This window comes from Argiope bruennichi, chromosome 7 (genome assembly GCF_947563725.1).
Source record: "Argiope bruennichi chromosome 7, qqArgBrue1.1, whole genome shotgun sequence".
Lineage (NCBI taxonomy): Eukaryota > Metazoa > Arthropoda > Arachnida > Araneae > Araneidae > Argiope > Argiope bruennichi.
Window position 1 is genome coordinate 68,703,714 of NC_079157.1, and position 60,918 is coordinate 68,764,631.

At 28.4% G+C, this 60,918-nt stretch overlaps 2 protein-coding genes across 2 annotated transcripts; both read right to left on the bottom strand.

Annotated features, from left to right (window-relative positions):
- Positions 1–4,866: 4,866 nt before the first annotated feature.
- Positions 4,867–6,138, bottom strand: LOC129975421 (uncharacterized). The gene has a single exon (XM_056088484.1). It carries the CDS (start codon positions 6,136–6,138, stop codon positions 4,867–4,869), a length of 1,272 nt encoding a protein of 423 aa, XP_055944459.1.
- A 15,756-nt stretch (positions 6,139–21,894) lies between these two features.
- Positions 21,895–60,102, bottom strand: LOC129975902 (structural maintenance of chromosomes protein 1A-like). The gene is made up of 27 exons (XM_056089181.1): positions 59,872–60,102; positions 55,401–55,477; positions 54,232–54,375; positions 50,763–50,911; positions 48,422–48,590; positions 47,147–47,359; positions 43,870–43,955; positions 43,580–43,745; positions 43,051–43,265; positions 40,543–40,678; positions 38,736–38,813; positions 38,027–38,238; positions 35,691–35,859; positions 35,542–35,600; positions 33,872–34,067; positions 32,924–32,992; positions 31,934–32,067; positions 29,518–29,639; positions 29,346–29,431; positions 28,722–28,940; positions 28,004–28,186; positions 27,748–27,860; positions 26,670–26,838; positions 26,293–26,471; positions 25,898–25,967; positions 25,388–25,498; positions 21,895–23,001 (listed from the first exon to the last, which is right to left on the bottom strand). Exons 1-27 carry the CDS (start codon positions 59,978–59,980, stop codon positions 22,942–22,944), a joined length of 3,693 nt encoding a protein of 1,230 aa, XP_055945156.1. The 5' UTR covers positions 59,981–60,102; the 3' UTR covers positions 21,895–22,941.
- Between the last annotated feature and the right edge of the window lie 816 nt (positions 60,103–60,918).

The window sequence follows — 60,918 nt, forward strand, 5'->3', positions numbered from 1 at the left end:
ATTCAATCTGCAGATCCTAGCGTAACTCAAAGTTTTCCAGAATCCCAATATATGTGTATATATAATATATGTAAAAAAAATAATGCCTAAACGAAAGGGTCAGAATTATAAAGTGGCCTTTGAATAAAAATTGTATTTTTCTTCCATTTTTTTGCGCATTCCTTCAAAGACAAATCTATCTGTCTTTGAATCCGCTTGCATATGAATATGATAACAGAAAAATACAAGCAAAATATTGAATAAATACAATGACCATGATATCTGGAAAAATGCAAGCATGATATATGAAAATTGAACTCAGATTATTAACATTTATTAGTCTTAAAAATTCTTTTTTTTTTACGTGATAGCAGTAATTTAATTGATTTTCGTGACATTTTGAATCTTAAGACGTCATGTAAGATGACTCAGTTCTCTGCATAATCCTAACTAAAACTTTTAAATTTTCTTAACCATTTTACTAGTCGATAAATACCGTATGTAATTTGTTAGCAATGTCACGTATGACATTTTAACAAATACTTAATATTAACGGAATGAAGCTCTCGAATATGAAAGTTCAATTTTTCGAACAAATACTTGCACCAATTTCACATCTCAGCTCCGAAATACAGCCCATGCTTATATTAGCAGAATTTATGAATATAGAATTTTATTTTAAATTCCTTAAAGGCTGGACTGTTTTTTTCTGTCTATTCAAAAGCTTGTCAAGGCGATAAACTCAAAAGCGCAATATATTATACAAAATAGAATTCTGTATGTTGTCTTAACTTCAAAATGATTCAATCATGTCAAATTTTGGATTTCGTTTACAAAAGAAAGGAGATCCCAAATACGCGTTCGATTATTTTAATTATCCTATGATACTTTTCAAAAATAAAAAAAATATGTTTCGGAAACAAATATGAAAAAAGAAGGGGAGATGCTTTTAATAGGTCTTGTCTTTTAGGTAGATTCTTATAGGAAATATATATGTGTCTGTGTGTAACACATAATTTTTGTTTGAAGCAGAAGGCAGTTTCGAAGACAGGTTAGGTTAGGTTATTTCTGATTTTGTGGCACAAGAGCCATATCAGGCTATGCTGCGCCAAACATATGGTTGAAGATAAAAAATATTCAGTGAAGTTCTAAAAAGTTAAAGTAAAATTTGCAAAAACCATGAAATGTGGAGATAAAATTGAACAAGTTAAATAAAATGGAAAACTCCAATTTCTTTCAAGAAAGTAAAAATATTTGGGTGGGGATGTTCTCCCACCAAGTCACGAATGTTTGAAGATGATTTACCGAATAAACGTAATCGATGAGAATTAAAAATTGGACATTCTGATAAAATATGAATAACAGTTAAATTAACATCACACGCATTACAGACTGGACATCGCTCACCAAATAGAAGATGTTTATGTGTGAGGCGAGTATGGCCAATGCGAAGCCGAGTCAATTTGACGTCCAACTCGCGTACTGGAACTACCGGCCACAAAGTGATGTCAGGCTGAATAGAATGCAGCTTATTAGAAATCTGCAAATCCCATGATTCTTTCCATAAATAAAAAATACGTTGAGAAATATATTTTTTTAAATCTGTGTACGGAATAGCTCGTTGTAGAGAAGTGGATGCTGTCTTTGCTGCAGCATCAGCAGATTCATTGCCAACAATGCCAACATGGCCAGGTAACCAACAAAATAAAATTTGGTAGTTCTGAGCTTGCAAATCTCTCCAAAGATGTAGGATATCTACAGCTAGTGGATGTGTTTTAGTATGAGGATGGCTGAGGGCCTCCAGAGCACTCATACTATCAGAATAAATGCAAAATTTGTGGCAAGTGAGGTTAGAAATTTTTTCAAGAGCAATCATAATTGCCATTAGTTCAGCAGTTAAAACTGAACACAAAGTACTCAACTGAAAGCTGCCTGTGTCCTCAGCAATGACGACAGCACAACCTACTTGATGAGCTGTCTTTGAGCCATCCGTAAAAACAGGAATGTGTGTAAAATATTCATTGCGGTGATATAGAAAAAGTTGTTGAAAGACAACAGATGAAGTGGTAGACTTGTCATAAGCGAGAAAAGGGTTAAGATATGATATTTCTGGGATATCCCAGGGTGGCAAAGCATAAGCGTTAGTATTATGAACCTGCAGATTTAAAATATTTACATCAGCAAAAGCTCTTTTTACCCTTTCACGAAAAGGTAGGATATTAGAAGGACGTGCATTATATAATCGCCCCAGGCCAATGGGTAAATTAATTCTACGAATAGGGTGATTGATAGAGGATTCAATACGGAAAAAATATAGTTCAGATAATTTTTTCCGTCTCAGATGAAGGGGAAGTTGATGACAAATCACATATAAACTATGAACTGGTGATGTACGAAAGGCTCCAGAACAGATACGCAAAGCACTGTTGTGTACTGTGTCTAAATTTCGGAGAACACCAGAACGAGCTGTACCATATATTTCGCATCCATAATCAATTCTCGACAGAATAACAGACTGATAGATACGAAGTAAAGATGTTCGATCTGCCCCCCATCTTGTAGTCGAGAGAACTTTTAGGATGTTGAGGGATTTTTCACACCTCTTTCGCAGATGAAGAACATGCGAAAGGAAAGTGAGTTTCCGGTCAAATATGACTCCTAAGAAACGTACTTCCTCAACGACTGGAATATCAACACCTCGAATTTGTATTACAGGATCAGGATGGAGACTCCGTTTCCGACAAAAGTGTACACAGCGGCTCTTTTCAGGGGAAAGCGTGTGTCCATTCTCATCACACCATGAAATGAGTTTGTTAACAGCCCTCTGAAGTTGTCGCTCTATTAAAACCATATTAGACCCCTGGCAGGAGACTTGTAGATCATCCACATATAGTGTTCCACAAACGGATGATGGTAAAACATGAATAATTTGGCTTATATGGAGAATAAAAAGGGTGACACTCAAAACACTTCCTTGAGGAACACCCTCACTTTGAATAAAATGATGAGAAAATGTATTACCAATACGGACTCGAAATGTCCGAAATTTTAAAAAATTTTGAATAAAAACTGGCAAGTTACCTTTAAAACCAAAATCACCTAAAGTACGGAGGATGCCATACCGCCACGTACGATCGTACGCCTTTTCTATATCGAAGAATATAGAAACTAGATGGTTTCTCCGGACGAATGCATTTCGAATTTGAGATTCAAGCATAACCAAGTTGTCATTGGTAGAACGTCCTCGACGGAAACCACTTTGGAAAGGTGAAATATACCCATTTTTCTCCAGTTCATAGAGTAAACGGGCATTTACCATGCGTTCGAGCGTTTTACAGAGACAACTAGTTAAAGCAATTGGCCTATAGTTTGAGGGATTGGTAGGAGCCTTTCCAGGTTTAAGGATAGGTATCACAATGGCTTCATACCATTGTTCAGGAAAAGTTTGCTCACTCCAGATTCTGTTGAACAGGTTCAGGAGATGCAAAAGAGAGGTTTCGTCCAAATGGCGAAGCATACTGTAGGTAATCCCGTCGACACCTGGGCTAGTATCTCGAGTACGAGAAAGAGCGTTCCTTAATTCCACTATCTTAAAGTTATTGTTATAAGAGAGGACCATGCGGGTTCTAAACTTCAAAGGCACTTGTTCAGCTTGTCTCTTAATCGCACGAAAAGTCGGATTATTAGGAACAGAGCTTGAAACATCAGCGAAGGTTTCTCCAATAACATTTGCAATATCAAGTGGCGAGGAATATGAAGCCGTTTCTGTATTTAAGATGGGGAAAGCGAATTCTTTATAAATTCCGTTTGCCGCTTTAACTTTCTTCCACAACTGTGCACTAGATGTATTGGAAGTGATGGTAGATATAAAACTTTGCCAAGATTCTTTTTGACTGCGGCGCCGAATTCGACGAGCATTTGCTCTTGCTCTTTTAAATGCAACAAGATTTTCCGTGGTAGGATACCTGCGGAAAATACCCCAATATTTTCTTTGTTCCTTATAAGCATTACGACATTCATCATTCCACCATGGTTTGCGAAATTTGCGTGGAAGAGGGGTACGCTTTCGAATTGAAGCATCAGCGGCCTTAATAATGCAATCAGTGACATTTTGGACAGCCTCACTAATATCGGCAGATGAAATCATTTCTTCTGTAATCAATGCTAACTTAGTAAATGTAGCCCAATCTGCTTTTTGGAAAATGTATGTTGGTGGGCTTTGCATCAAATTACTATTATCATCATGAGAGATGACAAGAGGAAAATGATCACTATTATGTAAATCGCTTTCAACTGCCAAATTCAATAATGGGAAAATTGCCGGAGAGCAAATAGCGAGGTCAAGGGAATGGAAAGTACGAGTGGGTTCATGAAAGTATGTCTTTTCGTTGTTATTGAGCAGACAGAGACAGTTATCAGAAATGAATTGTTCTATCTGTCGCCCACGGGAGTTAGTGCTATCCGAACCCCACAAAGTACTATGCCCGTTAAAATCACCAAGCAAAATGAAGGGAGTTGGAAGCTGATCAACCAAAGTATTCAAATCGTCCTGCGAAATAACCCCATTTGGAGGCAAGTAAAGGCAACAGACCGTGACCAAGGATTTGACATGAATCTGCACAGCCACAGCTTGCAAGTTAGTGCGTAGATTAAGGATAGTACTGGGATAAAAGTTGGAGGTTAAAATGCACACTCCACCAGAGAATGATGCACCAGTTTCGTTATCCTTCCTTGCACAATTATAACCTCTTAATTTGAAGTGAATATCTGGTTTCAAAAATGTCTCTTGAAGAGCTACGCAAACAGGATTTGATTTATTAATGAGAGCTTTGATGTCAGTTAGCTTTGTCCGAATGCCGCGACAATTCCACGAGAGAAAGGTACCCATTAAGAGAGTTTTTTAGCGTGGGAATTATAAAGGGCGTTAGTTTGAGTTGGCGTTATTTCGCAACTCATTTCAAGGTCATCCTCCTCTTCGTCGGATGGATGGAGAGCAATTGAATCAGGACTTTTGGACAATCCTCCAAAAATAGTAGGTAAATCCTTTTGGACTGTCCCCGTAGTTGCAAGTCCCAGAGCAACCGAATTTCGAATATTGGATTTTTTCAATTTTGATTTAAATTTTTCCGAAATCATTTCTTGTGAAAGGCCGTGTTTCGAAAGCTTTAATTTAAGAGCACGTGGAGGCTTTGGTTTTGGTTTACGTTTCGGTGGATCGTGAGATTCAGGAGCACTGTTTGTGGAAGGTTCTGTATCAGATTCGGATGTTTTTGCGGGAGGAACTTTTTCAGCAACAATCTGCACACAATTTTTGCATGAACAGTTTTTACAATATGATTTTTTAACAGCTGATGCATAGCTGACCCCAGGGGAAGGTGTCTGTGCCTCGATTCTTCTTTTCGCTTCTGGATAAGAAATTTGTTCTTTTGTTTTCAAAGTTATAATTTCTTTTTCCAACCTCCAACGTGGACATGATCTGGAAAAGGAAGTATGTTCGCCATCACAGTTGACGCACTTTTCAGATGAGGTGCACTGCTGGCTATCATGTCCTTTCTCTGCACAACGGGCGCAAGTAAGTGTCCCGCGGCAGGCGATCTTAGAGTGCCCAAAACGTTGGCATTGAAAGCATCTCAGAGGGTTAGGTATAAAAGGACGCACTTTCAATCTCAGATATCCTATTTTAACTACTTCTGGCAAAGTAGGCATTTGGAAGGTAAGAACGAGGTGCTTTGTAGGGAGGAGTTGTCCATCCCGCCGAATTGAGATACGGCGTACATGTATCACTCCTTCAGGTTTTAGGTCATTTGTAATTTCTTCAATTGATGTATGAAATAACTCCCCACATGTAATAACACCTTTAGAAGAATTAAGAGATGTATGCGCGCTTACAGAAATGGGAATTGTAGCCAATGCTTTCAGTTTGAGAATTTGATTAGATTGTTTTCGAGAATTAACTTCCACCAGCAAATCTCCCGAACGAAGTTTGCGAATGGCAGAAACTTCCCCAAGTGTTCCAGAAACGGCTTTTTCTACAAGGAACGGAGAGACCGTGTGAAATGTCTCCTTATTCTCAGAAAGTCTTTTGATGACAAAAAAATGGTCGTAATATTTTTCAGTATTTTTCCGTGTCGTTTGTTGATTTAAGTTTTTAGGCCCCATACGATATGATAAATGATTCGGGTCCGACGGCACCGCCCACCACGGAGCCCAACAAGGGAAGGCAATTACCGGCTCTGGTTATTATCAGCCTCGGCATCCACCCTAGTGCTAATCGGTACCTATACGCTGGGAGCTACCCCCGGGGACAGTGACCACCCTTAACGCCAAGCCCAAGGAGTAGCCCCTTCGCTTGATCCCTAGCAGACTAGCCACTGAGGTGACTAGGTACCAGCCGATTGATACACCGGGGACCACAGTGCACCACCCGTCTTTCAAATGGGTCGCCACGCACGGCAAACACGTGGGGTTTTGGCTGTCCATGAGAAGCAAGAAGCAAACAGAGCGGCGACCGCTTCTCATGGAGAGCTCCCTCGCTTACCGTCGAGGGAAGGAAAAACAGCAGAAAGCAGAAGGCGTAGGGGAGTTTCAACATGAAAGGAGTAAAGATCCCTAGGTACCTCGGGATTGGGACACCCGTACTCACCTATAGTAGGTGAGCCCCTGAGGGGAGTTTCGAAGACAGAGGAGAGACTTTCGAATTTTTAACTTCCTTTTATTTTCATCCCGGACTGCACGATTTATGAACAAGCGGAAGCGACGAGCACAACACAGAACGACACAAAACGAAGTGGGGAAAACTTGATGAAAATTTTATCCCTGTGAATATACACTGTGAGATTTTAATAGGGATATCCAACATGTGTCAGGCAAGGGAATCATAGGGATCTTTTAGAAGAATTTGTTTAAGTCAGCAATATTTAATAACTTCACTTGGAGTGTGAGAACTTGTCGGCTTTTAGCCGATTCAGCAATTTTAGAACTCGTGTTGAATTAATCACATCCGTTCACAGCGCGGCACAAAAGAGAAAGAGAAAAGAGTCAACGAAACATTAATCTCCATGATTATATACTGTGAGATTCTGATAGGGATTTCTTCACACGTGTCGATTTAGATAAGGGAATTATAGGGTTCTTGTCAACAGATTTGTATCCCTTTACTCGGAGTGTCGATGAAGCAGATTAAGTAAATTAGTCGATTTAAGCAATTTTACTGAGCTCCTGTTTTATTAATTAAATAAAGGTGGAATTGGATCAGGAGATAAGAGAACATTTTAAAATGAAGTGAATATGGACTGGACTAAATTAAGATAAAAATTAGGAAAATAATTCGAGTTTAATTTAGATTTAAAAATATTATTACATATTCTGTGTGTGTGTGTGTGTGTGTGTGTGTGTGTGTGTGTGTGTGTGTGTGTGTGTGTGTGTGTGTGTGTGTGTGTGTGTGTGTGTGTGTGTGTGTGTGTGTGTGTGTGTGTGTAACGCTTTGCCCGTATTATCTTGTGAACAGAATAACTAATATAACGAATATTCCGAGTTCGTTAGAAATGCAGAATGACCGAATTTTTTTAATTAAATAAATACGTACATCGATCTGCTTTTATAGTAGTCTCCGCTTCGGCATCCTAAAACTAGGTCTTATGTAATAATAAAGTATATTAATAATTTGTAATAATTAATTAATAATTAATATTAAAGTATTAATAATAAAGTATATTAATACTTCGTAAGCTCCAATTTGTAGGTTTCTTACATAATGTAACCCACTACGACTTACCTATTCATAAGGGTGTAAAATAAAAAGAATCATTTGAGTGAAAACTAATCCCTCTGTCAGAAGAGGACTATCGATACCCAACCCATTGAACCAACATTTATTTGAAACTCCGCAAACTTTTGCATTCAATCTAAGATTTATGGGTAGAGCAAGTGTTACAGGATAATTTTTTTAATAAAATTATTCTAAAATATATAAATATCCATACTGAATTCACGACACTAACAAAACAATGAAAAATTACGCAGTGAGAAATTACACAGCAATTCAAGAACGGAATAAACAATTAATTCAAATGTTTACTGTTATAAAAATTAAACATATAAGGGATATTCAAATGAAAAGGTACGAAACGACATTGTGGGTGTAAATGAAGACTTTATTCAAAGTATACACCATACGTCTGAGCACAACGATCCCGTTGATTAATGAGCCGAAGGATTCCTTGTTCGCAGAATTCCTGTGGCCGTGACGAGACCCTGTCCTTCACAGCGTCCTTAAGTTTGCCGTCCGAGTTGAAGCGCTTCCCTTTCAGATGTTTTTTCAGGGGACCAAACACACGAAAGTCGCGGGGCGACATGCCGGACTATAAGGCAGATGGTCGAGCTGCTCCCACTTGAACTTGGCCAGTCCCGCGTGTGTGACCCTGGAGACGTGCGGACGCGCGTTATCATGGAGCAGAACCACACCCTCCATGAAAAGCTCCGGTCTTTTGTTCTTGATGGACCTGCGTAGTCTTCGAAGTGTCTCACAGTACACATCGGAGTTAATGGTTCTGAAAAAACATCTGAAAGGAAAGTGCTTCAACTCGGATTGCGAACTCAAGGAAGCTGTGAAGGACTGGGTCTCGTCACGGTCACAGGAATTCTAGGCATCAGGAATCCTTCAGTTCGTTAATTAATGGGATCGTTGTGCTCAGGCCTATGGTGTATACTTTGAATAAAGTCTTCATTTATACCCACAGTGTCGTTTCGTACCTTTTAATTTGAACACTCCTTGTACAAATGTGGGATATAAAACAAATACAAATAATGCTATCTATTTTCTACTTCACACTTGAAGTTTGTAGACTTGACATCTGAAAAGAAACCCTCAAGTATGTGAGATGACTTTCTTATATGGAAATTACGGAATGTTGACTCGCATTTCATTTTCTTCATCTGGTCACTCTTCTAAATTATGTAAGGTTCGGTTCAAAATATCATGTATCCAATATGAGAGTACGTTAAATCTAGCTAGCTTTTTTTTAATTGAAAATTTAGTCCTTCTGAGTGTTTTTAATGAGTCATAATTTTCTTTTTATCCTTTTGAATGATGTTGAAACACAACGTATGTCAGAAAAAAAAATCCATACGTTATTAACTCCGAATTTTTAAAAAAAGGAATTCTCGTCAGCTTTATTTATATATAAATATGAGATGAAATCTGAATGTTTTTTATCATTAATTCGTTACTCTAGCTGATCTGAAAATGAAAGAAAAATTAATTTACAAAATTTCATCATTACAGACATTGAAACCATTCAATTCAAATAAAAAAAAATGCAAAAATTTATTATAATTTGTAACTTTTAATCGAAGGCAAACAATTGAACTAAAAAAAAAAATCAAAATCTGCAATGTTTCAAAATTTAATGAGAAAAAAACATTTTTTTGTCCAATTCTTCCGGTTAACACATTTAACTAAATTTTTTTAATTAAAGTTAATATTTTTAATGTACATTAGCACTTCTATGATTCGGTGTTGATTGCCGCACATAATGAATTCATCAAATACTCAATAAAGAAAAAACTGGGTTTAAAAATAAATACATCAATAGGAAACGACAATTTTGAAACAAAAAATTAAGATAAAGAATTGTTTATAATAGTTAACAGTTCTAATAAGCGATGCATGGTTACTGATCAGTATGTTCTGTAGTAAATAGGGAATAAATAAGCGTCTTTGGGGATGGCATATTTATGTATCATGACATTCTTATGAAGGGGGAAAAAAAAACGCAGTTAGTGAATTGGATGATTGGTTTATTAGTTATCCTTTTTGTAAATTTATAATTAATTATAGTTTGAAGTATATAAGTGATTTTTTTAAAAAAAAAGTTTATATCTTTTTTATTTAGCAATTGTATTACGGAATTTCAAAGCAACCAATGTAATTTTCTTCTAAAATTTAAATTTTTATAGTTGAATAGATTGCATAGCAATGAAGAATTTAGAAACTTTAAAAATTATTCAAATAAAATCAGTTTGGACACAAGTTACAGAATGCAAAAAAAAAAAAAAAAAACTGATTTTTTTTATAGTTTTCTGTAAACAAATATTCTTAGCTATTGTATTCAGTAACCAAAATGAATTTGAATTATACAAAATAAATATGAATAGGAAATTCAAAATAGTAAGAAATAAATTTGATTTGTCTACGAATTGAAACTAAAAATATACGAATTTGCCACATTCTATTATACTTTCAAGTACATTAAGGCTCTGTAAGAGCCGTGATTTACAGCACAAAAGCTGTGCAGCAGTTGTACATCATCGTTTATCGCTTTTGTGGTTGTCACAGAATTTTAAAACCTCTGATTCTTTGAACACGCAAACATATTACGTTTTGAACATACAAACATATGCTTGAAGAAGAGAATGCTTGTATAGAAAATGCATTGAACTCTCTTTTTATTGCTGTACTTAAACTATGGGTTAATCTCATACTTTAAGTTTCATATTCTTGTTTCTAGAACTAGAATAAATTATTATGCATGGAAATTTTCTATTAAGAATTTAAACACGCACACTAATGTCTTTTAATGTGATATGTTGGTTTCTAGAGCTGAGGTAAATTCTTAAGCATTATACAAGTATTGCTTTCAGTACCATATATCGTGATTCAGTTCAAACATTACTTAATAGTTAATAGAAATTAAGACTCAAATCTTTTTGCATTTCTGGATCTTGCCGACCCCTTTTGCTGGGATATGGCTTTTTTATAAGCACAAATTTTACTAACAACATTCCAAATCACATTTAAAGTGACTTCAAAAGATTTGGTTAGCAAGAAATTCAGAATTTAGTAAATGAGTAGATTGCCCCGAATAGTCAATTATGATAATATCTAAGGCAAAAAGCTTCTCTTGTAAGCATCGTGGGACAGGTGTTTTAAATTGTTATTCAGTCCTACCATTCGATGCCTTCATTATCTTCTGTTCTCCATCTCGAAAGTACCACCTGCCAATGATTCGTGGCAAATTTGCTGTCCCATTCGTTATGGAAAGAATGCTAAATTGTTGTTTTAGGATAATCATTCGTGCTTTCTTGAGTGGTTGGCTCGCTTCGCACGTCATCCAAATATGGGATATACATAGTGTCTTTATCGCTCTAAACAACACCTGGCCTCCCATCAAATAATTAGTCCATATCTCCGAATGGTAATCGGTGGAATCTGAAGCAGACAAACAGCAATTCGGCCAATTTTTGTTTACTTTTCGTGTCATATTAAGATCATGGAACATTCTACAAATATGAAAAACAGCGTTTGCGTTTACTGCAGTCATGGGTTTGCGATTTAACTTAGGTATGTCGCTTCTTATTCATTAGCACGATTCTTACGATCGAACGAATGATGATTACGAAGCGTATTATTGGTGACTTCCAAATTCAAATATTCTCAAAAATGCCTTGAGTTCCACAGTGGGTTCTGGATGTAATTACTGAAAAGAATGCAGAATTATGCAGTAATCAGAATTGATCTTTGTGGAGGAAACTGGAGACTTTAAGATTGTTGACACCTTTTCCATGAGGGCGCTATGGAATCGCAACTTTCAAAATATGTAACCTTCACAAGAGTAATAAATAATAGTTAAAAAACAAATTAAAGAGGTGCAATTCTGATATCTTTGAATTTTGATTAAAAGATATCAATAAAATAAGGTCATGACTATAATCCGAATCAAATCTCAATTACTATGGATTAATAAACTGAAAGTTTGATTAGTACATTTTTAGAGAAATTTTTAATAATAAATATAGGATGCCTATCAGACTAAAATCAGCATTACATAATACGTTACGCAACCCACATCGATTTACCTTTCGTAGGGATTAAGATAAAAAAAAAATCACGAGAATGTGAACGAAACTTCTAGCTTCAGTTGAACATCGGATACTCAGTCTACTTTCACCTAGGTACATTTATTTAAAATTTCCATAAAAGCCTATAAGTTGTGTTAGTAGGTTTAGAACTCGTATTATATATATATATATATATATATATATATATATATATATATATATATATATATATGGCACATGGAAAAATCTGAATGACCGAACCGCCGCAACAGCAACACTGGCTAGAACTGTGGTTGAGTCCTATGGATCATTATAGACAAGGTACAACTCTTGTCCCGCCATCCTTGGGAGCCAGCCGACCCTCATCTTTTTCTGTACCCACCAGGGTGGCGAGAACAATCCACCATAACGGAAGCTTCTCATCCTCTTATGAGGTGCCCCCTACCCCCTGCCTACAGTGGGAGGAAGAAATAAAGAAGGAGAATTCAAGATACCACATGCAAAACATATTTATACGCCTAACAGGGCAAATAGCATTTGTAAAAACACAAATGATAGCTTGAAAAATATTATATTGCCAAACTTACTCAAGCCAATACGAATGGCCTAAGTGATCGACAAATTAGGCAAAATTCATTGAAAAGACAAATAAAAGAAAAAAAGTAAATTAAACAAGCACATTATCTCAACCCCGTTTTATTTCTTCACAAGCACTTTAAGCAGTTTCACAAATTTTCTTTTTAACCAAAAATTGAGAATTTTATCTAAATCCTACTAAATCAACAAATTTTATTTTCATTTGCATACCAGATTAAGTGGAAATACTTGGTCTGCATCCCGGAGACCCCGTAGAGGCAAGATGGGTGATTAATAACGTGAAAACTGATAAGATATTGCAGATATGAACATGCCTTGAAACAAAATTTACGTATAAACTCTTTGCTATGTTTTAACAAATCAGATTAGCAATCGGAATATATCTGTTAATTCTAACATCTGTATCAGAATCATCTTTGTATCTTTATTAATTATCTAAAATAAAATTATAAAAATGTTTTTTGAGAAAATAATAAGGCACCGGGTTATTCAAATAACTATTCTTAGCAATAGAAATTTTAGCATTTTAGCGGACTCATTCTTCTATGATTACGGTTCAGTTATTTTAACCTTCATTTAGGTTAAAATAACTGAAACGTTCGCTTTTAATATATTCGATATTTTTTTTAAACTTTGAAAAGAAAAAAAGAACTAAAAAAAATGTTTATTTTTCAGAATTTACACTGTTGTAAAATTAATTGCAATTCGCTCTGCCCATGCTGTTGTAACGTATAGACTTTTATGGCATTTTAAATAAATACTACCTGAGGGAGCTAGGTCAGGGAGACAAAGTTATAATCAAAAAGTTTAAAACCAAAGTTCTTAAAGCATAATTAGTTTTAAATTAGAAACCCCGACATTGCCATCAGTCTCGATTACATCAGTGTACCCCTCATAGTTCTTATTAGAAAATTCAGTTACTGTATAACTATTCAGAATATTATTAAATTCTATTAATTAATTTTTATTTAATTTATCAATATCTAAATTAATTTCGATGCTAATTTTTTATTACAGATTTGATATTTGATTTAAAATAATACGAAGAGTGGTTATGCCCCAAAAAACATTTATAACATTAAAAAGGTATTTTCGATACCATTTAACTATATCTCTACCCATAATAACTAGCGAACGTGATCTCCCCGGAGCTCTAATAAAGGTGTTAACACAAAGAACGCCTTACATGGCATTTGCGTACAATAGTCACGAAATATTTGCATTTAGCGTGAATATAGCGTTTTTACTGAATGTGTCGTGTATTCCTTGGCGAGTCATTTGGCGATTAATCCCTGGTATGGAGTCAATAGTATCCGAAAATCAAATTTGTGCTTTTACCAACCGATTGAAATACAATTTGATACGGAATGCAATTCTTGTCACAAAATCCCATACCGAATATGATATATTTATGTCATTGCGTTTTTGAGTGATTACGTTTACATGTTTCTGAAAGTACAGACCGACAGATGGTCAATCCCTTGTTGGATTTGGCTCAAAATTTGAAAGGTGGTTAGATTATAGATGTTAAATCTGTGTGTAGAATTTTATCTATTTAGCTCTCTTCGTTTTGTATTTATCGTGTTAAATTATATTCGAGCAGCCAGTCAAACAGACTTCTTCCGAGCGGAGTTTGCTCAAAATTTGATAGAAATCTAGAAATTTTTCATAAAGACCGTATACCAAATTTCATCCGTCTAGATCAAAGCAGGGTTTTTTTTTTTTTTTTTTTTTTTTTTTAACAATTTTCAAAAACATGTTTTTCGAACACACAGAGGTCTAAAGTGGGAAAATTCTGTATACTATGTATACGATAAAGTAAAAATGAATGCGTATGTGTGTTGGCGCTCTACAGGCCATACCATTTGGCCTACAACTACCAAATTAGAAACATATATATACCCCGAAAACGTGAAACGATTTTTTAATACGTTTGTTAAAATTTTAATTAATTAAAAATTAAGTGAATGTTTCCACGATTCTTTCCAAAAACATTATTGGTCCAAAACAAATTTTGTACAATTTTTAAATTTTTAAAAATAACATCAATTTTATAAATTGTGAAATTTTTCTGAATCTTAATAATTTTTTTAAAATATTTTTTGCCTGATTTCTGAACAGTATATTATATTTTTAACTTGGAATTAAAGTCGTTTTTTATTGTTTCATCAAATATTGGATAGCATTCTTTTCTTCCATTAATGGAAGCTAAAAAAAATTATTCTGTAGGATATGTGTAGTTTGCAAGACAAACAAAAAAAAAAAAATGAAGGTATAACACGGCGAAATTTAGAAGATAGATGGATCGTACATTTACGTTTTAATACCACTATGATACTATGTACTGGTCCTCATTAGAAAGCTTCATGTACACGATGAGCTAGACTTATGTAAAGCAATTAAAATAACAAGGCTTTAATATCTGATAATTTGGCGGAATCATGCACATAAAGTTTTATCTGAATGAATTAATCAAAATTAAATATAACCAATATCCTTGGCAAACCAGTTTGACGCCAAAGCGATTAGCAGTTAATATAATACATATGATAATATTGAGTTTATTTAATTTGATTTTTATTAAATGCCTCCAGTAATGCCGCACCATATAGGTTGAAACCTGTTTATGACGATACTATCTATAAAGATAAGTCTGCCATTACATATTTTATTTTGACATCTGCAATTTCAATTTACTGAATGAAATTCGTGTAATTACGTTTTAGATGTACCTATCTCTAACAATAATTTTAAAACATTGCATACGGGTCACGAGATTTCTCGTCTTTGGCAGGCCGAACGTTTTGGCTTGGTCACGAGATATCTCGTTTTCATGTTTTTTCGGCATAATTGATTCAAAACTAACCAGAGGCAAATATTTTTGTTACGTTACCAAGGTAACGAAGCCTTAAGCATTTTTATGACAAATGATGAGCAAAATAACCTAATGTCGACATTAATCATGTGGAAACAATTGGTCAGTATAGCCAGTACGTCGGTAGATCTATGCTGATTGTTTTTCGTACCTTATAAAGTGTTTTATTGTACATTTTGTTATTTCAAAGTTCATGTTTTAATTTGTAAGGAAATAGCGTTTTAAAATGTAAAAAATCTTATATAATAAATGGATGTACAACATATATAGTAATATTTAAGAATACTTTATGTAAATATAATTCCAAATGCAAATCAAAAAAATATGCATCCTATTGCTTGCTAAGCATGCTTCTAGAGCGTTAAAAAATATGTGGGTCTAGGGAGCGCGCAGAACGCCATACGCAATGTGTTAAGATCATTAATCAATTCTTTAAAATCATTATTATTTTTTTGGAAGAAGATGAATCCAAACATTATATCTTATCCTTCTGGAAATTATAGTTCGAAATAACGTGGATGAGTTAGGAGCAGCATGTAACAGAGGGATCAGATGAGCGAACTAGCGACTAAAATGTACAAATACGTTTGATGTCTATGTCTTCGGATGAACAGTGTCGAATCGATTTATTCGCAAGTAGACTTTTGGTCTTGCTTTTGTAGCTCATTTTTGACGAGTAAGGTTCAAAGGTAAATGTGAAAAAATCAAAACCGGGGTTATTTTAGGACGAATTCGTAATTGTGAGCCCAAGTTGGATGACGGAGGCGGCACCCCCTTCTCCAGGCTTCCGGGCATGCCAATGGTGGAAAGGGCACAGCGTTCTGTCCACAAGCACGGCAAATCTTTGATAGTATCGGCATGCGAACTTGCTACCCACCCTACCCTGCTGTCAACACCCTACCATTAAACCAGTGGTTCTTAACCTTTTTAAGCCGCGACCCAAATTTGAGAAATATTTGAGAAAAAGTCAAAATTTTTTCATTGCTTTATTTTAGATTGTATTTTTAAAAAATCTTCAATCCTACGATGATGATTTTTTTTAACTTACAAATTTTTTAATAATAAAGATAAACAAAAGTACTTTTCGATCCAAGGAAAATTTAATTAATAATCAAGTGTTTTTAATAATTTTTATTGACCAAATTAAAATATATTTATAACTTTTTGAAAATAATTGACATTTTGATTAGCACACAGATGCTAATGGGTGTTTCTTTTCTCTCAAAAATAATTCTACTTCTGTCCGTAATGATAATACTCTTTGAACAACTTTGCCCCGGGACAGCCATCTAACTTCAGAATAATATAATAAATGTTCGTATTCTGCACCAAATTCGAAACATAGTTCGCGGAAAATTCTACAGTTAAGAGCTCTTGATTTGATAAAATTGCCTACCGCAACAATTTCATCCAAAACGATACATAATTCGGGGGATAATTTTTTTGAAGCAAGATTTTGTCTATGTAACAATGAATCGATATAATTTGTGGATTCATTTGTTTTGCTCTTGTCGAAAATCCCTTTTTAGATGCTGTCATGGCAGCTGCACCACGGTCGGTGCAAATACTGAAACACTGATTCTAATTTAATCCTTCTTTTTTAAAAAACGAATCGACCATTAGAAAAATATCATCACCTCTAGTTGTTGTTGACATTGGTTTGCAAAATAAAATGTCCTCCTGTATATCTGTTAAACCTGGATACCGCACGTAAACCATGAGTTGAGCATCTTTACTTACATCTGTCGCGACCCAAGAAATATGCTTCGCGACCCAATTTTGGGTCGCGACCCATAGGTTAAGAACCGCTGCATTAAACCACTGAGTCATCTACATTTTTGAAATATATATATGAGAGAGAGAGAGAAATAGGCAGATAGATATAGATAGATAAATAGGTAGGTAGGTAGATATATATTAGATAGATAAATAGGTAGGTAGATATAGATATATAGGTAGATATAGATTAGATAGATATAGATATAAGATCGATAGATATAGATACTGAAAGTTCTGTGGAAAAAAAGTAATTTAAATAACAAAAAAAAAGCGATCTAATGATTAATAATTCCAGTAATATGGTCCCAATCAGATCAGATAATCAGAACTCTGCTGTACTGTAATTCTTAAAAACGACTTTTTAATAAACTTATTTAATTTAATGCTTCACAATTAAAATGTTAATTTCCAAGAACCAGCAGAAGAGGTTACCCACAAATATTATCTCATATTCTTGCTATAAATAAAAATGCTATTTTTTCCCCTCGTACAAAATTGTGAACCTTGGAGCAGGCCGCGAATGTCGTGCATTGCATTGGCGGACAATAGTAATGAAATACTGATCTTTGGCGTAAATCCAGCACTTTTACGGAAACTAATATGCGATTTTTTAGAAACTAATCGCTGACATGTGCAACACAAATGCTTGAAAATTGATTGTGTGTATTAGTCACCATTTTAGCGACTAATTAAAATGAAAAGTTGATTCAGAAATACAATAGTAGATACAAGATTGCATGTAAAATTTCATTTATTTAATTCATTGCATTTTTGAATTAATGTGTTTATATACATGTGAGCGCACCGACCTCCAGAAGGAAGATCAATCTTCTGACAGATTCGGCTCACAATTTTATAAGAATTCACATTTTAGATGCTGACATATATACAAATTTTATCTATCTAGCTATTTACTTTTTAAGTAGGTATTGTGACTTCTAGCACTCGAATAGCCGAACAGACAGTCTTCCTTTAAATGTATTTCGTTCACAATTTTACAGAAATCAACAAATTTCTATTAAGTCCATCTACCGAATTTCATCGATCTAGCTCAAAACATTTTTGAATTATCGTGTTCATAGATAGTTATAATTCCAAAAATGTATTTTCCAAATTCAGAGAGTTCTGAAACTTGGAAATTCGTTCTAAGTCCCGTGTTCGAATTTCTTGATGATTACAGTACTTTCTCTTTATACATGAGAAAATATGAAATATAAATAAAAACTTAGAAAAATATTATCAAACAAGTAAATTGGATGTAGATTTTGCAACTAAGTGAAAAATTCTATATGGAGGATTGTGGATTTTTATAGGGAATTATAAATTACTGCTTATAGTCGTCCAAAATTTGAAACTGTGATCCGTTGTTTATAACGCAACCAAGTTATAATATAACAAAGTATTTATAACGCAACAGAAACGGAGGGGATGCAGTTAGATTCCTCCCCCCCCCATTCTTTTTTTCTACAGTTTTCCGAAAACAGGTCTTAAAATGTTATAAACCAGTTATTATTATTAAATGGAAAGAGAAATAAATATGTAATTTTTTTCAGCTGCATTTGGAAATATTCAGAACTAATTAATTTAAAAACGAAAATTAAATCGTATCTGCTGCTTGAAGATCATTCTAAAATAATTTATGATTTTTTTTAAATTAATTATTTTTTAGGCATATGCAACCAGCTGCAGAACATGCCTACAGTTAGTTTTTACTGAAAGGCAGTGCCATCTATTGCTTGTAGAGAGAAATACTATTATGAAAGTCCAGTGGAAAGATAACACAATATAGTACGACTCTGCCATCTAGTGGTTTAAGAACGTATTACTAAAGAAAAAATATTAAATAACATGTATTCATATATTACGTGCTTTAAAATTTAATGCGCTGATTGGATAAAGTTCAAATTCTTTAATTTTAAAAAGTTTTTTTAAATCTTTTATTATTGATTAATGTAAAAAATAGAATAATTTGTTTTTTTCAATTTTCCTTTTTATATAATTCAAAAATTTTATTTTAAAAGTAGTTGAATGATACAAGTAAAAAAGAGAAAATACTGGAAGAAGAAATTAAATATACTAGGTTGATTCTATGTTCTTTTTAGGGAGATAAAATGTTTTGAAGTAAATATTTAAAATTTAATTTTTAAAAAATTATAAATATAAATTATATTAATATAACTATATTATTATAAATATAATTTTTAAAAAAAGACTCAAAACATATTAATCGAAATATAACAGATGAATTTATTTTTTTACTCAAAATGAAACATCCACTTTAAAATATCTTTAGAATGATTAAAATTGTATCCAAATATTTGCAAACCAAAACGTCGAAGACAAAACAATAAATTAAAACCATGAGAACATAATATATCTCGTTCTACAGTAATAATTAAGAACTTAAAATTCACTTCATGTGACAGAAATAAAGATGGAGCACGAAATTTAGACAGATATTTCAGTCTAAATAATTGGATAATAAGTGATCTCTAAGGATATTTCAAAAATTCTACTTCAAAAAATTCGATTTTTAATTGAAAATCAATCAATACTTTTATATTTTCTCTAAATGAATCCAGGGCATTTTATTCAGCAGAAGCAATTTTTAACCCTTTAAAATTTTTTAATTAGCTTTTCTTTTAACAGTACCTTGTTTTCAATGCATTCCCCCCTTCCCCCTAATTTAATAAATTTTCAAAAATAATTCGAATATATCATACAAAGTTTTTTTCATAATTTAATTACTGCTACTATTATTATTTACTTTTAAGAAGCGACCACCTGGTTTGCCGGCAATACTGAACAATTCCAGATAAACAGTTTAAGCGCATTTAAAGGATTACAGTTGGCGACTGAAATCGTATTGTTTAGATTAGCTGTGTCTGCTATTTTGCTACTACACTTAATTTCGGTAAAATTTAAGTCTAATGATTGGCTTCTCGCCAAGCACATCAAAAGTCTGCCATTAACTTTTCAAAAATCTGCAATCTTAAAAAATTATCCGGGCAGTAAAAATTCGCTTTTAGTGGTGCAATAAAAATTGTCATGATTATATATAATGAAAAATTGCCTAAAACAATGTTGGCAAACGGTTATTAATCTTAAACCTAGTCTTAATTTCAACGGTATATTAGTCATGGCGGGGGCGGGGGGGGGGGGAGCGAAAGTGTTCTTTCCCTTTGAATTTTACTTATTCTCTAACAATACCAAATATTTTAGCCTTTAACACAAATAATAACCAGCAAGCAAGAAATCCTGAAAATATTGTAACTAAATTCTTAGGAATTAAAGCCTATATATATATATATATATATTCTTTTAGACCCTTGATATCCAATTGGGTACTTTAGTAATATCCATGTTAAGAGTTAATATCTAGACCTGAAGTGTTCATTGGCAAAAGACTGTTTAAATTATTCTCTAAGAGAGGCACTACTAAATGTATGGGCATTTTTCTGAGCAAATTAAATTGCTTAGTCAGATAAAATATATTCCAGGATGCAAGGGCAAATCTCATTAAGATGCATAAAATGGGGTATCTACTTATGCATACAAAATAGGGACTGTTTTTATGAATTTCATCATAAGTAAAACATTAATATTACATACATTTTTAAATTGCAAATGCATGCCAATTTTATTATCATGTAATTCTGAAGTACATTTAGACACTATTTAATTAACTCGATTTTGAAAAGTATTTTTTTCTTTTTTAATGATATTTAAATAAAAAAATACTGAAATTATAAAGAATTGTTTATTAGTTTTTACTCAAGTCTTAAGTGGCTAGAAAGAAAGGAGAAGATTTGATGAGATGAAATTTCTTTTGATTACGGAAGGTTGATTAGCTCTACCTAACAATTCTTTACTTACTAATCAACTTACTTATTTTACCAACCCAGTCATTAATCAATGTTTCGAACAACAGCAGCTTATGATTCATCATCTTTTAAATAGATAGAGAATACATCTCTTTATTACATTTTTAATTTAAATTGAAAGGGCAAGATTTGATTACTCAAATAGGGAATATAAAGGCTCTAAAATTATTTGTTATTAGTTAAAAAATAAAATTATTTCAAACTTACATGTAAAATTTTCTTTAAAAGTCATCTATCTATACATGCAAAATGGAAATACTTATTAAGTCATGCATGAAATATGTATGCATCATGTAATTCATAACATGATATTGATTTAAAATTCTGAAACAATGTTAGAAATATTTTAATAGATCTAGCTTCACAGTTAGAATTCTAATTATTTAAAATTATAATTTTATCTTCCCTCATTTTTTTAAAAATTTATTTCTTCTAATATGTACACCTTATACAGTTCAGTGTAATGTAATTAAAAACACGATATTTTTAGAAACAAATTTTATTGTACAAATGGTAAGACAGTTACAGGAAGCTTCAGATTTCCAATGAACCATCCAAATGAAAATGAACTAAAGCATAATATACAGTTAAAACAAATATGAGAAAATTTACCACCATAATAATGGATAGAGTTTAAACTAACATTATATTAAATAATAGAAATAATAAATGGCATACAAAAATTTAGCAGAGTAAGTTTTTTTATATGTAACTTAAAAAGATACCATTAATTATGCATAAAAAAAACTCGCTGTAAGAGCTACTGCACTGAAGAGAAATATGTACATTAACATAAATGTCACTGTTATTTTTAAATGCATTTTATTATAATAAAATGCTTATTAAAGATACATAACTTTTATACTTAAAAATATCTCAATATAGCAATAACTTATATGAATACATTACAAAAGTCATAGTATTTACTTATATCAGTCTCAGTCAATTTTAAAATAATATTTGTGAAATGTTTAAGATAGAAAAAAATTCTAATAATAATTAATTTCCAAAAATAGTAACCCTAATTTGGGAAAGTGAGATTCAAAATAAATAGAGAACAATGAAGGTTGATTCATAGATAAACCAATAGAATTAGAATTAAATGTTTTTAAAATGCACAATTAAAACAATTATAGAATTGTGTTTCTATTCAAGTTCTTCAGCATCAAAATATTCTTTTTGATACTAAACTTCGTATGATAAACCTGATTCAAAATTAAAAGAGAAATAATTGTGTTACTTATGAATAATCAAAAACATAATTAAAGATACAAAATTAAAAAAAAAAAAAACTTCTGTCTGGTTATAAAATTAGACACAGTTTATAGACAGATCTTCTAAAATATGCTTTACATCTCACTTTCAATGCACTTAGAAGAGAAATTCAATTTTCTGTAACACTATTTAAGTTATGGCCTTTTAATTTTCATTTGTGTTATTTTATAGTACAGAAAACAAGTTCAAAAAGAAAACAGAAACAAGATTTAAAAGAATTTTGCTCATAATTATGAAGAAAACTGAGGCTTACAACATATAGGAGGCTTATAACATATTAGTAAAATTCCATTTTAAAAACACCTCATACAAGATTAGATCAAAAGCAACCTGAATTTTCAACATAATATATTGTGTAAATAAATTCTATATCTACTTAATAAACTTAGTGCACATCAGATAGTTTAAGAGCAATTAATTGAATTCAAAATCCAATTTTGCAAGACAAAAGTTTTTGAAAATTAAAAAGTACTACATTCCAGTTCATTCCATTTGCACTTTAAAAATATATTTAAAATTTCTGATGAGCAACATACCAATAATAATAAATTCTGGAAAAATTACTTTACAAACAAGTATCAAATTTTGATAGTTCAACTCCTTATCCTATATTGTTGGTAAACAGTATGAGATATAAATGTTAGAAATACTTCCTCCATATGGATAAAATGACATTATAATGGCAGGTGAACCAGAATGTTCATTAACATATTATCACTCAGGATACCTTGAGAGATCCCAGGTTAAAACACGACTTATAGTACATTCACCAGGCTAGGAAGAAGAAAAGATTTATTTTTTAATAAGTATAATTTATTTTTTCTTACCAAAAAAGTTTAATCTATAATCTTATAACATAAAATAACTTTATTGTTGAAAATAATAAATTACAAAATTAACAAACAAAAAAATTAATCAAAAATACTGTCTGCAATAAAACTGTGCAGCAACAGATTTTAAACTCGAAATTGAAAATGTGTTATTGGTCTTTATTTATTTATTTTTCAAATTCAACATGAACACTTAAAGATATCCCAAAATAATTATTTATTTGTAAAACACCACTGGATCACACTGACCTTATATAGATGCAACTGTGTGTTTGGTAGTTAGTAGATTTGATATTCAATTCTATGAATAAATTGCCATACACATGAGCTTGGTGTATGTAAAATCAAATCTTATAATCTCTTATTTGAGTGAAATGGAAGTTTGGAGAGAAAAAGTACCAACTTAGATGTTGCCTGAACATGGTTAAAAAAATGATGAAGTTAGTCATAAAGTTGCCTTCTTGCAGATGCTAATATAACAAAGTTGTAAAAACTATTCATTATTAGTTTTAAATTAAAATCACATTAAAAAGAACAACACCTCAAATTTCTTTCCAGATTAATTTCAATTTGACCTAAATTAGTGAATTAAAATTTTAATCACATACATTTATAATAAGTTTTAATTTTTAATTCATGTATGAGAATTCATGACATTCATTGTTGTTTTAAAAATGATATAAAACACATAAGCCTTACATGGAAAATGAAGTCAAAATAGCACTATAATGCTGTAGATAAACCATTGTAATATATCAGATACTTATATTCATATTCTGAACAGCCATATAAAATGTTCCAAAGAGCAAATCTTTTTATCTGTTTTTTATAATAGTACTAGCTGGAACCCGTGGATTGCAGCCACAGAAGAAATAATTTTGGTAATATTGTTTCAAATCTGAAATAGCTATCTTATTTAATTAGGAATGATAGAAAGAATTATATCTATTTTCTTGTCCATAATGAATACATTTATTGAAATTGAATGATATATAAAGAAGTATTAATAAAATTTATTCTTTTTTTATTTTAGATATAATAATTGTACGATTATAACTTTCTGCAAGTGCCAGCAAAAGTTGGGGAAATTTTATCGCAATTGGATGAATGGTATGGCAGAGCATAAAATACGAACAAACAAAAATTCATTTTTATATATTAAATGAATGTCTTAACTTAAATATTTTAAATCTTAAATCAAAAATATGGATGTCGAAACAAAAGCACAATATTCTGATAAAAATGCTTTAAAATTTTAATTATATTCATAATATTTTAAACTTTCAATAGAATACATTTATTACATAACATTATAATAATATTATTATAATATAACTTATAATGTATAATACTGTTTGATTTGAAATAAAAAATATTTCCCACTTTTTACTACACTAATAAAAAGGTGTTTAAAACTTTATTTTTTTCCATCTTTTAATTTTTTATATATTTTATAAGCCATGATTAAAAATATTATGAAATCTAAAAATAATTATTCAAACTAATTTCTTGATGATGTCGCTGCAGAGAAATCATTTTTTGAAATTAATTAATATTTTATAGATAATTAAAAGCTCTAAATCAATTAAAGTATTTCAATATCATAAAGAAACTAACACCTCACAAAATTTCGGAATTCTATAATGTTAGGAAACAAGTGAAAATTCGATTACAAAATTCCCATCTTATAAACAAAATGCATTTAAAAAGAAAAACGTAAAATAAAGGGAAAGTCATTAATAATGAATTTCATGCTATTCCCAAAAATACTGTTAAAAATAAGACAATGAAAAGTAATTTAAATAAAATCTAAGTAACATATAAATTTTAATACTCATTATTATTATTTTACTTTTTATTAATATCCATACTAATAAGCTGCAATTGTTAAAAATCCTTTTCATATACTGAAAATTAGCCAAGAAAACAGCAATCATTAATTATTTAAGGATATATATAATTTAAAATAAAAAATTATTAGATAGTCTGTTTTTAATCTTACTTTTTTAAATGCAATAATTTAAAAATATAATGAAAAAGAAAAAATAAACTTATAGTTTTAGCACTTTCAAACAGATATGTGGGGGAAAAAACCCATAGTAATAATCATCAATTTTTTTAAAAAATCATGTCTGAATGAAAATTTTTTGAAGTTCTCTAACAGTATTTAACTTTTTCATTCTCTGTACATTATTGAACAATATTCATACATAAGATTCATATAATATATATTCAATCAGTATTTAGATTTGTATTTAAGAAAATTTTAATCAATGAAATGATAAAAAAAAAAGTTTTTAAAAAATATGTTATATAGTTATTAGACTTACATCTGGTACTATCCCAACCAATGAATCTGCATGACCATAAAATTCTTCTTTGAGTGAAATTACAATACATTGAAATGATGTTTCTGTTTGTTGACGAATGAAGCGAGCAACCTTTTTCAAGAAAACAAAAGTTAAAATTGTATTATTACTTCAAGCAAAGATGTTGTGACAGGAAATAGAGATAGTAAAAACAAATACTAATAACTATTGCAGGCTAGTCTGATAACATATTTGGACTTTAAAAACCAAATTAAAAGACAGAGAATTGAAAATAATAAGCATATGGCATCCTAAGTCATTATTAATGCAAAAATAATATGGAAATATAAATAGACAGCTTTTAGATAATTTAAAAAGCACATTATAATTCACCGCAATTTGGTATCTTAACACAATAAAACCTTTTTAAAGACTGCAAATAATGGATTAAACTGCCTTGGGTACTGATTATTATTATTATTATTATTGCAATAAATAACTGCATAAAAATTTAGAAATATTTAAGGATACCTTTCCAATATTTGTGTTGTCCAAAGCTGCATCAATCTCATCCAAAACAAAGAAAGGTGCAGGTTGATAACTAAATGAGGGAATAAAGAAAAATGGAAAATTTTTATTTACAAAAATAAGTACTTAATAAAAAACATTTTATTCTCTATCAAGATACAGGAGAATGATAAATAAATTTAACCATTTTTCATCTAACAAATATTATAGTTTACTTTGACAGCATGTTATAAATCTAAACAAACGACTTACATATATGAATACATAGATACATTTATATAACTGTCAAGTACTCATATACTATGCACTCAAGCACTCATCATCTATGCAACTGCTTTTTAATTAATTTTAACTAAATGTTAATTGTTTTAAATGTAAACGAATTTTCCTCAACTTACCTGTGTACAGCAAAAAGCAGGGCCAGAGCTGCTACAGTCTTTTCACCTCCAGATAAATTACTCATGGGCTGGAATCTTTTGCCAGGAGCTACACAGTTATAATTCAAACCTTCCAAATAAGGTTCTTCAGGATTCTCAGGACCAAGAAATGCTTGTGCACTTTGATTGTTTGTTAATGCCTACAGATAAAAAAATGAAAAATATAAAAAGCAATGTAAAATTTTATTAAATAAATATAAAAAAAACAATGTATAAATGAAATAAATAATCAAATATTTGCTTACACTAAAAGTTATGGCTCAGTATTATTCGAAATTCAAATTAGCTTTTTGTATATTAATAAGATAAAAGGATAATTAAAAATGTTCTTTATTTACCTTATAAATCTCATCAATTTTATTAGAGACATGTTCAAAACACTTCATAAATTTATCATAACGTTCACGTTTGACACGTTCAAAAGTCTGTTTAGATTTTTTTGCTCTCTTTCTAGCATTTTCAAATTCAGTGTCTGTTTCTTTTAGCCTCTCTTTCACTCCATCAAGCCTAATAAAAAAAATGTTACAAAATGAGCTACTATTTTATGTTTTTATAAACTTCATACAGTCAAATTAAACATTTTACACACATCTATTTTGGTTCTTAGCTTTGATATAATCAAGATTAAAAGTTGTTATAATACAACAGGCTAAAAGTATCCAAAATGTATGGTTTATTATTATAGCCATTGCACATTGAATTGCCAATTAGAATATAGTAGACTTTTCCTCTATAGATTGGAAAAAAATCTCCAAATTGAATGGGGTCTACACCATTCAACTCGGCATGTGTACATTAAATCAGCAATTAATGCCCATTATTGTCTGAACAAGAAAGGGGTTCTTCAAAAGTAAATGTGAGGTTAGAAAAGCAAATAAATGGATTTTCTTTGTACAATACAGTATCATGGAAATGTTTATCTAGATGTGTTGGAAAACTTTATTCTACAAATTCTACTGAGTTTCCTGTTCCAAAAAGACATTGCTCCACCACACTATCATGGAGATGTTATTGCATTTTTTAATATTGCATGTCCTTGAAACTCTATTGGAAAAGCAAGCCTAATTACCTGGCAGCCAAGGTCTCCAGATTTGATTCCATTAGAATTTTTGTCTTGGGGATTCATTAAACACATTATGTATAAAAAAAAAAATTGTAATTGTAGTTGAGTTGAAGAAGCATATCATTCAAGCCATTCATTTAATAATTCTGATATGTTACAAAATATCTGAAGTGGATTATCCTTTAGACATTTCTACAAAAGATGCACACATCGAATTCTATTGATATTAAAACTTGGTGAAATGTTCTTTCTATTTAAATATTCTTCAAAAATTTTAATTGGTAGTTTCAATAATAATACTTCATAATTTCTGGATACTTTTATTATGATATATCTTGTATTATCATACTTACTTTTCCATTGCTTTCATATTAGGAGCTTGAATACGTTTTAAGAGGGACAACATGTCATTTATTTCCTTGTTTAACTTGTCACCTTCTTTCTTTATCTCATCATTAGTATCAAGCTAAAAACGAATTATTATTTAGTACAGAGACAATAAAAAACTATTTTAATTACACAATTTCAAAATTCTTAAGTATTATCTATATCAAAAATTTAATTTTTAGAACTCTAAAATAACTTTATTGAATAATTTTAAAAACTCACTTCTTTTAAATCATCTGAAAGCTCAGAGTAGTCAACTTTTATTCTTGCTTCTTTCTCATATATTCTCTGTGTGCTTTGACTGCCAGAAACATCAGACATTTCCACATCATCCTGTTGGCTGGAAGTTGTGTGATCAATATCTTCCATTGATCCCTCAACCATTGGAATTACAATGTCTTCCAACTAAAAATTTGAAAATAAAAAGAATGTCATATTTCATATATAATAGACTTAAAACAAAATGTATGCAAATGGAAATTTTTGGGGTGATAAATAAATTAAATAAAACTGTTTATTACTTGCTGGGTAATAAATAACAATAAAATTGGTTTTATGCTTCAGGTATAGTATAATCAAACAAGTATATGCTTCTAACTTTCATTATGAAATTTAAAAAAAAAAAAAAAAAAGTATTTGCTCGAGAAATTAAGTAATATATTGATTTTTCTTTTTTCAAACTACTGTTCTTTATTACATAATATCTTGATATTAAATGCATTACAATTTCATTCAACAGCATCACTAAAGATTTTTTAATCATTGATATAATGCATAAAAAATAAAGATTCCTCAAGCTCACAATATGAATTAATAATATCAGTTTTAGTACAACACTAAAACTAAAATAATTCTATATATTCTATACATTCTAAATTTTTATTTCTTTACAATTTCACAACATTTCATCTGAATTTTGGAGAATATTTTATGTACTTACCTTGCAAGTCTGGAATAAGCTGTGCCTGTCACCTTTCTTTTGTTCTAGTCGAGTTTCCATGCCTGTTACTTGCTTCTGAACAGCTGTTATATCCTTTTGTGCAGCAGATAATCTTTTCCGTATTTCAGAGGTGGATTCCTCTAGTTTGTCAACATCTTGCTTTTTATTGATTTTAGCATTTTTCAAACGTTCTAAATTCTGCATCTCATCATCAATCAACTGTATTTAAAATAAAACCATCCATGTTAAAAATGAAAGAAAATGTTTGCTTGAAAAATTTTCAATATCAATATATGCTCAAGTATATCGTAATTATCACACATTAACTACAGTTTTAAAGACACTTGTTTATTTTTATAGCCCCTATAATAAATAAGTTGTCAAAAAATACAAACTGTAACCATCTTATGCATAAATGAGCTTCACGTAATCTAAAAATTATTAAGTAATCCCCAGAATACAATAATTTTGGTACCTTATATATAATTTGTATAATTAAATTTGGTAGTTTTAGAATAATTTTAGCTACACATTATTTAGCAATCTTGGGGCTATAAATAAAAAAAAAAACAAGTACCATTTTGAATACAACTTTTTTATGGGCAGTTTAAAATGAAAGCTTACCTGCATTTGAGTAGTTTCAGCCTTTTTTAATTTCTCCAATTCTCTTTCATCATCTTCAACTGTCTTGGTCCATTTTTTCACATTTTCTAGAAAGTTTATAAACAGAATTGAAGTTCTGAGATGTTTGGAAAGGTAATTAAAGCAAATTAAACCCACATAAATCTTTACTCACCAAGTGTATCCTTGGATCTTTCATATTCAAGCCTGTTAATAATTCTATTCTTTTGATTCTCAAACTCCAGTCGTCTTTTATCTCTTTCTTGAGTGGCTCTAAGTTCTCGCTCTTCATATTGCCTGAATAAGAAAACACATTATTTTACATATATCTGAAGAAATAAATAAATAAAATAAAAAAATTGTTTTAAAACTTCAAATAATATCTTAACTTCAAAAATACAGGATTATATAGAAAAGATTTTTTTTAAAAAAAAAATAACATTTTTTTTTTTTTTTTGAAATTCTGTTATAATTAAATTTATATTGAAATGGCATTTCATAAAATCTATTTCAATATGAATTCAAGTGAGGGAAAACAACATCTCCCTTGTGATATTGGTTATCACTTATGCATTTCTTCGAAAATTAACATGCACTCTTTCAAATATCACTCCAGACAAATTCCATGCAAAAAAACGACCTTCAGTTTCTCCAGTGTATGAGGATGAAGCTCATATACACATGGTTTTAAGTGACCCCCGCAATAAATAATCACATATAGCTAAGCTAAGTCAAAGGATTGAGATGACCAATGAAGGCACCAATCTGGAAATGAGACACACATTAGATGGAAACTATACACATTAGATGGCAGTACTTTTGCATCTTAATTCAGTTAAGTTGTTCATCATTTTAATATATTGCTCTGAATTCACAATAACAGTATTCCTTTTATTGTCTTTGAAAAAGTAAGAACCGATAATGCAGTTTTGTCCATAGTACATCAAACCAACAAATTAAAGCTTGCAGTGGTCTTTCATTAAATTCAGAAGCCCAAAAATTACAATTCTCTTGATTCATTATGCCACTAAATAAAGATGAGCTTCATTAATTGCAAATAAAATGAGCTTGCTATTCTACACAAAAATTACTTTCACCTCATGTGTCAAGTTCAGTAGCTGGGCCTAATTTCCAGATTTCAACTGCCGCACATCAGCCAACTTACAAGAAGAGAGCTGTAGGTCTAAATGCAACTTATATATTAGTACAGAATTACTGAACCATTGCTGAAGCAAAGTTAGAAGAATATTTTTTAATAAATTGGCATGTGTTACACAGCATGGTGTGTCTAAACGTTCCATATTTTCAGGAATTTGTACTACTACTTCAACAATCTTTTGATCATTAGTATACCTCATATATAAAGTGCTGAAACTTGACCTCAATGGATATTCAATGGTGATGAAATGCCTTCTGAACTGTTGAGACAGATTATTATTTTTGACAAAACAGTCATAAACAAAAAATATGGAATTCCAAAGTTCTTGGTTTCAAATGGAAAAATAATAATAATAAAACTTCATGAACATAATGCTAATTTTACTGAGCATTTCTTAACTTACATGGTTGGGAGACAATTCAAAGACTATTCAAAAAGTGTCTTGTCATATTGTCACAATCTGTATAAGAAATTAGAATAAAATATAATAAAAAGAGATTTAAAAAATTTGCTTTTTAAGACGCACTGAGTAATGCATGTCATAAAATTATTTTCCTACACAATTACAAGATTTTTCAAAATTAATACGGTATTTGTGATTGAAACAGTCCTGACAACATCATAAGACTTGGTTCCACATTTGTTTTGTATCAATAAATCTTTACTGGCAAAATGCCTAGAAATGTTTAGCAGTGTGAAGTACATTGACAGCAGATACAGAAATATTAGGTAAGTCATTAGCAACTTCTTTGCAAGAGATAAGAGGTATGTATACATTACTTAACTGCTATTAATTTATTTACCTCGACTAATTGCTTCACCAAAATTTTATGCAGCTAATAATCATCCCAACACAAATTGCATCTGTACATTGTAAATAATAAAATGTGGTACACAATGATAATAACATACAATGGCAAACAAATTATATAGTGCCTTTAGTGCTACAGATAGCGAATTTTACATTAGGTAGATTTGCCAACTGCCTAAGGTCACTAGGCTAAAGGTATGTATGTATAAACTGCATCGGTTATTTTTCAAAGTATCTTAATGTATTTAAAAATAATAAATGCATTAGTTTTAATTAATGATTGGGACTAATTTTAATGTATAGCTATGTATAAATTGCATCTTATTTTTCAAAGTATCTTACTAATGCATAATAAACAGTTAATTGTATTTCAAATATATGCATATCTGCATTCATTGGTGCTCCATTATTATTCCAATTGAATGGTATATGAGCTTTGATGAGGAATTTTCTTGGGTATAAATAATCATTATAAGATCAAACACTTGTTTTCAAATAAATAAATTAGTAATTTAACTGAGCCTGAAATAAATGGGTTTATAATTTGTATGTATATATATCAATAAACACATAAAAACTTCATATAGAAAAGCAAAAATATAAAATTTTAGAACAATTTACCTAATATTTTCAACACCAATTGAACGACAAAAATCAGCAAAGACTCTATCTTCAACAGTGTTCATAGATTCTTTAATATCCTGAATTCTGCTTTCTCTGTCTTTCATTCTCTCTTCAAGATCTGATATTCGAGGCTGAAATATAAAATGAGTTATTTTAGAAGGATGCATCTCAAATTAAATCTAGTTGATAACTTAGTGGTTAAAAAGAAATAAATTATGGTGAAATGAAGATAGAATTATGATTCTAGCAATGCTTAATTCAGGTAATAAAACTTTAGATATGCACATCCATTTACAAGAAAACTAAAGATTAGTAAAAAATCATTAAAGGCAGGATTGTTGAGTGAAACAAAAGTAGCAAAATAAATAACATGATGTGATAAAACCTTAAAAAGAAACTTAGTGTTCAGTAATTGAACCTTTATGAGCAGAAAGTTCTACTTCAACCTAACATATACAATCAATTGGGTTAAGGGACTGAATGCTAACTCATGTAATTTTTTTTTAATGGTACAATGATTTTACATTAATTATTGTGACCTGGATATTTCATTCAATTCTCAAAGTCCATGATTAAATCAATGCACATGGCGTGGTAGATTGATCATTATACATTTGTCAGTAAATGCCAGGTCCAACAAAAAAAAAAACCTTTAGCCAACAAAAAAATGGATTACTGAACATTAAATCTGTTTGGAGGAATACAAGATATCACATTTATGTCATTGCTCCTGTTTCACTGAACAACACATCTCCTCTAAAGACTTTACTTCTAGACTTTCTTGATATATTGTCATTTGGAATAATGCTACTTGAATCAATCTCACTTTCATTTAAGAAAATCTTATAAATATTAAACTTCGAGTTAAACTCAAAAATTAGAGAAAATATGGAAGATTAAAATTCAATTTTCTTTTGCAAAATTTTAATATTACAATTTACACCAATATATCATGGTATTCAAGTATCTAATAATAAAGGTTTTTACCTCAAATGTATCTAATTCCCTTTCTAAGGTTGCAATTTCTCTTTCCAGGCCTGCAATAACTCTTTTTTCCTGAAAGAACAAATGGTATTAGTATAAAAGAAATTCATAAAAACAAAAATATTGAACGCAATTTAATACTCAATAGAAATAGATACTGATGTAAAATAGATTTTTGCATTAATAATTAGCATTAATTTGAACTTCTTTTAAGTATAAGATACTAAAAACTGTTATCTAATACTTGTAATAAGTTAAGTAACATAAATAATTTCTTAACTTTTCTGTAAGCTGTTTTATGTAGTTTCAAGACATGTAAATTACAACTGTATTGTTATAATTAATTATATACATTCTATCATTCTACCATACATTGTTCCAGGGATATTCTTTATTCCAATAAAGCTGAAGATGCAGCCAGAACTGTTTTACATACTTTAGATCCAATCTAACTGTCCTCCCCCCATTTTTCCCCCTTATTTTTTATTGCACTTTTTACACGACAACAACAGTCATACATTGTTTATATAGATATTAATAATCCCATTCTACAATTTTAAAATTTTACATTGCAGGTACAATTATACAAGATTTGTCTTGATGATCAGGAGAGATTGGCAGAGCCTGAACAGAAAAATTTTTGTTGATCACTAGAAATTAACATGGAACTTGATATAGTACTAAAATAAAGAATTAATTTTCCAACTTTTACAAAAATAATAATAATAAATATAATCAATATTGAAGATAACTTATATTAAATTCATATGTGAATTGACCAATAAAGATTTTGAATTTTGATGAAAATTACTCGAGGAATAACTCTGAAATTTTCAGATAAATTATGTAAAATTTAACAAACATCATTTTATACTATCACTTAAAAAATATATAAATAAATAAAGTATCAAATAGAAAGAAAAAATATACAAGATTCAAATATAAGCTTACAGTATTTTCTTTGTCAGTAATAGAGTACTTTAATCGAGTTTCTAAACCTCTGATTTGAGATTGAATGGTAGTTAAATCAGATTCTTTCCTGGTCTTCTTCATCATTTCTTTCAGTTCTTCAGTTAATTTTTCTTTCCTGTATTTTAAGTTATGTAGAGCTTTTTCATCCCAACGACGAGCTCTCTTTGCTAAATCGCTGAAAATTACATAAAAAAATAAATCATTACTTATCAATAAAAATTTCAAATACATTCAAAATAAGTATTTATCAGAAAAATAGAACTACACACAAAAAAAAAAAAAATCCTTTATTATTTGAATGGGAAATAAATGACCTGTGTTTGAATAATAAAATTTTAAATTTATTAATATGTATTTCGTATTCATATGAATTTAAAGAAAAATCTATTTAAAATACATAATTTTGAATTTTTTGTTTTAATTTATTTACTGAATTGACATGCTTTATTTATGCTATGAATGACAATAAAAGTTCATTGCCAGACAAAAAAATTAAGATACTATATATAAAACACTTCTGATAATGAATGATCAAATCGCATGATATGGCAACAGAAATATTAAAGGTAAAATAAATATTAAAGGTAAATTATAATTAACTTTTATTTTATATTTGTTATAAATAAGTAAGCAAAAAAGCACTTAATATGCTACTGATAAGCAAAAGTAAAATCAAATAATTTTAGTTCCTAGCAAAGGAAATAAATAACTAAACACTATTTTGTACAATAGCTTATGTTACTGCTTTACAAGGCCTAATTTCAGAAAATATTTCTCAATCAAAATGGCCGTTCAAATCATTTTATCTCCCTTCCTTTTCATATTAATTTTATTATAAAAATGAAAGAAAAATCAGCTTTATTTTTCACTCAAATTACAAAAGCTTTAAAATAATCATCTTAATGCTCTTTGTATTTTTTTAAATGATTTGAGATACAATTTCATTGAATTAAATTTTTCATGTAAACATAATCTGATTCAAATTTGGGATCAGGATCATCTTATCCTATGAACTATCTGGGCTGTAGTCCAAAGACACTAATTAAAATATGTACAGAAATTTAACATACTGATTTTATTTTCATTCTTAAGCAAAAAGTTATAATTATATTTTATTTATTTGTTAAAAACAAAAGTTATGGTGATGTTTTGTAATAGATAGCCATCAATTTTGCAATGTTATTATACACAAGAATGTATATTTAATACTATAATTTAAAATGCATATTTTTGCATCAGTTTCATAATTAAGCATATTATTATATATAAAAATATTTTTTTTTACAATATAATCATTAAAGTTAATAATGTATATAATTAGGAATGGTGAAAGCTGGCTATCTTTAAAAGGCATAAATTTGCATAACAATCAAAATTGTTTAAACTGCTGGTCAGAAACCATCACTCTTTTTTCTGCTATTATTTTACTTTGTGGATATTTTCATTCGCTTCTGGGTAATCTCTAGTTAAAATTTTGATGGGATGCAAATTATGTTATCGCAGGACACTCAAATTTGTTAAGAATTAGAAACTGAAAGTCTAATTTAATTCAAACATGAGATAAAAGTTAGAACTTGCTTTACATAACTCATTTCATTGAAATTCCTATCTAATGCTATATATCGAATAAAAGAAAAAATGCTGCTTACGTGCTACCACCAGAAATAAAGCCATTCTTTTGATAATAAGTACCATCCAGTGCAACAGCCTAAAAAAAATAAAGAAAAAAAATACAATCATTAAAAAAATGAAAATACTCAAATATGCAAAATATAAAGTGAAATAATAAAATATTTACATCATATCTTTTATTATCTCCCAGGTCATATGCAACCCTGTTGGCATCTTCAGCAGTTTCACAAACCAAAGCATTATTTGTTGCATATAGAACAGCTCTTTTAATTGCAGGTGGATCATATTGCAAAACATCATAAAGTAACTTTACATTTTTAGGTTGATGTATATTCCTAAATATACAAAATGAGATGTTGGTAAGTATACAATTGCAAGCAATAGAGAAAAGTGAAGCAACACAATATATATATAGGTTCATTCTACAAATTAGGTACATGATGTTGCAACAATTCTAAGATAAGTGAAAATAGCATTGTAATCAATTGGTTATTGGCATATTTCATATTTAAATCCTCTAGCCATTAAAACAGTTTTGAATTTAAAAGCTTTCAAGTTCTAAAGTAAGTAAACTAATCTTTTTATATATATAATCAAAACTTTGAAATCTGAGGAATATTTTAGCCATAGAATTTTAATATTATATATAAATTATCTGCTTTTGGAGTAGACATATGAAATGAGACTGCTTAGAAGGTTAATGGAAAAAAAATTCTGAAATTACTTTTCGATTAGCATATAGTTACAGGCAAAACTTTGTAGGTGAAAAAATTTAGAGCTCTTAACCTATTACACTTTCGGGCAAATTTATTATTTTATTATGGAAAAAACAGTATTTTTTGGTCATAAAATTTTAAATTAAGGTTATCAGAAAAATGGTGAATCCTAATTTTTCTCAAAATGGAAAAAAATTGGCATAATCGGACATAATTTGAGGGATTTATTTTTAAAAATTAAATTGATTTAATTAATGAGGTATAAAATTAATCTCTTTGAAGAAAAGAGAAATTGACACAAAAATTAATGTAACTAAAAAATATATCTGGTATAAATGTTAGAAAACAATTTTATATTATTTAACCCTTTGACACGCAGTTTTTTCACAGTAAAACCAGCACTATCAAAAAATTATTTCTAAACATGTGATGGTTTCTCATTGAAACCAAAGACTCTAAAATAATGTTCTAACTTTAATAATTGCCTGTAGATGTCAGCACACTAGTTAATATCCTTCTTACATACAAAAAAAATGCATCATTTTTAAAGCATTTTCTCAGTACTTTCAATTTAATTTTTTTTCATCAAGCAAAAAATAAACAAATTCAAAATGCCTTCATAAATCTGTTGTATGAAAGCTGTCTACAACATACACATTTTTTTCAAATCAAATAGCAAAAGAAAAGTGCTTCATACTTGACATCTTTCTAGGTGGTTTTAGAGAATACCACCGTGAAGCTACGGCATGAGATTATCTACCGCTTGAAACGCGTTAGCGAAAACGATCTGTTTTCCTTCCCCTGACTCTCTTAGTCAAGTGGCTGATAATATATGGGGGTTTTGCCATGAGTTTTGTGGGTGGGGAAATTATTTACATTTGAGTAAGGTTTATACGAATAGGATGATTGAAATTTTCACTTTTCAGTTGCATTCTTCTTGTATTAGCAAGCACCCATATATTTTCTAATATAGTATAATTTTCATAATTTTTAAATGGTTAATTTAAATATTATGTTTCTTCATAACTTGAATATAGTGCTGACTGTATTTAAAGTCTAAATGTGTGACTTACAAAACTTGCAATTGTTAGTTTTATTTGAGGATAACTTGTTATTAAAATTGTTTATTTTTCATTTTTTTTTTTTTTTTTTTTTGCATGATGTAGAATTGTTTAAGTAATTTTCATTGATAATATTGTATGTTTTAGTATTTCCATATATAAATAATGAATAATTATGTTACAAAATGAATTAAAAAGTATTTATTAATCATAATTAAAATATGCGGTGGTACTTCTGTGAAACCACAATCCCCCTCATAGTGCAGTCCACTATAAATTTTTTAAAGGTATTTTCTCTTCCCTTAGACCCTAAACATGTAAATTAATTACATATTTTTGAAAAATTCAGAAAATTTATGTTTGTGCGCTTCAAAGGGTTAAGTAATTATTCACAAAATAAAATCACAAATCTCAAATTTAAAAAAAAAAAAAAAACATTACACAATAGTTAAAACACATAATAACTAAATACTACATAATAAAATAAACAGAATAATTTATTAAATAGAATAAATAATTAAATTCTAAAAGTAAAATAAACAGTCAAAAAAATCAAGCAACTAGCTTGAAAAGAATAACAAACATTGTTTTCTTTTCTTAAAGCTCTTCTGAGTAATCAACATTATAATGGCATGTAAATGTTTCAGACAATTATTCAATTTCAAACATAATGCACAAATATAAATTGAAACTACTTTTAAAACAAAATGTAGAAAATTACACACCTCAATCTTTCTTTCAAAGGTTTTGCATCAATATAATCAAGTGGTAAAAAAGTTTCAGCTTCTAACATCTGCTCTTTCAAATATTGGATGCATGATCTTCCAGTGCGTTCTGTATCCACAACTATGGCTTCCATATTTTTGCCCAAAACTTTAGTAATAGCAACATTATAGCGTTTATGAATGGGTTGACACATATTAACTAAACGATCATACTGTAGGAGATAAGAAAGGGTTAAATAAAATGCCTGGTAATATTTTATTATCCTTTAATTATTTTTAAAAGGATATTTTTTAGAAAATATTTTAAACAGATTTATATAAATAAATTTTCTTTTAATTCTGCAATTTATTTAAAAAGCAATGGTGTGCAAATCACAATATAATAATATATATACATAAATTTTGAAGAAAGAGGTGAAATAAAAAAATTAGAGGGACAATACAAAAATTTGCCTGCAAGAGCCCTTGCACTAGAATTTGTAGCAATGAGTTATGAAAATGTGCCACATCATTTTTTTAAAAATTTGACAAAATTCAAATTGGACAAATAATACTTCTGAAAAGAAAATAACTTTAATAAGTTTGCAAAATGATTGCACGATTGGTTCATCGCTTAGCTTACTGCATCAGATCATATATTACTATGACAAGCTCCTAAGAATAGTATTTGTGACCATTGCATCAATTTTTAAAAAAGGGCAAAACTTACAACACCAGGGAAAAGTCTCTTGAAATGGTCAACAATTTCAGCTTTTTTCCTTCGTCTAGAATCTTCATGTTTATCAACCTAAAAGAATTAATTCAATACAGGCATTCATTAGTATTGACACCCCTCATCCACACAAGCACTATAAACAGATTGAAATGCCAAATTTCAGAAATTTATTTGGGCAACAGAAAAACGTATATTAAAATATATAAATAATGATAATGATGCCATTAAAAAGGAAATATTAAATTATTATATAGAAATGTGCAATATAATAGCAAATAGTGTTGCTATTTATTGATCATTGTTCCAAAGGATTAAAATCATGCAACTATGGAATTTCAAGCTAAAATTTATAAATGAATTCAAATTCATTTATTACTGATTTACAATTTAAATATTTTTACGAATGAAATTAGTAAATTTAAGAGACATAAGAAAATAATTATATTACGTTTTCTAAGTTAATGTATTGTTTTTATATATGGAACTTAAAGAAAATAAATAATACTGTAAATTACAGTTAGATATAGTTCAATAATTAGAATACTTTTCTGTCTACTGCAACTCAGTCCTAATCAAAACAGTATAGAAGTTACAAATTCGATGAACGAATAGGATCAGAAATTTAATTTACAAGAAAATCTGATACATATATAATAATTTGAAACATTAAAAATTTACAATTTAGACAGCTGTGCTCCACAAAAGATGATATGCAGTAAAATTATTCCATTTCTAGAATTCTTTGTTAGGCTTCTCATCTTGATTTCCAGCACAATAGATGCATTTTTTCCCCCCTCTAACCATTTAGGATAAACTATTTTATTTTAATTCAAAACCTGTGTATTTACAGCTCATATGGCTAATTTAAATAGCAATACAGCTGCCAGTTGCACATGGAATATTTTTAATATTATTAAGTATTGTAAGAAAGGAGCAAAAAAAAAAAAAAAAATTGATTATCCAAATTACACATCATAAAAAAGCCATCAGCCAAATTGCAGGCATTTCTATTAACACCATTAAAAAGATCAGGCAACCTAGAACAAATTTTGCTCTATAAAAAAGTAAATTCATTGCATTAATTATATAATTTACTAAATAGCTAACATTTTGACACCATTTTAAAAGATAAAACTTCTAATTTATTAAAATACATAAAAATGCAATTTAGTTAAACTTGCAATGGACCATACAGATAATAGATAGTGAAAATGACTTTAGAAATGAAATTTTACTTCACCAAATGAGAACCTGTTTGGAAAGACATGAAGTGTGTATACATAAAATACAATCTTTTATATGAATATAACTCCTAATTCTCCAAGTTACTCAGTTACATTTATTTGTGTTTTTTCATTCAAATTGATCAGTACATATTTATTCATAGTTTTAAAAAAACTGTGCGCATAAAATAATTAAAACAAGTAACCAATACTTTAAAAAAAATGATTTATCCTTATAAAGTACACCAAGTTATTAGATCAAATTTTAAAATTAATTTTTAAACTGGAAAGTTTTAATTTTATTTTTTTAAATTAATAGATTTATTGTCATTACAATTTTAGAAATATTCTTTTAAAAATTATTTTAATCCAATTGATGTTGAAAATAAAACAGCCCTAACAAATACTTCTACAGAAATTCTGAAATAAAAGATCCATCCATCCACATTCCAAAAGTAAATTTTCATTTTATCCTAGTTTATTTTAATTGAAGCAGAAGCTGTTCTTTTTTTCTTTCATTTTGATGGATAAGTCAACATGCTTATTAAATTAATCATGTAATTATGTTTTAAGCTTACTTTTGCATCCCCAAGCTCATTTAAAATAGATTCTAGATCTTCATTAATTTCAGCAACTCTTTTCTTAGCTTCCTGAACTTCTTCACCTATGTCTTTCTCCTGACTACGAAGGTCAGCCAATCCTGTTTCACTTGTCCTATAATTACAAATTTAATTAGCCAACAATTTTTAAAAGAAAAAGACATACAAAAAATATCATAAAATGAAAAAAATATATTTTCCAATCTTAATATTTTTGTGGCATAAAATTTCTCCCACTATTAAAAACTCCATTACAATAAAGGCATATTTGTGAAAATAACTCCCATAAGATGATTCAATTTATACTATTAGTTCACACTCTTCTTATATATATTTACTAGCCGCCTTTGGCGAACGGCCGGTTCGCCAATCTTAATGTTCATTTAAATTTTAATAATTAAATATTTTAAGCAATTCCAACTTTAATAGATTCTTCATCAAAATATTTTAAACCTTCAAATTTTGATAGTCATATAATTCACTCATAATACTATAAAGGTCTTCAATCATAACGTAATATGTATCTCCCTAATTTTTTGTTAGCTCCCGTAGAATTTATGCTTTAAATTAAAGTGGAAAGAATTAATCTGTAATTAATATAAAAATATTTTTTACTGAAACAAAGCATTTTTTTATAATATGATTACTGATAACAGAGTCACTGAGCATTTAAACTTTATGGGCACTAAAGAATATTTTTCTTAATTTATGTAATATCTCAAGAATTTGTCAACAAAATTTTCTCAGATTCATCATGAACAGATCGATTCCTTAACAATGTTTAATTTTAAATGCATCAAACACTAAGAGAATAAAATGAATTATTTAAAATAATCGGTCGAGAACAGGTTTAAAAAAACTACTTAAAAAACGATGTACTTAAAACTATAAGCATATACAAAAAATATATAACTAACATAAATACACCTTAGTTACAAAAGTGTGCACTAATCTAAAAATAATTTAAATCACCGTTGATAATGGTTGCCATGTCAACAATCAGAACACAATGTGCATGCGTGAATTTTCAACGCCAGGTACGGTAACGCAAATGCATGAATTTTTCTACGCCAGTGGGGGTAACGCTATGCAGATTAGACATTTTTAATTTCCTTTATTCTGTGTTATTTTAATTCAAAAGTACTTCAGAATGAATCTGAAAGATGGATTAATTAACAATGTTTCATTTTAAATGCATAAAACATTAAGAAAATAAACAGAATCCTTTGAAATAATCGGCCGAAAAATGTTAACCCTAGCCTCATTACTGTTGGGGAAAAAAAAAACTGAAACCTTACTCATTTGGGGAAAATGGAAGATTTTTTTGGCGGGAAAATTAGTTTTTGATTAATAATTAAAATTCTAATTAAAAATTCGAAAAAAGGGACCCAGGTGCACATTCCCGACCTCTAAGGTATACATGTACCAAATTTCGTAGCTGTAGGTCAAATGACCTGGCCTGTAGAGCGCCAACACACACACACACACACTTTGAGCTTTATTTATAAGTATAGATATATTTTGTTCAAATTTTCAATCGTTAACAAAATACTTTTTATTCATCCACTGAAGTTCAAATACATTTTTTTAAACTTGTAGTGGATGGCACTTGATGCTAATACGGTTTTTTCAAATATTAAATCATAAATTTAATTTAATTCATTTTTAATACTTCAAATAGAGTTTTAGCAGTTTGTAATGAAAATTGAAATCAACAGGCAGTAGCTCAATTGGTAAAATGCAAGGATTTCAGTATTTTTCATAAGAAGGTGAAGAATGCGAGTTCAATTCTTGCAAAAATCAATAATTTTTTTATACTAATAATCTTTTTGATAATTATTTAGTAAAAAGTAACTAAAATAAAATTTTTCTCTCTTGACCTAAGTAGGGATTGAATAATTTTTATTTTTTTTTATTTTACTTGTTTTCTCTTAATATTAAGAATATTAAATATAAAATTTATGCTCTCAGGTTTCCAAGAATACTTTCACATTCATATTTTATTTTCAGTGAATCAGAAGTGAAAAACTTTTGTCAAATCAAAAATTTCAATTATAAAAGCTATAAAAGTAAACTTTTGCATCCTTCAGCTTTTTCAATATTTTAAGGAATTAAAATTTTTACTTCTTAGTTATATTAAAAGAAATAAACTATATGCTATGAAAATAAACATGCTTCACAACAGAAATATAAAATTGCAGCAAACTGTTTCATAAGAAGAGTGAATTAACTGATTAAACTGCTCTAAGAAAGCAAGTAAAAAACTAATTTTTAAATATATTTATTCATTAAAAACAGAAAGCCTTTTTTGCACCAATAATCTCACACTTTTCTTATGAAATTTTAAAACCATACTCTGAGTGCAAAGGTTTTATTTGAACAATATTGTTTTTTTACACACTGATTAAAAATATTTTTAATATTTAAATCTTTTAAAAAAAAGAATGCTTAAACAAATTTTTAAAAAATTGAATCACTTGTTCTAACCTGATATATTCAGTTAATTTTTCAAGTCGACGGACATTTTCTTCCAGTTCAGCTCGTTTTTGTTTGATTTTAGATTCTACTTCAGCTTTCTTCCGAATTTCATTGTCACATCTATCCTGATCTGACTTTTGTTCCCTATTAACAGAATCTAACTCTTGCAGGTAACGAGAGGAAAGTTTGCCAGCTTCTTCTTTCAAACGATTGTATTCTTCAACCTATAATGAAAATTTTTATGTAAAGAGGTGTAAATTAATTTGAAAGAAAGAGGGAAAATTCTTTAGTAATTGCAAAGAATCAGTATTTTTTTGCCAATATTTTTATAATCAGATAAAAGTCACATTCTCCCAAATTTATAATAGCTAAGTTTTACAATTTACAGCAATTATTTTACAGGCAAAAATAAGAACCTGATGTGAACACTTATATATATACATATTAAGATTTCTAATAAAATAATTGTTAGACTTCTTCTAAAAATAAATATTTTATATTCAACCATTTGTTATATTATTTTAGAAAAAAATATAACCTGAGAATCCTGCAGTGTAAGATCCCGTCCTTCAGACTTAGATTCTTCGGCAAGCTGCTCCTCAAATTCTTGTTGTTTTTTTTCAACCTCTTCAAGTTCTTCTTCCAAACTCTTTATTTCACTTTCATGAGCTTCATTTACTTTTTTTGCAGCCTTCAAGGATTTACTAATAAAATAATACATAATTGTAAAACTACATATAATTATAAATAATACATAATTATAACTTGACTATTAAAAAAATATTTCTTAAATTATTACAGCATAATATAATGGAAACTTGGTCTTACCGTGCTGTCTCCAGTTTTTTCTGCATATGAGCAGTCCTTTCTTTTGCTTTTATATAAGTTGGCCTTTTTTTGTTCAATTCAACTTCCTTTTGTAAAACAAAAGAATTATAATCAGAATATAAGCCTTCTTAAATATATTACTTTTCTCAATAAATCAACATTATATATTTATAGTACCATTCATAAGAAACTGAACATGTTATTTGACCTTCAAAATAAATTAATTTTAAAAGTATTGTGTACCAAAACATATATGATAAGCATAAAATAAAACTGAACAAAACCCTAAAAAAAATAATAAATAAATAAATTTTAAATATTCACATGCTAACCTTGAGAAATCCTAATTACAAACTAGGAGTTTTCTAAACAAGAAAAGCTCAGTAAAATAATAAATGACAACTTTTTTTTAAATTTTATTTCAACGGAATCTAATTAACACACAGTAATTCACCAGATTTAACAAACTGCATTGAATGGAAAACCAGTACAGTTTATCAAATAATGTAAGTAAGGAGGATAAGTTTCAATACACTTTAAATATTATAAAATCTTCTGATAATATGAAAACATGAATTAAGACTACACAGAAGATATATAAACAAAGAGTTAGAGCATATAAAAAAAAAAAAAAAAAAGAAATAGCAGTACTTTCGTTTTACAGACATTTCTGAATAAATAAGCAATTCAATAGTTCCTTAGTGTGAGATATTGCAAACAATAATTATAATGCCAAATATCAATGCAGGAACAATAAAAATTGTTATTTAAATGTTCCTCTTTAATAGCTCCTATGCCACCATTCTCATTCTAGGTGCATCAATTCATAAGAATTGTACTTTGATTTATAAATAAAAATGAACTTATTCAATAATCACTGTATTATAATGGCTGTTAGTTTTTATATAATTTAAATTTGTCTATGTTTCATCAATGGCACATGGTTAACATTCAATTACCAAAATAATTTTTTTATGATAAATGAAAAGTAGATGAATTAGAATTTTTTATTTTATTAATAGAATTGATTTTTTAATGCACTGTAAAGAATAGTCATCTTAATCAAGATTATAGCAGATATAGTTGTTTAATGAACCACTCTCATAATAAGCAAATCAAAATGTATACTCCTTTAATGAGCGACATTTCACAAAACGAGTGATACGGCAATATTGTGATGTGACATTCAAAATCTTAACTATATCTTGGCTATTAGTTAAAAGTTGAGAGCTTGTTTGTTATTTTTTTAATTAAAAGCAGAACCATAAAATATATTGTTAAATTAATCATCAAAATAGATAGAAAAAAAGAAACGGCACTTTGCTAAGCATCATGGTTTCACACTGTGATATTAGAATTGTTACAATAATATGCGTGTCATAACCCGAAATTGACTACCAAAAAATTTATTGGAGCAGCCTTCTATATCCACAGCCTGAAATTAAAGAGAAATTTCACCACGATACGAAGAAATAACAGCCTCAACAGTGAAATAAGGGAGAAGCTAAATAGATGAGAAACAGTTGCATCAGATGTTATAAAGCATCATGTTAATAAGATAGTAGCTATACCGATTACAAATTTCTTTAACATGGCTTACCCAGCCATGCTTTACTGTGGCTCAATCTGATTAATTAGAAAGGAAAAAAAAAGTGTATGTTTCAAATATATTTAATTTTACCATGCTTTTGGGTATACAATATTTTTTGTTGTTGCATTGTCCATATAGAGATTGTCTGGTTTACTGACTCCAGAATACTCAATATCCAAGTGAGAAGAATCCATATCAAGATCTAAACCACACAATTCAAAAGAATCAATGCAGAACTTTGTTGATGATGATTAAAAACACCATTTAAATTGGGTATTGCAACTCCTTAAACTGAAATGGCATATTTGTTAAAATCACAGAATTAGAACATCTTCACCACTGAAAGGTCCTGTCAAGACTGCTGCTTCTAAACATTATTCATTAATTTTTTTAGTGAAAATCATAGCAAAGCTTTAGTTGATAATTGGCATGTGGATTTTCAATTGCAGTATGTGTGAAGCCTTTCTTGATAGATCAAGAGAATTAAAAAATTTGTTGGATAATTAACTGCTTCATCTGCTTCCTCAATAGTGTCAATGGACTTGCATGTGACTGCTTTGACTTGAATGTTAAACTAAATAATATTATTAAGCTCATACACGACTTTGTTCCAGGCCACAAGAATAGCTGTTCACTCAGATAATTGCGATTCTTGAAATTGATTTGAATATTGAAATACTTTTAGGAAATACTTTCCAACCAATTCTTCTTTCGATGTCATTCAAACGCAGAAGTTATGAGACAGTGAAATTCATCCTGTGGTCAAATCAAATGGCAACATTCTGTCAACAATTTCTGGCAATTGATATAAAAATATCTTAGCCAATCACTCCTTTTGCAGCTAAACATGCATATTTGAAATTAATCACAATGTCTTTACCCATCGCCACAAAATAGAGTTTTCCATCTTTAAATAAGTGCTATTAATCTATAATGTTATTGAAAAGCTATAAAAATTTAAAAAGCCTATACAAAAAGCTGTCAATTATTAAGATAACTTAATAATATCAAGAATAAACTTCGGAATTTTTTTTTTTTTTTTCAATTTGAGAAGAATTTTTATATTTTCCTATAAAGATAAACATAAGAAAATTTCTAAATTGATAACTGCATTATTTCAATCCCAAAAAATTCATTTTCATTGAAAAAAACCAGAATTGTCAAAAAATTGACTTTTCAATCTATCCAAATTACAGACCAAAAAAAAAAAATCCCCATTTAAAATTTGCTCTCCAATTTCAGATGGTATAACTGTTAGAAAAAAGTGGTAAAAATAAAATTTTTAAAAGAAAAAAAATTTCTGAGAAATGACTGGTTTTCAAAAATAATAAATATTGGTATTTCCTAATGTAAGGTCATCAGAAAAATGTGTTCAAACATAATAATTGAGACAAAATGTTAATTTCACATTTAATAACCTCTTTTTCCTGAAAACTGACTTTTATAATGCCATCTAATTATTACCAAAGTACAGCAAAATAAAATCCAGGAGCTTTCACGGACTGTACAAACCTTGTTCAAATTATAAATTACTAGATAAATATTTCAGTTGAGTAAATCATCTACTACTCCCAATTTCAAAAAAAAAAAAAAAAAAAAAATTATGCAAAACACCAAAAATATTAAAATTATAAAAAGAAAATATTTAAATATATTGTCCATAACCAAATATTATTATCTACTTACTGCTTCTCTTATTTGCTGCTCTATCTTTGCAAATTCTCTTTGTAGTTTACCATGTTCTTTTTTCTTTTCTTTGATTTCTTCTTCGATTTTTTCTCTTTTGCGGGAAACTTTTTCAAGTTCTTTATTTTTATCTGACAAGTCTTGGGTCAAACCTTCAATATCTTGCTCATTATGATAAAGTTTGAATAAATAATAAAGGACTTGCTTACTGGCCTGTATAGAAAGATAAAAATCAGAAAAACATAAAAAACAGCTATAAAATCACTTGCTTTTATAAAAAATAATACATTTATTAACATTTATCTTTTATGCATTAAGCAATTATAACATTTTGTATTTACACTAAATAAAAAAAGCACAAATAAATTTTCAGTAATAATATCTAACAAAGAAGATTATTTTTATTTTCTGTTATATATGTTCACGCTGATCTTTCTTGGTAAATAAAATATTGACAGTCTATTGGTTTACATAAATATCATTTCATATATTGATATCTGATATCATTTCATTTATTGATTTGATTGATATATTGATACCATTTTATATATCACAGAATGTGATAATTCAGGTTATCAAAACATGAAACTTAAATGGATGGCTATGTATTCAAATGACCCATTATAAGATTTATTCTGTTTAAAATATTAAATAATAAACTTCTTAGTTTAACTCTTCAAATTTTAAAACAAAAATGTCTGGAAATTTTTGCAAATGCATCTAAATTAACACTTAGAATAAATGTATATATCTGAAAATATGTATGCATAAAGAACAATATTCAAACTTTAAGGCATTAAAAACTATAAAATATAGTATACGAAGAACGTTTTAATCTTAACATAATATAAGCAAAAAGATAATATTATGTAGCTATTGTTTCATTAATTCAAATTACTAAATTATATATATAAAGAAAATCATAATCATTTCAATTTATTGCATGCACAACAGATATATTTATTTTATTTTGTGGGAAGATGTTGGCAAATTTTAAACAAACATAGGAAAAAAAAATACTGTGAAGATGGGTCAAGATACTATATACTTATACATAAATCTATTGAAATTGAGTCATTCCCCTCGCCTGTATATAATAGTTCTGCAAAGATTTGCTATAAAAAACTGTATTTCACAAAGTTAGTAACTTTAGTAGATCCAGTTGGAGAAATAAATTAATTTTATTCCAGAGGTTGTAAAATAGTATTAGTTCTTGAAGTGCCTTAATAAAATTTACATTTTCAAAAAACAAATTATTTGTTAAATAGCACATACCACATCTTCTTTTAAACGCTGGTACTTTTCAGCTTCCTCCTTTTCAAGCCGAGCTTCCTTTTTTTCTGCAGCAATACCCTTCTTTTTCTGATAAGTAAACTGAGTATCTTCTTCAGCTTTCATCATTTCACTTTTCAAACGATCATATTCTTCTTTATGTTCAATCGAACTAAAAGACAGACAGGTAAATCGGTATTTGTTGTATACATTTGTACAAATACATTTAGTTCAGAAAAAACTTGAACATAAAAAAAGGAGGGGGGTTGTAAGATATAAAATAATGCACCTTTTAGTGTTAAATTTTGATATATGGGAAAAAATTATGTTTTCATAATTATATATTTCTGCAAAATATATTAAATAAAAAATTTATATATAAGATGCTTTTGATGATCAGCATGTATATCGTATTATTGACTTTTTAAACTGTTAAATATTAATATAGAATGGATATTTTTTTTATTAAATTTTGTTGCTCGATAAGACTGAAAAACAAATTTAATTGAATAAGTTCAAATTATAATGCATGTATATACACATACACACACTAAGAAATAAAAGTGGAAGTGAAAATTTTACTTCCAAATTAATGCCCAAAGAATTTTTTTTTTCAAATATTAATTTTAATATTTGCAAAAGCATGTGATTAGATGTTTTGATGGATAAATCTGAATTTCTAATATTAAAAATTAACCGATACAAATTGTGGATTACACTTAAAAAGTTTATTAAAAATAACAAAAATACTGTACAGAAATAAAATTGATATTATTAAAAGGGTCAATTTTTTTATTTTTTTTTATTCTAAGAAAACGCAAAATCCACTTTTGTGAGATAATTTTGGGAAGTATCCTAATTTTCTATAGGTAAGCAATTAGCCTTCTGGCAATGGTTAAGCCTCTTTTTAAGCTAGATTAAAACTTTGATTGATGCTTATTTCTTGATTTCTTTTATATTTTCTTTTCTCTGAGTGAATAGTTTTTAGACAGCCCTATCCAAAGTACATCTAATGCTTTGCAATTCCATACATTAGTGTAGCATTGACTTATGTCCAAGTGTAAAAACTGTTTACAAACAAATTTGGAGATTTTACTTTACAATTCATTTTAATGCCATTTTTACATCACAAAGGTTCTATTGGGCTCTAAGGCGTCTGCAGATAAGAATGAAGCTACTGCAGTTCATTGTAAAGTAGTAACAAAAAGCATGTGTGGGGTTTAATACAATACTGTCAAAGATAAATAATAATCTCACAGATAATTTTTAAGAAATTATAGTTTCTTAAATAATGAATAAATGTATTATAAATAAGTTTAGTTTAACTTAACATTAGTTAGTTTTTCAATTCCAGAAAAATTTATTCAGTTTGAAAACTATCACTTTCACTATCAGTTACAAATCCTGCATATATAATTTACAGTTTGACAATTTATTAAAAATAAAAAGTGATGAATGGTCAAAACTGAGTACTGGAATGTTAAGCATTTTAAGTAAATGGATTTGTTTGTGCATAAATTTTTAAAAAAGAAAAAAGAAAGAGAAAAAAAAATTTAGCATACCAAGAAATTTTAAACATTTTATTTCTTGATTGTCTTTACAGTGCTTAAGCTGATGAGATAAAATGTAAAAACATGACTGCTTCTAGCACATATTGCTTCATAAAATTAAATGTATTCTATTTCAAAAATATGTTTGTTTTTTTTTTTTTTTTGAAATTTAGAATTAATACAAAACTGACATCATTTTAAAGACATTTTTATAAATTGTATCTTTAATGGATCTACAACAAAGTGAAATATTTATGAAAACTGATTCTTTCCTGTAAGAACATCAATTTCAATGATTAAAATATGAAAATTCAATTTTAGATCAATGCATTTTTTGGAATTTTAGCCAAATATTTTCAAGAAAGAAAACTCATAAGAAATTTTCATCATTTTTACGGCTTTACTTATACAGGATTAGCATTAAAGGTATCTTTATTCAAAAATTCTAAATTTGTATCAATAACATGAGCTATATGCATCATAAAATAGTGTCCAATGTAATTAGGGAAGTAATACAAGCTACTAAAGAATAATACAAAATAATCAAATGAAATCATTGTAAAAGTAGCAGAATTTCCAAAAATTTGTAACATTATTACTAATTACAAATATCCAAATCTACAATATGACAATTTTGAAAAACTTTGCTGGTGCTCAGAATCTGAATAAGTGCTCTTGATAATAGATAAATCACAAAGTATAATAAATACTATGCATATGTACAAAGAATCTTTACTTAAATATAGAACAAAACATCCATTTAAGAACCAAAAAACAATTTAAACAATACTTACTGAGATATTTCTTCAAAAAGAGCTGTTCTTTCTTTAGGACTTTTCATTGCAATTGATTCAACTGCACCTTGAAACACAAGGAAATTTTTTGCTTTTACATTAATGCCTAAACTTTCCAATCTACTGACATATTCATTGTGGCCAACAGACTGAAAGAAGAAATTAATAACAAATGTTAATAAAAAATAACATCTAACTTTTATGTTAAATGTTATTACTTTCTTTATTACATGTCTTCTGCAACTAATTATAATATGCAATAAGGTCAGAATGGTCTGAATTAAAAAAATTAAGGCTAAATGTGAACTATACTTAACAGCAAATTATAAGCAAAAAAAAATACTCTTATTTTTTTTCTTTTTACTTTTTCCTCACATAATTAGGATATTTCTTTAATTGAGATTAATCATTCCAACAGTTTCTGTTTTGTATTTGTAAAACACAAAAATCTCTAGTCAAAATTGGAGAAGAAAAATGATCTAATATTACATAACAAAAGTTTCATTACAGTCAGAACCACTTGCAAGGATTTGGGAAATTTTGTTTCCCAAATTCATTTTTTAAAAAAATGCCCATTTGCCTGTAAAAATTGAAGACCAAAAAATTCATTTTTTACCTCACATAATATATATTTAATTTACCAAACTGGATACTTTTCAAAGATAAAATCCAGCTTCCAAATAAGTCTGCATTTATATAAAAGAAAATGTTCATTAATAAATATGTCCTATTTTAAGGTAACTATATTTTTACTTAACTTGTTTATTTCAGAATATATAAAACAAATTTTATTCAGTTCTTAACTGAGTTGTATATTAGAATAATAATTTTCATTATTAGAAAAACAGAAATAATGTTTCAAATTATATCATCTATATGGTCAAATTTAACCAAAATCATTGTTCAACTCTATATATATATATATTCTATTATAAACAGCATAATCTAAATAAAAAATAAAATTATTATAATAACTATAATCTATACTTATATATAAAGCTCAATGTGTTTGTGTGTGTGTTGGCACTCTACAGAAAAGACCATTTGACCTACAGCTACCAAATTTGGTAACATGTATACCTTGGAGATCGGGAATATGCACCTAGGGTCCCTTTTTTTGAATTTTTAATTAGAATTTTAATTATTAATTAAAAACTAACTTTCCCGCCAAAAAATCTTTTCATGAGTAAGGGTTCAGTTTTTTTTTCCCAACAGTAATGAGACTAGGGTTAAGATTTTTTGGCTGATTATTTCAAAGGATTCTGTTTATTTTCTTAATGTTTGATGCATTTAAAATTAAACATGGTTAATTAATCGATCTTTCAGATTCATTCTGAAGTACTTTTCAATAAAAATAAAACAGAATAAAGGAAATTAAAAATTTCTAATCTGCATAGCGTTACCCAAACTGGCGTAGAAAAACTCGCGCATTTGCGTTACCGTAACTGGAGTTGAAAATTCATGCATGCGCATTGTGTTCTGATTGTTGACATGGCAACCATTATCAACGGATGGTTTAAATTATTTTTAGATTAGTTTCACACTTTTGTAATTAAAGTGTATTTATGTTAGTTATATATTTTTTGTATATGCTTATAGTTTTAAGTCCATCGTTTTTTAAATAGTTTTTTTCAACCTGTTTTCAACCGATTATTTTAAACAATTCGTTTTATTTTCTTAGTGTTTGATGCATTTAAAATTAAACATTGTTAATTAATCGATCTGGTCATAATGAATCTGAGAAAATTTTGTTGACAAATTCTTGAAATATTACATAAATTAAGAAAGATATTCTTTAGTGCCCATAAAGTTTAAATGCTCATAGACTGTTTTCAGTAATCATATTACAAAAAAATACTTTGTTTCTGTAAAAAATATTATTATATTAATTGCAGACTAATCCTTTCCACTTTAATTTAAAGTATAAATTCTACGGGAGCTAACAGAAAATTAGAGAGATTCATATTACATTATGACTGAAGATGTTTATAATATTAAGAGTGACTTATATGATAATCAAAATTTGAAGTTTTAAAATATTTTGATGAAGGAGCTATTAATGTAGGAATTGCATAAAATATTTAATTATTAAAATTTTAACGAACATTAAGGTTGGCAAACTGGCTGGTCGCCAAAGGCGGCTAGTGAATAATATTTTTAGTTGTAAAGCTAATTGTGTTTGGTTTATATTCAATAGAAATGGATGAACTAAATTACATTATGTAGTTGTAAACAATTATTGTTACAATCTATTTCAAATTAAATATAATATTACAGAATAAAATGGAGCCCACTGTTACATACATAATTTGCCCAGTTACCAGGCACACAAGCAAATATTTTTTTTTAAAAAACTGATGTTCATAACAGTCATTAATTTTAATTTAAAGATTTTAGCTAAAAATGTGAATGATAGCAGAAATAAATTATTTAATTTTTTTCTATACAGGTTTGCATACCTTTAATGAGGTTTACAATATTTCTTGATACGTTTAGAAGTTTTCTTTGTCAGCATTCTTTTTTTTTTTTTTTTTCCCTTGATTCAGATATTTAAACATGATGAACTGACTAAAACAACAAAAGATGATATGTCTGGAGAATTAGACATCTGAAGAACATATGAAAGTTGAACTGTTGATGATGCAGCAGCTCACATTTAAAGCTATTTGATTAAATTCAAATTTATAACATATGGTATTTTATTTTAAACCTGCTTAAGAAATCTTTATATATTTAATTATTAATTTTTAATTTAAAGAGATTCCAATAAAAATTTAACCTCTATAATAAAAATTGATCACCATACCATCCCTTAACTGTGCAATATTGACAGATTTTTATGCATCCAACTGCTACATATTCTATTACTCCCAAAACACTACATGTAACTCTTCAGTCTCAATGGTCACTTACAGATGCCGGAACCCTTCCCAACTCCAGGGAACAAGTTTAAAAAGTTCCAACAGTCAACTCCCCAACACACAGCACAGTGTAACGATGTCTATCATTAACAAGAGCATTAAATACTGAAAATAAATATCACTCCCTTTATTTTTAATGATATGGAACGAGTAAGAGATGAAAGTTTACTTTAAGAACTTTGTTTGCTTGCCCTGTGACTCACCTTCACCTACTGCACAATAAATCTCTTTCAGTTCATGTTTGATGAATATGTTTTAAAAAAATTATTATTTTTTTTTTTTGATAAAAGATTTTCTATTATAAATATAAATATTTTTTAGAACTAGATAGTGTCTTGAAAAAGTATCAGGCAGCATTCTACATTATGAAATATCAAGCACTGATTATGGAAAGCAGACTATTTCTAATTTCTTATGATACATTCAACTAATGATAAATAATTTATTGCAAAAAGATTCAAAAGTAACTAAAATTTTCTTAATAAGTATGATTCAATTTGCTTATACAAGCATTAAATGACATGTACAGATTAATAAAAATACTTAACCTTTCCATCAATCCGATACTCAGATGAAGAACCAGCTACAATTCGTGTAAAATGAATTTCTGTATTATCATTATCACAGTAAATTGCAGTTACATGAGCACGATTGGCAACAGGAGCACCAATCGGAGCGCCATGAATGAGTTCCTAAAATAAAATTTTCATTTTAAATAGTATAAAAGTTCTTTAAAAATTCCAATTCCTAGCTCCCTTAATTTACAATAAATTTTAATATAAAAAAGTAAACATATGATTTGAAGAAATATGTACAGTAGTATCTCATTTGTAAGGCCATAATACCAAAAGTATAGATTTGCTTAAATGAAAAAGCTCTAAAATGAAATGCAAACTGCTCTTAATCTTTTACTTATTTGCATGATTAACTAATTATAACAGTCATTTATATATAACTACAATAATCATCTATTTTCTTCTTTTAATAGTTTTAGCTTAGAATTGCATATCAAATAAGTTGGTAAAAGTATTTTGTCATATAAGTGATTTTATATCTTGATTTTTAAAAAATGAATCATATAGTAACATATCTTCTAAACATACAAACAACATTTCCCATTCAAAAGTAAATAACTGGTGTAAAGAATCCTAATAGCAAATAATCTGCACTTTATTTCACAATTCATTAAATAATTAAATTATGAAAACATAAATGTTAAAATTACATTAAATAACATCTTAATAAACATTTAACATAAATTTTGGCATCTCTCTCTCTCTCACACACACACACACATACACATGCACACACACAATTTACTTTTTAAAATTACTTATATAGTTACTTTCTTGTAAATTTTATTCTTCATGCAGTATATTGAATAAATATTAGACTCCTAATATAAATAAGAAACAAAAATGAAAGTAAAAGAAAGAAACTGATACAGAATTAAACAATTATACAGAAATAACAAAAATACTAATTATATGAATACATTCATAACGCTTATGTATTAAATGTTTCCATCTTAATAAAAATTTAAATCTAAAATTTAAAAGAAAATTACGCTATATACACCACATAATATGCAATAAGTTTAATGTTTCAATATTAAAATAAGCAAATTAACTTTAATATGAAATAGAAAATTAATTTCAATGTTAAATATAGCTTCAATGCGATTAGAAAAATATTTCAATGAATAATAATAACTTACACTGAGTTTCTTCACTCGAAGGCATGAAGTTTTTTCACCCAAAACAAAACTTATAGCGTCCATAAAATTCGACTTCCCTGAAAAAATTTTAAAATATTTTTTTAAAAAATTCAGGTAAAGCAATTTCAAGAATGGAAAAATAAAGCACCAGTTTTACAGTACATATTTAAATAAAAGTATTATCTTTTATTTTCTAATAACAAAAGGAAAACAGAACAGAAAGCATATATATTTACATGAAATGTATTATAACCTAATATAGTTGACATTCAATAAAAATAATTTTTATATTAATATTTTAATTATTTTATGTTTACATCTTATAAAAATTATCTAATGATTTTTAAACTTAAAAATTAGTAATTATCATGTAAAAATTGTATAACTGATATAAATCTTTCTGATTTTTAAATTAATGATAAATTATTTCATTATCGAGATGTGTCATTTTGCAGTTTACAGTCGTAACATCCATGCATACATATATTGTATCTTTGTTATGTAGGCATTAATTTTCAGTGCTTTATACCCCTTTCATTTTGAAAATTTTAGGATTTCATTACTTATAAATTTTTTCCAATCTCATAAAAGATTGGAAAAGAGAAAGATTGCTAACTTTCATTCTTATTCAAAGGATATAATTACACTGACAGAAGTTCGTTTTCAATATTGTTTTTCTTTTCCATTAATTTTATTCTTTATTATTTACTATAGATTTGTGTAATAAAATGAGGTTTAGAATCAGATTTCATTAGACTTAGAATATTGTATAACTTCATATCTTCGATAAAAATGTTTTCTTTATATTCTATACATAATTTTCTATTTATAAATATTATTCATTTTTGATTGGAGAAATTATATGTGTATTTAATGTTCATATATTTATACTTTTATTAAAATTCAATATTTTACATCCTATTCAAATTTATATCACTATTCTTAAAGCAATGTTACTACTAACAGAACCCTCATTGACCATGACATGATGAATTTCAACGAAATCAAAATCACAATGACCTAATATAAAATAAAGCATGTGGGTATGCATCATAATCATGTATAATATTCATTGTAATTGAATTATTGCACTTTCTACTATTATTTTGCATTTATTATCTTGTATTTTTTGTGGTTTCTGTATGCTTTGCGGATTGGAGTAACTTTGATACCTGAATGTAATAATTATTAGATATTAATAACTGATGTAGAAACAAACAGAATAACAGTCAACATAACAATCATGCTTATGTAGCAATGCATTTTCTCTCTTTTTATTCGTATGTTTTTATACTTTTGGCTTACCTTGTTTACTAAAGTTTCTTTTTTTTTTGGGGGGGGGGGATTTTTACTTTAATATTTTTGCTCTTGATTATATATTTCTTATGTATATTTGTATCCATATGCATATATATATCCACATTTAATTTTCTTCATTTACATCTGATAATATAGACAAAAAAAAAACAAATTGAAAATAAAGTTGAATGAAAAGAAAGCAATTGAAATTAAGACCTGCCTGACCTGTAAATAATGCTATTAGAATTTAAATTATTTATAAATAATTTTCATAATTCTTGATTTCTTAATTTGACTTATTCTTAATGTAAACTACACAGATATTAAATTGAAGCCTCCATCGTAAGCTTTGAAAATGATAGAAAAGTCAAGCAATTAAATATTTAATGAAAAATGAAAAAGTTTTGAATTTCAGTGCTACAATAAAATCAATTGCTAAAAATTAAGCAAAAAAAAAAAAAAAATCTACAAATTAAATACATTGGTGCCATTACAAAGAAAATTTTACAAAACTTTTTAAATATTTTTTTAAGTGGTGTATTAACCAGTTCCATGCAACTACATTTTCAACAGTTATTGTGGAAAAGATCCAAAATTTCACTTAATTTTCAATTCTTTAAAAATCAAAACAACTGTACAACTGATATTTAATGAACTGTGTTTTCAAACAAGTTCAAATGTCCTTTTTGTTAATGATCATGAAAAATTATTGAATTAGAAATAATACAAAACACCTAAAAATTTATATATAAAATATTTTTAATGTAAACAGCAATATTGGGTAGAATTTTTTAACTGCAATTTTACAACAGTTGGCAAGTTTGGATTATTTACATAATTAAGTAAACAAAGTTTAAATTGAACAATTTCAATTATAAATTAAATTTAAAGTCAGGATGCATTAAAATATTACTGCTAAATTTAACTCCAACAAAAAGTCTGTACAAAAGAATTAGCTTTAATAATAGGTCTCTGCATCAAATTTCAGTGTAACATTATAGAGTCACAATACATTTGTTCTGCAAATGATGAGATACACTTTAAACCAAAAATATCTCTCACTCTCCATCCCTCATCCATTTTCCATTTACATAATCGCACTTCCTTTTAGGAAAACAAAACTACATCAATGGAAGGAGAATCAAATCAATTAGAACTTGAACCTTCAAATGATTGCAGGAAAATACATCGGTTATTTGATTCTAATTAATCTGTCAAAAATGAATGCTACAATTTAAAAATTTAGGAAATTTTCAATTTATAAATATTGATTCTGATTTAGTCATATCACAAAAATGTATTCAAATTCCACATGGTACATAACAAACAAAATAGCAATCCTGTTTCCATGTTAAATGATGGAAAACACGTGTACACAAAAGAATTAAAAGATTTTTTTTTTTTTGGGGGGGGGGGGAACTTAATATTGCCTTATGTTTAGAAGCTCATAATAATAAAAGAATTATTCAATGTAATCAATCAAAAAAAATTCTTTCCAGCCTTTCCAAAATACGTACTTTCAGTTAAAAAGATTATCAACTGATTATATTTTGTGTATTCCTTGCTTCTTTTGAGCAGCATTTTATTTTTGATGTAATGACATTTCATATTAGAATTTAATCTTACCTAATACGCATTTGAACTAAAATCTCTTTAAATTACAAAGGTAAATTATAAAATAAAATTGTACTGAATAAAAGTTTAAATAGAGAGAAAAACAAAACACTATAGCTTTAATTTATTTATAACAATATGAATTTGCTCAAAATCTAAAAACCTTTCATAGACAAAAAAAAAAAAAAAAAAAAAAAATGAAATGTAATATCAATGCATGCATTATACAAATTAGTGTTTGCTCGGAATAAATTAATATATCATGGTTAATCAAGTTGTCTTATATTATTAAATATACTCATCAAAACAGATACGATATTTCACTTTTCAGGGAAACCTAAATGAATAAAGCATAAATTTCATAAAATGAAATGAAATAAAATAATTATCATAAAATTCTTATTATAGTTGAAAACTTTTAAGAACATTTTTTTTAAAGTACAGATTCAGTACAGAAATATTCCGAATGCATATAATTAAATATAAAAAATTATTCATTTCGGTTAATTTTTATTTACATACAGTAAAAAGAAGCAACTTCATACAAATGAAGACAAAATAAGATAAATTATTATTAAGGCTGACTAAGATAAATTATTATTTGAGGCACAGTATATAATTTTTTTTAATTGCAGTCTTAATTTTAAAATTTAAAAATACAACGTTATTTTATTCAAATTAAAGATTTTGGTTTCAGTAGCTACAATTCAAATTTTTATGAATAAAGTTTGAAATGTTAAAAAAAAAAATACTAGAAAATATATCAGCTTGACAGGACAAATAAGAACATCAATAGCAAAAGAAATTGGTTTAAAATACATCTTGAAACATATATGATTATAAAAATCAATAACTGAGATGACATCCAATTAATGTACGAGAAATAATGAAATGGTACATATCTACAATAAACATATGTAATGATCAACTATTCGCATATAAAAAACGTGAAATCCAACAAGATTTGTTTTTTTATAATTTCTTATAATCTTTATGAAATAAAATGTGAAAATGAAATTAAATACAAAATGAGTTAACAAATATTTCCTCATTTTCATAATTAAAGTATAAAAAAACTTGGAATGGAAGACAACAAATATTTTTTTGTTGGTTATAACGTAATTTTTTATTATTTAATAACTATTAATCCTCTAAAATAAAATCGTAAGAAAACTATGAAACTTTTGCTTCGTTCTAATTGGATAAATTTTCTGCAATACTGATTCAATAAATTTTGAAAAATCACGGTTCCTTCCTTTTTACTTATTGAAATCTAAAATTATATATCTTAACTTCTATTGTTGAGTAAAATTATGACAACACAAGATTTTAAATCAAATATTGTCCGTTTATGCTACGTTATTCATACATAATAAACTACGAAAGTGTTATGTAAACGGGAAAATGGAACACTAGTTGTACCACAATTCATAAAACTAGATTAAAAAATTTTTAATATATAATTAATTTTAACATCAGTAAAGCTATAAAATTTTATAATTTATCAATTTTCAGAAATATGAAACGCAGCAAACGATAATTTTCTTAGTGAACTCACCGGAACCATTCGGTCCAATGATGGCAGTAAATGGTTTCAGGCATCCTATTTCCTGTTTTCCTTTATAAGATTTAAAATTCTCTACTTCTATGCACCTTAAATAGCCCATTTTATAGGTTTCAAAATGAAAACCTAAATAAATAATTCTTGAAATAACATAACTATCTGTACGTAAACAAACACCACATTTACGCGCCGTGAAAACACGATGCCATTTCGCTTTTGATTTGATATGGAGTAAAGAACAAGGATGAGTTTTCGAGTTTGTTTGCGTCGCCTTAGAGCTTGAAATCAGGGCTCTGGAGAAGTAAGTGAATGCGGATTTTCGGATTAAGCATTTCCTGCTAATATAATAAGCATCGTTTAAAAACATTGATAATTATTTCAATTTATGTCTCTAATGAGATCATTCGGAATAAATGACATATTTTTAACAACAGATGAAGTTCGAATGAATTTTCCTGTTTCAAAATAAAAACATTTTATTTAAAAAAATAAATATTTTTTATAAAAAATGAGATTTTTTGAACATTGCATAATACATTTTTAATATCTTTATACGAAGTAGGTTAAAGTATTGTAATCGTTAAAATAAATAAATTCGAATTCCAGATTTTAGTGATCTCTTCAACTTTCCTGCATTCGAAAAACACGTTTTTTAATTTCTCTTATATGAAACATACAAAGAAAAAATATTATGATCGTAAAAATAATTCGAACTAGAGATTTTGACAAATCGCGACGTTTCAGACTTCCATGAAAGCAAAAAAAAAACACATTTTTGGCCCTGTGTCTCTTTTGCGAACATGATAACTCAAAAACGCTTTAAGCTATACGGAAGAAATTGGGTATATGAACATAAGATCAAATATGTAAATTTATATCATTTTTTTGAACAAAGTCCATTCCAAAAAATCTGTTTGGCTGGCTGTTCGAGAACAAGTGAACAAGATAATTACAAAATGAAAAGAGTTAGGTAGTTAAAATTTGGCACGCAAGTTTAGTGTCTAAGATATAGATACTTTATCAAATTTTGAGCTGAATCCA

Coding starts and splice junctions, on each gene's coding strand:
- LOC129975421 (XM_056088484.1), bottom strand. CDS start 6,138: ATGGGGCCTAAAAACTTAAATCAACAAACGACACGGAAAAATACTGAA.
- LOC129975902 (XM_056089181.1), bottom strand. CDS start 59,980: ATGGGCTATTTAAGGTGCATAGAAGTAGAGAATTTTAAATCTTATAAA. Junction 38,239..38,735: donor AGAGACTTTTCCCTGGTGTT/GTAAGTTTTGCC, acceptor TATCTCCTACAG/TATGATCGTTTAGTTAATAT. Junction 26,472..26,669: donor AAATTGATGAGATTTATAAG/GTAAATAAAGAA, acceptor TTTTATCTGTAG/GCATTAACAAACAATCAAAG.